Source organism: Macrotis lagotis, chromosome 1 (genome assembly GCF_037893015.1).
Source record: "Macrotis lagotis isolate mMagLag1 chromosome 1, bilby.v1.9.chrom.fasta, whole genome shotgun sequence".
NCBI lineage: Eukaryota > Metazoa > Chordata > Mammalia > Peramelemorphia > Peramelidae > Macrotis > Macrotis lagotis.
In genome coordinates, this window is record NC_133658.1 from 854258749 (window position 1) to 854330494 (window position 71746).

The window sequence follows — 71746 nt, forward strand, 5'->3', positions numbered from 1 at the left end:
GGCTCTGTCAGGAAGACCTCGGGGGTACACAAAGACCTGAAGCACAGGTCCCGTTGTCCACTGCCTGCCCTGTCCCCCAACTTTCCAGGGAATAATAAATGAGCACCCAGAAGTGGAAGGAGCAACAGATTTAGAGGCAGAAGAGCTGATTCAGGTTTCAGCTCTGCCCATTTACTGGCTATATGACCTTGGGCAAATCAATTTCCTTCTCTGGGCCTCAGTTTACTCTTCTGTGAAATGAAGGGGATGTGCCAAAAGACCACTTCAGGATAGGGACGTTATTAGCCCTATCTTACAGTTGAGGAAACTGAGACAGATAGCTAGTGTCTGAAGCTAGATTTAAAGTCAGGTCTATTCTGACTCTAGGCCCATGCATTATATTTACTGTTGCCTTCATTTTTCTGTGGTCTCTGCTCCTGATTCTCTGGACTTCTTTCTCCTCTAAACCTTCTTCTCCCCTTCCCTTTCCTCTTTTCAGCTTGTCTTCCACCACTAGAACATAAATTCCTTTGAGGCCAGGGACCATTGTTTCTTTTTGCTTGTGTCTCTATTCTAAGCTCTTGGTTCATAGTAAGAGTTTAATAAAGCTTGTTGCCTTGACCATTAAGGGTTCTCTGGACACTATTCCCCACCCTGGTATAGAAAGATGGCAGAACCAGTTACCTAGTTTAGAACTGCAGTGAGATTCAAGGAAGGATCACAGCTTTTGAAGGTCATTGAGTCCAGTCCCCTCATTTTACAGATGAGGAAACTGAGGTCTGAGGAAGTGACTTGCTCAAGGTGGTACATGCCTATGGTAGGATTTGAATTCAGGGCTTCCCATTTCAAGTTCAGGGTACATTTCACCACCCCCTTGTCATAGTCTTATGAATCACCTGTGGAAGAGCCATGTGTTTCTCACACATATGTACAAGTTTCTTTCAACCCAAATGTGTCATATACATGTGCCCTGGAGTGGCTGTCTACTCAACTGCCCCCAGGGCTGAGGTCTTGCACATAGATACACACACTCTCTCTCTCTCTCTCTCTCTCTCTCTCTCTCTCTCTCTCTCTCTCTCTCTCCCCCCCCCTGCTCCCCCCCACTAGGAAAGTAGTTCTGGTCTGGGTTAGGAAAGGGGTATCCATACCCAGGCTGAGGGTGCCCCCTGCTGCCAGCTGCAGGACAAGAGCAGCTGCCCATCCTCCAGCACAGCCCCCATGAAGTTCCCTTGGTCCCCCCCTTGGCCCCCCTCCCCCCCCAGCATGATGGGCCACAAGCTCCGGCTCCAGGGGGGACAGTGGATGGGGGGGGGGGAGAAAGGCCTCTGTGGACGGAGGGGATCAGCATCTGTGGGCCTCTCTGGCTTCCCCCAGGCTACAGATCACCTCTCCAGCCACTTCTCTGGATCATCCCCTGCCAGGATCAAAGCATCTGCAGCCTGACTATCCTCTCTCTGCAGGCTTCTTCCTCTTATGGCCCATCTCCCTGGAGGGTCCTTTGCCCTAGTTGTCATTTCTGCTCCCCCATCTCCCCCCCCCCACCTCCATGCCAGGAAGCTCCCTTCTCATTTCTGCCCCTGGAATCCTCTTTCAAGACTCTTCTGCTCCAGGCCTAGCCCCATAGGAAGCCTTCCTTTTCCAGGTGATTTTCTATCCTGTCCAAGTTCCTTGAAGATAGGACCTGGAGCGCCTTTGATCTGTCCTCCTAGTGGCCCCCACCTCACCCCAGAACCAGACACAACGCTGTCAGATGCCTCATTCATCCCCCTGTGTAAGTCCCTTTGGGTATGGACAGCAGAGGGCTGCCCAAAGGCCTGGCTCTTAGCCTACTCCCCACCTGTGCACAGAGACCCCAACCATAGGACAGGAGATACTGAAAGGCTTGTGGATACTTTTTATTGAATCGAACAAAAACAGAAGCAAAACAGGAAATGCCAACATGTGAGCACTGGTGCCCACCCCCCTGGGCACCCTGACCTAGAAAATGGCTCAAACCTCACTTGGGGGAAAAGGGAAGGCACAACCCCCTCCAAGCTCCAGTTGCCACTAGGGCCTGACTATATCCCTTACAGGACCTTGAAGGGCCCGAGCCCATCATACCTAGAAGGACAACAGAGGCCTTGAACCCCATGGGCACAAGGGGCTCCCTGGGGTAGGAGTATTCAGTAGCCAGAAGGCGGCTGGTCAGATCCACAAAAGGGAGTCAGGAAGAGGGAAGGTGATAGGCATGCCTGGTTCTCCACCTCACTACTTGGGTGCTCCATCTCCACTGATCCTGTGGCCCCTAGCACAGGAAGGGAGGGGTCTGGTACAGCCATTTTCAAGGAGGCATGCAGCTGATTATTCATCTTCACCAGGGCCTCAAGGTGCTGGATGAGGGTCAGGGTTTCCCCAGCAGGGAGGACGGGGGTGTGAGTGGGAGGACACCCAGCCCCAGCTGTGGGGTGGGAATGGACATGGGCATGGGCATGGGCATGGGCATGGGCGTGGGTATGGACATGGGCATGGAGACAGGTGGTGGCAGCATGATCAGGACAGGTGTGGTAACAGTCGGCAGCTGGGGGGTGAGGAAGTAGATTCGGGGTTGGGGCTGGGGCTGGGGCCAGTGCCACTGCCGGGGGGCTGCCAAAGTGGAATAAACCTGCCATATGGAGGAGGCCAAAGGTCCCCAGTTCCGGATCCCGGCTTCCACACTCAGAGGGCAGTGGCGGGCCAAGTGGCATTAGTTCAGTGCCTGAGCCATCTGCAAATGGCTGGGTTCGCTGACCCTGAATCCTTCCACGGGCACTGAGCTGACTCCATTTGGGCAGGGGCTCTGGGGGGGGTAGGCTGCCCGGGGGGCAGGGGCCACTGGGGCCTGAGGAGCACAAGGGGAGGCCATAGGGTCTTCTACCTCCATCACGCTGCTTCTGCTCCACACACCCAGTCGCCTTTGGTAAGAGATCAGTTGAAACTCCTTCCCTGGATGGGGGACCCTCCAGTTTGGCCCCAGGAGCCCAGGAAGGCCCTGGCTTGTTAAGTTGCTCTGGCTTCCTGAACCCTGGTGAGTAGCACTTGGTCTCCACCGTCTCCTTGAAGGTGACTGTCTTACGTTTCTTCTCCTGCATGGGATTGACCCCATTTAGCCGAGAATCACCCGGTGACGCCTTGGGCAGGATCAGTCCCAGCACTAGGCTGCAGTGAGTAACTTCTAGACCTGGGGGACATGTAGGGGGAGGGAGGGAGGGGACCCTGAAATGATGGCTCCCAGCAGAAATCACTGAGCAAGGCTGAGGCCATTAATTCTTGTTAACCCACACTAATTCAATTGTTCCTAGCAAGTTCACTTAGGACAGTGCTTTCAAGTTCAGCACCCTGTGGCAGAGCCCCAGTGGCCTCACCTTTGTTAAGGCCCTGACCTGAGGTCAAATAGAACAAGTTCAGATGTCACAAGTGACATCGAACCAAAATTTCCTTCCCTGCAACTTCCTCACATCACCCCTGATCCTGTGGATCAAGAACTCTGAGCCCAATCCCTTTTCCACAGGACCACCCTGCAAACAGTCAAAAATGTGAAAAAATGTTCCCAAGATCCCAGCCCATCAGAGATGGAAGGGCCCAGGCTGGCTCTACAAGGACATGAACAAGGAGGGGCCAGCCTTGATTAACTACAGCAAAGCTGGTCCCACCCTGCAGACACACTAAAAAAGTTTCCATGCCTCCCTCCTCTCTCTCAAGAAGGTCCTGCAGACACAGCTCCATGACACCCAGGACTCAATGTCCATCCTGAAAACCTGATGCTAAGAGTGGAGTCAAGAGCCCAGGGCTGACCATCACACCACCATTAATACCTCCCAAGGCCCAGATGGCTTTTGGAGTAGCAAAGCCACACTCACTGACTTCTACTGAGCCAGTCAGCTAAGACCCCCAGTTTGTTTTCACCAGATCTGCTCTCTCTCTCTCTCTCTCTCTCTCTCTCTGTCTCCCCAGGCCACCCTGTCCTGCCCTGTCTGGGGGCAGGCACCTTGTGTGAGCACGCTTTCCATTCTGATCAATGGCCACCATACCTGGGCCTCCCAGTGGGCGTATCTTAGGGGGCACAGGCTGGAAAGCTGGCAGCGGCATCAGGAACATGTCCAGGTGCTCACTGGCTGCCATGCCATAGCGTTGCTTGTTGTTGAGGTAGGAGTAGAGCATACTGTAATTCTGGCCATCCCGCGTCCCACGTGGGCACAGGCGGACCACGCTGATGCACTAGGGGAAGCATGAGAAAGAAGATGGGCAGGGGCAGAGGGAGGAGTAAGGAAGGAAGGCACCTCCCAGCTGATCTCCCCACCATCCAACTCTCTTCTCCAATTCTTCTTTTCACAGGTTGCTTGAGTAATCCTCCTAATGAAGAGTGCTGATCCTGTCACTGCGAAGCTCTGAAACCTTCAGATGTCTACCCAAAGAAGGATCAACTCGGGATCTTGGCATTCACGGCCCACCACAATCTGGCTCCGATATCTCACACCACTGACTTTAGCTTCCTGGCCAAGGTCAACCCCTCTCCATCCCACACTCTCCCTCTAACCTCTCCCCCATCTGGGTCCTTCCTTGAGCCAGCTCCCATGCTGGAACGCACTCCGGTCCAAAGCTCCAGTCTGCACCAGTCCAGGCCGCCCCTCCCCTTGCATTCCACTCCCCCTCCCCAGGACTGGCCCCCATGGCCCTCCCCAAGGGTTCCCAGTATGCAGCTGGGATCGTTCCTCTTCTTCCACTGTCCCAGGCCCTTCTGATCCCAGGCCTTTAGGCTGTTGAGGCTGGGGTCTGGGTGGCAGCCCTCTTTCTATCCCCAGGCCTGAGTGCACTGAATATGGCTGATGGGGGAGGTCACCTGCAGGTGAGGTCAGGGTGGCCTTGGGTGCACTCACAGATGGATTGAGGGATGGGCTATCCTTAATTTCCCAGTACCTTGATGTCTGAGGACCGGATGCTCTCCCAGTAATCCCAGACGGTTTCAGGGAGGACACAGCCTGCTGAATAAATCACCTTGGGCAAAGCCTACAAGGGGTGGGGGGGTAAATGGGTCAGCTGGGGGGTGGTTACCAGTTTCAAGGAGTTAGGCTGAGGAAAGACCAGCAAAAAGGATCCTAATGGTTAGGTCCCCATGGCTGTTGATGGAAAACTGGGATCAATCCCGTGGTGTAGCCTGGGGAGGGGGTATAACACCCAAATTTCCACAGTGTCAGCTAGGGATGGGGCAGGAGCGGGGAGAGAAGGGATGGAGCAATGAGGGAACAGGGGAAAGCAAAGGTGAGGGTGGACAGAAGAAAGAAGGGAGGAAGAGGGGGCGGCTAGGTGGCACAGTGGATAAAGCACCAGCCCTGGAGTCAGGAGTACCTGGGTTCAAATCCAGTCTCAGACACTTAATAATTACCTAGCTGTGTGGCCTTGGGCAAGCCACTTAACCCCATTTGCCTTACAAAAAAAAACTAAAAAAAAAAAAGAGCGAGAAAGACCTTCCTCGTTAGCATAGTGGTGAGTATCCCTGCCTGTCACACAGGAGACCGGGGTTCAATTCCCCAGTGGGGGAGGACTTGCATCTTTGAGGGGAGGGAAGTAAGATTAGGGGGAAAAATTGTAAAGCTCAAAATAAATAAAATCTTTAATAAAAAAAAGAAGGGAGGGAAAAAGAAAGGTAAAAGACAGGGAAGAGGAGGAGGAGAGAGAAGGGGAAGGTTTGAAGGATACCTGGATAAGGTGACTATTGTAGCCATGAATCAGAAAGGCTTTCACAGCAAATCGTTTGATGGAGAACACCTCCAGACTGCCTTCCCACAAGGGCTGGTCCAGCAAAGTCTTTGGCTTCAGAAACTGCCTCGGGAAGGCTACCACCTCAGACCTGGCATGGACAGAGCAGGATAGAAATCTGGAGGGCTGACCCTTATGACCCCACTTCCTCTCTGGCCTCCCTGGCCCTGTGGCCCACCCCCCTCCATCCAAGTGCTTCCCAAGCCCCTTCCCCTTCCCCTCCACTGCCACTGATGCCCCGATCCCAGACCTGTTGTGGGGCTGGGTCCGGGGCCCAATTCTGCTTCTGGACATCCTTGGCAGTGGGGTGTCTACTCGAGGCAAGGACACAGGGCCAGGGGGTCTCTGTGGGGTGCTGATGACTTTGCTCCTGGAGGGTGGGATACTCCTGGGTGCATTGAAGCCTCTGCCCCCTCGAGGGGCCTCCCAGCCTGTGAAGCAAAGACAGAGGGCTTGAGGCTGGGGGCTGGGAAGTGGGCAGTTGTTGAAGCTGCTCTGGAGGAGCCCCAGGCTGGCAGGGGAGGAGGGGAGGAAAGATGGCCAAGACCATTCCCACCTGCCTCTATGGGAGACCGAGCAAGTCCTCCAGCTATGCTCCCAGATTCTTCCTGGGTTAACGCTGTGTTGGCAAGGCCCAGCAAGGAGCACCACAGGCCAACACCTCCCCCAAGGGCTCCCTAATTCTGTCCGGGGTCCTGGCCCTGCTCCCCTCCTTCCAGCTGTTTCCAGCCCCTTCCACCTTCAGGTCTCTTCTTCCTTTTCTTTCCTCTGTTCCACTTCAGTGACCCTTTGCCTTCTGTCCCGTGCTTCCATCCTTCTCCTCCCTCACCCTCTAACTTTTATCCCCTTTTACGCCCTTTATCCTTTTTTGCCCCCTTCCTCTGACGCATTCTTCCATCTTCTCTCTTTCCCTTACTCCATCTCTCTTCCTGCCATTTTTCTCCCACTCCACCCGGATCAGACCAAAAGCCCCTCATGACCTTCAACACTTAATGCATTCACACCCAGTTTCCCCCTCCTAGCTTGAGCCACATCCACCCTCAACTCCTCACCCCCCACCACCAGGCCCTGCTCCCACCCATGCAGACTCGGCAGTCAGGGTCCAGGAAATGGCTCTCGTGCTGTTCCGTGGTGTCTCGGCCAGAATGTGATTCGGCTGGCCCGGGCTGGGGGCGCAGGCTTAGGTCCAGACAGGAGGCCGGCTCCTGTGGGAGGAAAGATGGGGGAGGAAAGGGCTAGAGGCAGAGACGGGCTTGCTGGGAGGCCAGAAATGATATCCTTGGTCCAGACTGCCTCAACCTGCTTCTGCCCTACTTGTCTTCCCATTATCCTTCTCATCCTGTAAATACTTTCACTGGACAAAGGGGGAAACTGAGGCCTAGAGACTTGCCTGAGACTCCACAGGAAGTAGGTTGGGGACTACTTGTTGACACTTTAGCTCATTAAACTGATGCCATCTACAGCGGCTAAATACCCCTACTGATGCTCTTTTTGGCCCAGACTGAGGGGTCAGGTATGTGGGGGGGGGGGTGAAGGACAAGATCAGAAAGGAGGACCTGGAGAAGGGAGCCCCTCCTGAGTGGTGCTGGCACCCACAGTGACATCCACTCACAGTCAAATCCTCCAAGGTGAGGGTCTGGTCCACATCTGGATGGATTTCAATCTCCCCTTTGTGGGTCAGTTTGGTGACCCGACAGCTTGGAGCCTCTCGCTGCTGCTTCTCAATGATCTCCAAGCCCTGGTAGGGTAAACAGTCCCAAGCCTGACAGGTCTTACTGATTGGGCCTTGCCTGCCAAGAACCAGCCTCCTGTCTGTCAGCCCCCTCCTCTCCCCTGGGCTGGGCTCCAGGGCTCCACCTCTGCTCCCCCTTCCCAGACCCTTATACTCAAGCTGCACCTCCTCCAGGAAGACTCTCTGGACCCTTCCTTCTCCATCCCCTTATTCAGTCTATCTGACATCAACCACCTCCTAGGTCTCCTCTCTCTTTGCAGCCTCTCAACCTGAGTCAAGCATGGTAGCTCTTACTACAGACCTGTCAGCTAATGGGCCTAGTAGGACCTGATGAGTAGGGGGAGGAGAAGGAGGGAACAGGGTAGAAGAGTCCTAGAGCCCCATTTCTTAGGCTGCCTTGCTATCTGACCCTGGGGGAGTCATTTCTCCTAGAATCATTTTACATTCCTCATCCATAAAATGGGACCGTTGGATGAAATGCTTCCTAAGCCTCCAAGAGTTACAGAAGTGGGAGGATATTCTTGCTGCCAATCCTCCAGGCTGCATGGTGGTGCAGGAGTGAGCCATTCGTGGGAACACCAGCTCCTGCCAAGCTAGAAAGGCTCAGAGGCACCAGTGATGCACAGTGGGGCTCCTATCATCCCCCGCCTGCAGGGATGGGGTGTCTCTAGGGGATGACATTTCCCAGTCACATACACAGGAAGACTGGCTTCTCAGAAGGCAGGTGAGGGAGGGAGGGTGGGCAGCTATCCCCCCAGAGAGAAGGACCTACCTGGCTGAGCTCAACAAGAGGTGGGGATCCTGGAAAAGGGTCCTGGCTCAGGTTCCCAGACCCTTCTCCAGAACTTCTGTCCCTTCTGGAGATACACCCAGGTCTCCTCTCGAGATGTTCACAGTCTAGCACAGCTTGTTAATATGACACAAGATGGAAAATGACCAATCCCGTAGTGGAGGTCAGAGAGGCTCAGAGGTGGAAGGAGGGAAGAATCATAGAATGAGTTCATGAAGGAGGGGGAACCTCTATTAGACCTTAGAGGCAAAGAATATCAATAGGGACTCATGTTGGGGGGCCGGGGAAGAAGTACATTTTAGGCCAAAGGCATAAGCTAAACAAATGCCTACACTGCAGTTTGAATAGGACGGAACAGGGCGCCCGAGGTTGGAAAAAGGGCCTTGAATAGCACATCAGGAATTTGGACTTCTTTAAGTAGGCAACGAAAGGTGCTGAGTAGAAGATGGACAAGTTCAAAACTGAGCTAAAGATTCTAGGATGAACCCGAATTCAGGGAGATGAGAGCAGCCTGGAGGCACAGTGGAGATGGTGCTGAACTTGGGGTCAGAAATACCAGAGTTTGGGGTGGCTAGGCGGCACAGTGGATAGAGCACTGGCCTTGGAGTCAGGAGTACCTGAGTTCAAATCCGGCCTCAGACACTTAATAATGACCTAGCCATGTGGCCTTGGGCAAGCCACTTAACCCCATTGCCTTGTAAAAACTAAAAAAAAAAAATACCAGAGTTTAAATCCTGCCTCAGACAGTTAGTTACTTTGTGATCCTGGATAAGTTACTTCCCTCTGTTGGGCTCAGTTTCCTCAACTAAAATGGAGGGGCAGCTTGGCCTTAATTGTTCTTAAGATTTTTTCCAACTCTGAATCTATGATACTGAAAGATCTATGAACATTCAGCCGAGAGGGGATGGAGGAGGGGGGCTGGACTAGGCTGGGGGCCGAGGGATGGAGAGGAGAGAATAAATTCTAGACATGTTTTGGAGTATGGCCTGGCACCTGGTTGGAGGGACAGGGATGTGGAGGAGAGGAAGGAGGACTGAATGACTGAGTTTTCAAATCTGGGGGAGTGGGAGGGAAATGGTAACACCAACAAACACAGGGAACTTAGGAATGGGGGTAGGTTCGGGGTGGAGGGGGGACGATGACGAATTCGGTTTTAAACATATTGAATTTGAAGTGTGGGTAGCAAAGCTCTGATTCAATCTATCCAAAGCAAGAGTGGGTGGGGGGCTGGCAGGAGATGATCACACTGCCAGGAGAGAGTAGGCACTCAGCATTCTGCCGGAGCCATGATGGGGAGGGGGCCAGACAACATGCCAAGCAAGGATCAGCTGAAGGAATGAAGACTTGGGAGGCGGGGTGCCAATTTAGCTTCAAGTCTTCAAGTATCTGACTGTCGCGTGGTTCTGGGATAAGACTTATCCTACTCGGCCCCGGAGAGTAGAAATGGAATAACCAAAAGAAGTGGCAGAGAAGTGGTTATCAGTTTGATATAAGGAACAACTTCCTAACAACTAGAACTGTCTAAAAACAGAATGAATTGTTTTGCAAGGTAGTGAGCTCCTTATCATCAGAGGTGTCCAAGAAAGGGTTGAATGACCATTCACTGGAATGTTGCATTGGGGAGTCATGCTCAGGAACAGCCTACAGCAGTGGCCTCTCAGGTCTTTTCCAAGTCAGATTCTAGGATTTTATAAATGAAGGAAGGAAGAGCCTCACAATCTCAGTGACGGGTTAACCAGCCTTCCCAGTAGAAACCAGTGTAATTATTGAAGCAGGTGCTCTCCGGCTGGCTGTCCTCTCCTCTTGAGGAAGATTTCAAAGCACAATGATGACCTTTATCAACAATGTATTTTTAGGTATCCAGTACTTGGGAGGCCCTGAGGGCCTATAGAGGGACAAGCCTGGATGTAAGGACCAGGCCTCCAAGGAGGGGGGCCCCCGGCTTTGACCCCTGCTTCCAGGAATCAATTAGGTATTCAATTATAATAACCACTGAAATTTCCATAGCCCTGAGAGTTTATAAAACATCTTCCTCCCAAAGTTGATGTCAAAGTGGGGTTAGGGGTGAGCCCTAGATTCCCCCCATCCTCTGATGCAGTAGGACTGCCAGTCAGAGAGGCTGAGGACATGGGGGCTGTGTGTCCTCACTGAACTTCTCTATCTCTGGGTTCTTTGCCTGCAGCCTAATTTATTTTGGGCTCAGTCAAACGCTGCCAGGGCCTTTTGGGCTCTTGGGACTGCAGGGCTCAAGAACTTCCCACTCAAAGATAGGAAGAGAAATAGGAAGATGATGTTATCCTGCTATGTTTGGACTCCTCCTGTTTCTTTCCTTCCTAGCTTTCCTCTCTCCCTCTTCATCACTCTATCCCACCATCCCTCCTCATTCCCCTCTGTCTCTACCTGTAGGGACAGCCCAGTCACTCACGTGCTTCACCTCCCGATCCCGCCACTCTGCCAGCTCCTGGGAGGCCAGCTCGGTGGCACTCATTCGAACCAGGCCCTGAGGGGTGATGTCTCCTCGGATCACCTGGAGGAATAGGTCCTGCAAGCACCAAAGGCCACCACGATCTTACCTAACCCCAGATACCCACTTCTCACAAAACTCCAGATGGTGAGGGGTTGGAGGGTGGAGGGGTAGAGGGGACTTGTCTGAGGTCATACGACCTCCCTTCCCCTTCCAAATGATGACCCTGGATCACTCCTTCTTTATCTCCTCTTCACCTCCCTCTCTTCCAGCCCCAGCTCACCTTGTTCTTGGGATCTCTCAGGTTGAACACCAGGCTTCGGTATTTGGTCTTGTAGCGGTAGTCAGTGCATTGCATGAGTTCAAATATGGCAGCCTCAATGTTGGCAGCAATGCCCCTCACAGCCTCCTCGTCCACAGTCAGGTTAGTAGGCTCCTGCAGCCTGGGAGAGACAGAGGCCACAGGTGGAAGAGACCAGGCAGAGCCCCAACTGGGGGGATTTAGGCTGATGTTTTATCAATAAGGCCAACTGCTCACACAATTGGATTAGACTCCAGAGGCCACCAAGCCCAAGCCCCTCATTTTATAAATGAGAAACTAAGACCTAGGGCAGCCAAGGATCTGGCCCAAGGTCATGCAGTTGGCAAACAGCAGAACTTGCCCTCTCCCAGGCCTTCTGTCCCCTCTAGAGCAGAACCTGGCTGGCAGGATGTGCACTGTGAGAATTTACTTCAAACTTGGGTTTCCTTACTCCAAACCCTGGGTTTGTCCCCTAAACCACACTATCTTATTAGACCAGTGTCTCCACTAGGGATTCTCAAATAGCAGGCTACTCCCCAAGACTAGATAACCTCAGTCATTTAAGAAACCTGGACAAGTTCCAGACCTTTGTAGTAAGATGAGCAGAATACCACATGTTACTGATAATCTTGAGATGATGTGGACATAACTTTGAAGTTTTAGAGATAACTTTGAGAGGATTTAGGTATGTTAACAAACTGACCAAGTGGCACAAATAAGAATGTCTGTTTTCCTATAAATCCCTATAAAAATAAAGACCCCAACTCCTGTCCCTGAGCTTTCTTCCCTCTCCACTGGGTCCATGTGACCCTGTGCTCTCAAATCTAATCCACAGTCACAGGGTTGATGGTTTCTGCTTCTTCCCTTCCCCATCCTCTTCCTCATGCTACCTGTCTTCTTTTGCCCTCCCAATTCCTGCCTCCCTATGCCATCCCCCCACATCTTTTCATTCTGCCATCTGTCTCTGTACCCCTTTAGCTCTTATGTGCCTTATTCATGTGGCCTGTGTCCCTTCTCCCCACCCAGTGAGTCCTCAAAGAACCAGGAGTGTCTGCCTCCATTTCATCATTTCATAAATGCACGGAAAGGTCCCTGTTTCCCCTTCTCTAAAGTGAGGGATTGGTTGAGATGATCTCTAAGGTTCCATACAACTCTAACCTTCTGCGACTTTGCAACCAAAACTAGCAGGGAAACTGAGGCCAACCTCAGACTGTTGGGGTCTCAACAGGGAGATCAATAAGGGGCCTCACCGTTTCAAGAGCACCTCCCTCAGGGACTCGGCCACAGCACTGCGCACCTGTGCCCCCGAGAGCTGCAGGGAAGGGCCTGGCACAGACAGCGGCTTCTCCTTGGGCGGCCGTCTCTTTTGCTCCCTCACCTTGGGCTCAGCTGAAAGTCGAAGAGAAGGGTTTAGCCCTCCAGGCTAAGGGAGCCCCTGGTCTTGGGCACTTAGGGAGGGCTAGGGGCAGATTCCATGAAGAACTGCAGGCCCTTGATCAGTGAAGACCACACCAGGTGAAGCACACAAGAGCCCCGGCCGGCTTTCAGAGGACCTGGGCACACCATCTCCTGACCCTTCTTAGATCCTTCCAAGAAGAGGATTTCTTCCTTTGTGAAATGGGTGTCTTTGTATTTGTACTCTGAACAGAGCTGTGACAAAAATGCTTTGCAACAGGAACCTTTGAAATTAGTCCAATACCCACATTTTACAAATGAGTAAACTGAGGCTGGGAGAAGATAAGTGACTTGCTCAAGCTCATTTGACTAGAAAGAGTCAAAATTTGAACCAAGATCTTCTGTTTCCAAATGCTGAGCTACTATCTCACCTTACCTCTTTTTAAAAAGATGTTCCTATTACTCATTCTCTGGCATCCAGTGCCACTCGGATGGGAGCCCTCACCCCCAAAGGCAGGGGTCAATGAAGTAATGAGAAGCCCACTGGCTCTTACGCATGCCTGGCTTGGGTCTTCCCCCACCCTTTTCAACAGGGAGCAGGACAGCAGCCCCAGAAGCCCTTGTATTTCATAGAGGGACAAGGAAGAAATCGAAGGTGTGACCCACTACTCTTCCCTGTCCTTAGCCCATCAGCTCTTTGAGGAGGAGGGAAGGAATGGGAGCCTCCTTTCTCCTACCTGCTCAACATCTCCTGGAGGAAGGAGAGTCCTATTCCTCCAGTCTTCCTTAGTACAGAATGCTGAGCTTCCTGGTGGAAACTGCCTCCGAACAAGGGATGGTACAATAATAGTGTTTCTCTAGGACAGTCCCTGGGTCTGGCCCACAGAGTTTGGACCAAACCTGGTAAGGAAGCTACTGTGAGAGAGCCAGAAGGGACCATAGAGACCATCTAGTCCAACCTGTTCATTTTACAGTTGGGGAAACTGAGTCCTGAGAGGTGAAGAAGAGAGGGAAACCACATGGCACTGTGGTGACTCTAGGGTGCTATATTTGGAGCAAGAGACCCAGATTCAGTACTCAGCACTGTCAATCTCCTCATCTGCAGAATGAAGAGGGTTAGACCAATACTAATGGCATAGATTTACTTAGGAGAATGCTTTACAACATGGTCTTACAACAATCCAATAAGAGAGGTGCTATCTTTATTCCCATTTTACAGATGAGGAGATTGAGGCTGAGAGAGGTGGAATGTCCTGTCCAGAGTCACATAGCTAGTAAATGTATGAGGCAAGATTTGAACTCAGGTCTTCCTTCCTCTAGGTCCAGTACTCTATCTGCTCTGAGACCTAGCTACCCAGATGGTCTGACGTCAGCTCTACATCCTATGAAGTGAGGTATCCAAGCTCTCATTTACACCACACCCTTCAAGCAGGTCACTCACTGGTGTCAGGGCCTGATCACCAGACCTGGACACACAGACTTACCTGGGTTCAGGGACTTCTCAGCAGGCAAGGGCCCAGAGGTTCTGCCCAGCTGGGAGAGTGGCTTCTTCTCCCCTTCATTGGAGGTATCTTTGGTTGCCTTTGGAATCATCCATCAGAGCAGAGAAGAATGGAAAGAGAGAAGGATTTAGTGAGCAAAGACTCCACAGAGAATGTAGGGAAGGGGAAGAAAGGGGGCTGAGGCCAGGGGAAGGGGCTGAACTGACTCCTACCCCAGATACCGAGTCCATTCTCCTTTCCATCATCATCCATTTATTCAAGGAGCATTTAAGAAACACCTACTTGGGAAGGTCCTGGAGACTGATAGACAATTATTAAAACTATCATCTACTTTGTGTGTGCTCAGGGAGCTCAGGGGCCCTCCCGAAGGTTGGAGCTATGTCCCTGCACACACCTTCTTCCATTTATATCCTCTCTTTCCCCCTTTCCAGTCATAGCAGCACAGGACCTTAGCAAGGAGGAGCCCACTCCTCTCTGAGGCAGCCCATTCCACTCTGGGATCTCTCCAAAAGAACCTGCCAAACTTCCACACACTGCCCCCCAGGACCAAGCAGACCAAACTTAATCCTTTTTCCAAGTCACCTTCCTTTTACAAGTCAAACTCCTAAAGAAAGACTGTCTACATGCACTGCCTTGACTCTCTTACTTCCCATATCCTTCTTCTCAGCCCCTTGCAATCTATCTTGCTTCCCTACTATTGGTCTGAAACTGCTATCTCTAAGGTCATCAGTGGTCTCTTTATTGATAAATGTATTGAATTAAAAAAAAGTGATTCTAGCCTTCTCCCTGAGTCTTCTCTTCCTATTAATACATTCTTACTTTCCTCAACTTATTCTTCTTATGCATAGTTTCTAGGGCCCTAGACATTCTCCTTTGGATTGCCTCCAGTTTGTCAATGCCCTAAGTAAGTTATTAACCCCAGAATGGAAGAGGATGCTCCAGATATGATAGGACCAGACCTGTATGGAATGACACTCATCACCTCCCTCTTCTGGATTACCTGCTTCCCATACAAGAAGCAAATGAGATTTTAGGTCATACTAGTGAACATGCAGTCCACTTAGAGTCCTAGATCTTTTCATATGGACTGTTGTCTATCCTTATCTTTCCCATCCTATTCTTGTGCAGTTGACTTTTTGAGCCCAAGTGTAGGACTTTACTTTTATCCCTACAATATTCTACCATCCTTTCCATAGTTTCCAAAGGCCTCCCCCCCGGAGTCTCAGATCCTTCTTTTTACTTTGGAACCCTCCCACCACCTTGGGACCCACCCAAAGTGGGAGGCATGAGAGATTTCCAAGAAACATCATTAAAAACTTATGGTTCAGCTTCCACATTTAGAGAGTTTCAAATAGAGGCAGTGACTCTCCACATCACCCAGGGATTTGGGGGTTAATCCAGGGCTCAGACCTGGCCTCTGGCCTTCCTGCTCGCAGCTCTTTATAGGTGACTCCAACACACCCTGTGTTCGAGCTGGGGTACATTATAACAGCACAGTTGAGTAGTTTTTCTGTTGCCCCATTAGGAGGCCTCAGTGGGATGCTGGTGAGGTCAGGGCTGCTCCTTTCTTGTCAACTTTCTCACCATCAACTTTGATCAATGTATACCCATGGAAACAACATAAAGACTAACAGACTACCTTCTGTGGAGGGGGGGAGGGAAGTAAGAATAGGGGAAAAACTGTAAAACTCAAAATAAATAGACTTTCTCACCAGCTACGTCCTCCTCTCCTGCTCCAAGTCCACCACATACTCCAACTCAGTCCTCACTGCTTCACTCCAATCCTTTTCTCCTGCCTGGATCGCCACCATTGCATACCTCATAAAATATCTGCTCACAGCCTCCTTTTCTCTTCTATTTCTCTGATTCATGCTTCATTGAATGAATGAAAGTCCTGATCCATCTGGGAAGCTCCCTCTCCTGCCACTTCTTTCAGGACCACCCCCTATCTTTCTCTCCTCACAGACTGATTTCATCCTTGAACCCTTGAATCTTCCTCTACCATCTCTTCCTTGGCATGGCCTATTAAGCATTCTCTCTTGACCTAACTTACATTTCTCTTTATCCCAACTCCTCTTCTGCCCCTGACCTTGCCATCCCCTTAAGCTATTGCTCTATCTTCATCTCCCTTTTACAAGTCAAACAAAGACTGTCTAAACTCATCGCTGGATTTTCTTTTCTTCCAGGCCCTTGTTAGCACCTTCCTTCTCTACTATTGGGTTGAAACTGTTATCTCTAAGGCCATCAATGATTGCTTTACTGATAAATACAACTTCTTTTCTCAGTCCATGCCTTTCTTTACCTTTGGGCAACATAGGACACCACTACTCACTCCCCTCTTCCCTTCAATCTCATGATGCTGCTCTGTCCTGGTTTTCTTCCCCATTGGGACCCAGTTTTTCTCAGTCTTCTTTATGGTTCATGCTATACCCTCCCTCTTGGGAATCTCATTAGCTCCCACTTGATGTGATTAACTCCCAGATCTACAGATCCAGTCTTCCTCTGAATTCCAGTCCTGTATCTCTGGACATTTCCACCTGAAGCACAGTGCACTGACTTTCCCCCTGGACTTCCTTCTGCTTCTCACTTCCTCTTTTTCTGATAAAAGTCCTTCTACCGGTCCTCTGATCAGCAGTTTCATAGTCTTGGAATTGTTACTGATTTTTCCCTCTTCTCCACCACTGGGATCTAGTCAGTTGTCAGGTCTTCTTTATTCTCTCTCTAAAATATCTCACACATTCATTCCCTTCTCCCTACTCACAAGACAACCAGGGTCATCTCCAGTTGTCCTCATCCACATCTGATCATTGGACCCAAATGAAGGAGAAAGTGAGACTGGCCACTTAGCACAGCCCCACCCTCCCAAACTAATCCATGTGCCTGTCATAGCATCACCTCCCTGGTGTCATAGTCTTCTTTAAGAACGAAGGACAAACGACAACTCACAAGACAACTGTCCTCTTCCAATCAACCAATTAGTATTTATTATACTACCTGCCAGGCACTGTCCTAAGTGGGAGGATGCAAAGAAGGGCAGCATTATGCCAACAACCTCTCTACAGGATGAGAGCTGGAGGGAAGACTGAAATGCAGGAGGCCTGAGAAGGTTTCTTGAAGGTCTCTGCACCCCCACTCCCCTGGGACAATAACAGCATACGTCTCCCCATCCAGTTTTGTCCTCTTTAACCCCCAAAGAAGTCTCTGCATGGATCTGATCAGGTCAGTCCCAAGTTCAGGAAGTTTCCCAAGTGTCCCAATGGCCTTTAGGATCAAACACAAGTTCCTGGGTTTCTGAAATAATCTCAATCTGGCTTCTGCCCACCTCCCTAGGCTGAGTGCGTATTCCTCCCCCTTGTGCATTCTCATCACCAGCCAAATTGGTTGACTCAATACTTCCTACCCACAGCAGCCCCTCTCCCACTCCCAGCCTTGGCACCAGCTGTCTCCACACCTCCAGAAAGCTCTCCTTCCTCCCCTTTGCCCCTTCAATGCCCCAGCTCCCTCAAGGTTCCCTGCCAGGGTCACCTCCTACTTCCCTGACATCACCACTTCTTTCCTTCCTGCCTCCCACCCCCCAAACCCTCTGAAATGCACTGATGTACTGAGCCTACAGTGCCATCTCCCTCTAGTAGAATGGAAGTTCCTTGAAGGTAGGGACTCTTCTGACGTCTGGCACCCAGCACACTGCGTGACATTACAGGCCTTTGAGAAATGCTTGTCCATTGACCACACAAAGGAAACTCTAATCCAACTAGGCCTGAACAATAACCACTCCTCTACAAACATTTCTGATACCTCTTGTGACAGGGAGCTCACCATCTTCCACAGAACCCAACTCTTATTTTTGGATAGACCCTTTGTGGTTCCCAGTTCTGCCTACTGACACCAGGGAAAAATAATCCAATATCTCTTCCACACAAGGACCTTTTAGTTACTTAAAATACTATGCTTCTTTCCTTCCTGAGTCTTATCTTCTTCAAAATAATAATAATAACATTAATGTTTACATTAATAGGAATAGTACCGGGGTGGATAGAGCACTGGCCATGGAGTCAGGAGTACCTGAGTTCAAATCCAGCCTCAGACACTTAATAATTACCTAACCGTGTGACCTTGAAAACTAAAAAAAAAAAATACTAATAGTATCTACTAGTACCAGGACTGTCCCAGGTCATTTTCAAATGCTACTAAGCCTCACAACCACCCTGAGAGGTGGGTACTGTTATTATCCCCATTTTACAGATGGAGAAACCAAGGCAGACAGTAGTAAAATGGCATGGCCAAGGTCCTACAGCTTCTAAGTCCTCAGCCTGGATTGGAGCAGCCATCTTCCTGATGCCAGGCCCTTCCACAGAGCATGTTTGTCAGGTTCCTGGACCACCTTGGCTATCTTATTCTGGCTGTCCTCTCATTTGTCACCATCCTTCTTATAATACTCTAGACACTGTCTCTTGATGGCAGACTCAGAGGACTCAGTCCCGTGAACCCTCAGCTTTGAATCAGAAAACCTTCATTACATCTATGTGTTGGGCAGGATGCCAGACACTTATTGCTGTTTGGTCATTTTTCACTCGTGTCTGACTCTCCATGACCCTATTTGAAGTTTTCTTGGCAGAGATATTGGAGTAGTTTGCCTTTTCCTTCTCTATCTCATTTTACAGAAGAGGAAACTGAGGCAAACAGGGTGAAGTGACTTGCCCAGGATCACAAGGCCAGTGTCTGAGGCTGGATTCAGGAAGATGAGCCCTCCTGACTCCAGGTCCAGAGCTCAATGTCACAAATCTGGATAAAAGACAAGGAGCTAACACTCCATTTATAAAGAGGCATACTGAAGCCTTTCTAACAAGTGGAACTGTCCCCAAGTGGATGGGCTTCCTTGAGAGGGCAGGGGGTTCATTCTCATGGCATGCAGGTCTTCAAGCTTGCAGAGGTACCAGGGGAACTCAAGGAATGGCCACTGAGTCCTTCCCAAGTCAGAGCTTCTATAAGCAAGTCCCCTTTCAAGGATGTGGCCCAGTTTTCTACAACCACCCTGTAGGATGGGCATGTAGCTCTCCAGACTCTCTCTCTTTGCCTCCAGACATCAATTGTGTGAGTCACTGGAGTTGACCACCTCCTCCCCGTCCCTGGTTCTGGTGGTTACCCTCTCCTCCCTAGGTTGCCAGCCCCATGGGAGCTCCTGTTCACCTTCCAAGAGCAGAGGCAATCAAGTCTCCTCATTTCCATTTTACAGACAAACAGTTCTCTTATTAGACCCGTGATTCCACCAACCCAGGGGGCATCCTGGGAGGCCCCTCCTCTACCAATACAGATCAGTGCCCGTTCTGCCTCTTAAGAGTTGGAGAGGCCTGCTGGAAGTACTAAGAGGCTGAGGCACTTGCCAAGGGCCTGGACTTGAACCCAGAGCCTCTTGTCTCCAAAGGCAGCTGGCTTTCTCTCTCCCTGCTCTGTAGGGAGATCAGGACTCAGAAAGGTCAAGTGACTTGCCCAGGGTCATGCAGCTACTAAGTGGAACCTGGGTCTCCCAACTCTTTTCAGGGTTCTTGTGACTGTGCTGTCTCCCTGGACTCATCTGATAATTCCTTTGTGTGAAATCAGTTCCAGGGAATGACCTCTTCTCTCACTCAGAAAATTCGTTCTAATTTTTATAATTTATTTTAAAGATCTCATTGTCAAAATTTAAGAGGGGAGGTGAATGGGAAAGGTAAATTTTTATTCATTGAAAAATATAAAATAAAAAATTTTAAATGATCTCATTGTGGTTAGCTTACTGTGAGCAAAGGAATGAATGAATGAACGAGTCCAAGAAAAAGTATTCAAGTAGTCAAATCAATCAACCAGTATTTATCACGTCTTGTATTATGGAGGCTATATTCAGCCTTTGATCAAAAGCAATATAATTCTGAGCTGGGCCTGGATTGTGCAAGAAGGATTCCTGCCTCTCCTGTTCCCCTCCAGTGGTCTTGGGCCCCTCATGCCTCACTGTCTACCTCCCATGACTTGACAAGCCCAAGCAGAGGGAAAGGCCATCCCTGGGGGCAGCTGCAATGGGAGACTTTGGCAATTCCAAATCCGCCCCGATACAGGCGAGTAGACAGACTTCAAATTGGCTTGCTGATCGGTCAGGCGTGCCCCTACAGATCAGGGAGAGGAGTTGAGCCACAGTCTCCTTCCCAGCCCCCCTGGCCTACTGGGCTTCTAGAAACAAGTCAACTGATCTCTGGCTCCAGATATATCCACCACCAATACAACGCATATACCTGCCACCTGACCCAGAACAGAAACCTCCAGGGACCAATGGGTAGAATTTGAGGACCTTGGGCTCAGTTAACTCCTATCTTGCCAATTCAATTCCATAAACATTTATTGCCATCTATGCGGAAGGCAGGTGATTAACAAGTGTGGGGCAGGTGGGATTTTGCTATAAGGGATCAAAATGGGGAGAAGATGCTTCTCCAGTCTGTGGTATGGTATTACTGTGTACTCCCACAAGATTCTGCCAATGTGGGCCCCTTCTCCTGGAGCCAACTTCCTCCATTCCCTTAGAGATATCCCCTTCCCACAAGTGTTTGTGTCCCAGGTGAAGAAATTTTTGTTTTTGTTCTGGTGTAAGGGACCACCCCAGGCACAGTCAGTTCCACAAAGGCTCCTGGGAACAACTGAGACATCTGTCCAGCTAGCTGGCACACAGTAGGTGCTTCCTCTGCCTCCCTCCACCCCCACCCCCCACATACACATCTCACCTTCCCCAAGAACTGGGTGTTTGGGGACAGATGAGGCCAGCAGTTCTGGGGACAGTATCCTCCTGCCACTGCAGTAAGATGAAGCGGCCAACACTGGACTCAGGGGCAGGAGACCTTCTGTGCAAGCTCAGCTTTGCCACCTATCAGCTGTGTGGTCTTGGACAAGACACTTTTTTCCAGATATGGTGATATTCTGAATGACCACCTCTCAAGGCTGCTGTGAGCAACCTAGCACATTCTTCAGGTTTTAGAGGAGTGGAAGTTGCTACCAAATGTGCTGGGGGGGGTTCTTTCCTCAGTTCCCCCCAATGTGTCTATTTTTCCTGCTTGAGAGCTCCGTCCTGCCTGTGTCCAACAAGACCATCTAACTCCCTTCACGTTTCAGATCCAAGAGGCCCCCCCGCCCTCTGCTGGGCTCCCCAAGAGGGCTTGTTTTCTTCCCAAAGTCAGGAGGGGTGTGACCAGCCAGCCAGGAATACCATTGATGTCTCTACCTAGTGAGTCTTTGGCTAAGGCTATATCCTCCTTTCCTCCCCTTCATTGGCTATTGAAGTCCAACAGAAATACCATCTCTTCCTAAAGCTTATCCAGAGCCGTCATTGGGTGTGTTTGTCTCATTTCCCTAACAGATTGGAAGCTCCAGCCAGCCAGGGCCCGTGCCCTTTCTAAGCTCTCTACATTCCCTAGCACAGCGCTATGCAGTGGTTACCTGATAACTATGGGAAGGACAGAAAGAAGGGAAAGAGAGAAAGGAAAGGGGAAAAGGCGGGGGGGGGAATGGGAAAAGGGAAAAAGAGAAGACTTCTGAGTGTGGTGGTCAGTAAGCAGCTATGGCCCCTCCCCAACAAGCAGTGACTTCGCACCACTGGGAGGACTCCAAACCTCAGGGTCACAGAGTCAAAGAGCCATTATCAGTTATCAGATGTCAGACAGCTCAATTCAATCTTTTTAAGAACAGGGATATGGGAAGGAGTTGAGAATTGTCCCTGTGTTGCAGGAGACCTGGGATGGGACTCTGTGGAATTTCCAGATGGTGGACATGACTGGGCCCTGGTGAACTTGAGGGCTAGTGGACTGCAGCCCATCAATGTGTGCTGAGGAGGCTGCTCTGGGAGTCCAGGACCTGGTGCTCCCCTGAGACAAACACACCAGGAGGAGGAGGAGGAGGAGGGAGGGAGGGCATGTAAGCCATATCTTTGGGAAAGGGAAGAAAGCAAAGCTTCAATAAAAATCAAGATCTCATTATGGCAGCTTCATGCAGCTTTACAGATAGAGAGCAGACCATGGGCGCCTAGCCCTAGCCTTTCTCTGTCCAACAGATACCTTCCTCCTGGAGCTAGAAGGAGCCTTCACAGGGGGACAGTGTGGTCCAGTAGCAAGAGCACTGGGTTTGGAGTCAGAAGACCTGGTTTAAAAGTCTGACCTAGGAGCTATGTGATCTTGAGCAAGTCCCCTCTCCTCTCTGCACTTCAGTTTACCCAGAAGATAAGGTACAGGTTAATCTTTAAGATTCTTTTTCTCTCTGAATCTTATGATCCCACATGTGGATAGTCAAAAACAAAAAGAAAGAACCCAACCACATACAAGCTCTCTAGTTGGGTGTGGGTAGGCTGAGAGGGCCCCTGAGGTTCTGTGATCCTGAATCTGCTAAGCTCTTTATCCCCCTGAATGGCTGCTGTAACTTCCTCCCTTCATCCATCTATCCAGCCAGCCGGTCAGTCAGCCCCTCCAGCCCCCTTCCTGCTCTGACATTGCCTCCTCCCTCCAGGCCCCTCTCCCCTCTCACTGCATCCCCCTCCTCCAACACAAGAGAAAACAGACATGAGAACAGACAGACGCCCAGAGCAATATTTGTGAGGATAACAAAGAGCCCAGGAGAGTAGTTCTGGAGAAAAGGGCAGACAGCCCTTGATGAGGAAAAATGCCGGCCAGTTACTACAAATCAAATGTGAGGGGGGATGTCTGACCCTGGCAGGATCACAAAGCAGCATTAGTTCGCTGGGGCAAGGCCTGGGCAAGGGAAGTCAGGTACCTGGGCCCGGAGCACTGTGGTGGCAGCTCCCTTCACTCCAAAATGACTATAGTGCAACCTCGATCCAAGGGACTGGGGGCCTGGCAAGGCCATCAAGGGGAGAGGGGGGAAGGGGAGAGGAGGCCATAGACAGAGGCCCTCAAGGCTAGTCTCCTTGTTCTTACAGATAGGAAAACCTTGAGGGAATTGACTTTTCCAGGATCAAACAGATTCCAAATCCAGGCTCTTCCCTCTGTCCTAAACTGGGAGAGCTTGGAGATAATCTTGAGGAACTATCTCCAAATAACATGAGGTGTGGAGAAGTGAAAGGCCCTACCCCAAGCCCCAAAGCTGTAAGCTGCCAAACTGAGATTTGAACCCAAGTCTTGCTCCCCACTTAAGGTGCTCCTGAGGAAGGGAACACAGACCCACAGCCTGGGTCTGAAGGCAGAGCCCCTCACTACCCCTGGCTCTGCCCACTGAAGAAACATTCAATTTGGAGTAGAAGAAAAGGACTGTGAAACCTGTTGCTCTATTATTAATTACAATCCTGATCACATTCATTAGCCAGGAAAGCAATTATGTTAGCAATATTCATTAGCCAAGAAAGCGATTAATAAGGCAAATGTCTTCAGTTATTGATAAGGAAAAAAAAGAAAGCTATACACACAAAACCCACAGTGACAATAACCAGCAGCAGGCTGTTCCAGGATAAACAGATGAGCAAACAGATGGGAAAGGGCTTGTTCTCACAAAGTTGTGGGAGGCACGTGCTTTGGGAACTTTAAAACTCAACAAAAATGGGAATTCTTCATCTTTCCTGGCATTCAAGGCCCGGTATGTGCTTACATACCTTTCCAGGCTTCTTGAGCTACATGGAACCAGCCCTGCAGATTCCACCCAATCCATCCCCCATACCCCTGCCTCGGTCCCCTTTGCTCAGTCCATTACTCTAGGATGCTGTTCTAGATCCCTTCCAGGCAGTCCCAACCTTCCCTCCCAAATCTCAAATATCCCCAAGTAGCATGGAGCTTGTAATAAATATATGAGATATTGATTATACATTCCAGTTATCCCTGGGTATCTCCTAACCCTTACTAGACAGGGAACACTGGGAACACTCCTGAGAACTATGCCTTTCCTACAGAACCCAGCACAACGCTCCGGACACAAGAGGCAGCTCTTACAGGTTTCTTGAATTGAATTGAATTTGAATGGGAAGAAGAAAGGACTTGATAATAAATCAGCATGGGATCCCACCAAGAGACACAATGTCTAGTGGGTCACCTAAGGGACAAGGCCGGTCCATGCACACTAAAGCAGGGCCACCTACCCCTCTTTCCTGCTGCCGATTCTTGCTCCAACAAGAGGAAATCTGGGATGCTTGGGAAGGTGCCTCTGAGCTGGTTTCGGAGAGGTCCTCCAGTTCTTCCAACTGTGGTGGCTGTTTGGGCTCCCATGCTTGACTGACAGCCCCCAGAAGTCTGACTGAGGACCCAGACCCTAGCTGAAAGAAGAAAAAGACATGTGGGGAAGAGAGCCTTACAGGGATTTGCCCTTTCCAGGGGAGAGGGATCTTGGGTCACACAGACCAAACCCTAAATTCTCCCTTTTCCTAGACTGCTACCAAATACCAATCATTGAAGAATTAAAAACAAATAAAGCAAAAGTGCCCCAGGTTCTACATACCACATACCACATACCACATACCACACACCACACACACACACACACACACACACACACACACACACACTCACACACACACTCACACATACACTTTCAGGCCATTTCATTGCATCTTCTCCATCCACCCAAAACCAACTCTGGCCTGCTTCTCCCTGACATGGGGAGGGAAGACCTTGCCCCTGCCTGGCTGGTGACTAGAGGCAAGCTCCTTAACCTCCTGAGCCGCAGGCTTCCAAGACCCAGCCCTTGGTCCTGAGAAAATCCCTGTAATTGTCTCTCCATCAGGCTGGGAGCTCCTTCAGAACAAAGCCTTCTCTGTTCTGCCCCTGGATCTGATGGGCTGGATGACTGAGCTAGTGTGTTTTCTATTGCTCAGTTCTGCCACTAGCCCAGGAGGGGCTTCTCTGGGGTTAGAGCCAGGCCTGGCCACCCTGGTTCACACCGGCCCTGCCCCACCTACAGGACCCACCCAGGCTGGGTCAGGCCACTGAGGGAGGAGCCCTTTCCAATACTTCATTTCAATCTTTCCTGATTAGCACAAATCTGATTCCTGAAACAAAACTACCAGGATTTAGAGCTGGATAGGACCTCAGGGACTCCCTCAATCAAATCCTACATTTTACAGATGGTGGAATGAAGGCCCAGTAAGGTAAAGGGCCGCAGCTAAAGTCACACAGACGGGAAATAGCAGTCCTAGTCCTCTAAGGTCCTCTAAGCAAAGCACTGGATTTTGAGCCAGGAACCATGGGTTCAGATCCCAGGCTGCCACCCTGAAGCCGGGTGACTGGGCAGACCCCTTCTCTCTGAAATGAAGTGTCTGCCTTTGTAAAATACAAAGATAATCTCACCCATGGCCATCCCCTCTGTCCTTCCGCTCTGTAGCCTGTGTCTCCAAGTCGAGTGTTTTTTTCTGCCACACCACATTTTCTGCATCCCTAACAGCTTTCTGAAGGGCCTCCCAGAGAATCTTTAGATTTTGAGCTATGTCTGCATGGAGTATTTGGGGAAATCTGGGGCAGGCAGAGTTGGTATTTTTTTAAGCAATATGGCCCCAGAATAAAACACCCACTTCTGGCTCCTGTCTTTCTGCTCTCTCTGCCTCCACATTACCCCATGTGAACCTCAAGGTGCTATCCCATAAGCCCACCCAAGCCCAGCCTGAGTAAGGTGGGGAATAAAAGGCCAGCCCCCCCGCAGCAGGGCCAGCTTCCAGCAGGGGAGAGATCCCTCTGAGCTCAACTCAGCTCCTTCCTGGATCCCCATCCTCACCAGAGTACCAAGGAAACCCAGGTGCTGCATCCTGCCTCTCCTCTCCCTCCTTCCCAGTGGGCATACCTCCATCCAAGTGGCCAAGGGTTCTTACCTCTGGTTTCCCAACCTAAGGCCTGGCAATGAGCTCACCACAATCTTCTCATCAGTTTTGGGGAGATGTGAAGAGTACATAAGTGCTGGGAGGGTAGAGGGATAGTGGGGTGAGAGAGGAGCAGGAGGATAGAGTGAGGAGAGAGAAGGGGGGGATGGCTCAGGAAAGCAGCCATTATTGGGGTAGGGGCTGGAGAGGAGAAAAATAGAACTCAGGCAAAGGTGAGGGGAAGATCCCAAAGGTACCAAGGAGGGGATGAGACCCAGGAAGATCTAAGAAGGCCTCAGGGCACACTCTGCATGCCACCAAACCAACCAAGATTTCCCAGGAGCTCCCAGTGGCTTTGTCCCCCCACCCCCGCCCCAGACTACAAACAGGGTTTGAAAAATGGAACAAAGTAGGAAAATGATGAAAACAGGAAACCTACGTAACACACAAGTTTCACGCCATTTGGCAGGCGAGGCAATGTCCGCTCTTCCTCCTTGGAGAGAAAGAGAACAAACACAGAGATTACAATGCAGTCAGAAATAGCCCCTGTGAAACTAAGGGCTATGGACCCCGGACAGCAGCCTGGGCAGTGTGGCAGCCACAGAACTGCTCCTTCACCGGGGCCAGTAACAAGAAGCCAGAAGATGGTGGGCAGAGAGAGCCCTAGCACCAGCTCTGGAATCTGCTGGGAGTCCCAGGAGAGCCATCAGCTTCTCCAGCTCCAGTCCAGGAGAAAGATAAGGAGCAACCACTGGTTTTCCAACGTAAGAGCAGACATGCACAGGAAGGCAAAGACCAGGGTTCGACTTCTAACTCCAGACCTAACCGGCAGTGTGACCAGAGAGAAGTTATTTCTTATCATTTAAACCTGGTTTTCTCACCCATAGAATGAGGACAGTAATGCACACCATATCCTCCTCTTAGGGTGGTTGTGAAAAAAAATCACTTTATAAGCTTAAAAGCACCATAGAAATTAGAATTGGTTTTGCTGCTTTGGAACAAGCAGTCATTAGGTTAAAATAGTTGGAAAGAATTCGTTTCACAGAAAAATAAAATAAGGCCCAAGGAGGCAAAGTGAAAGGAAAAGGATTTTCCCAAAGTCACATGAATTTGGATGTGAGCCAAGCTCCTTGCCACACTGCTTCTGGCACAGAATGAATCTGATGATCCCCTCTCCTCCTTCACTTCGTGTTTGGGAATTTGGGAATGTGCTGCACTGTTTGGACCTGGGAAGCTCATTTACCTCTCAGGCTTAATTCTCCTTATCTTATCTCTATTTCTTTTTTTTTTAATGATCAAATCTATTCTCTGAGTGTTCTAGAATCCTCATCCCATCCATAGTAATGAAAGTCATCTCATTCCTTCCTCCTCCAATGTGACCTTTTATATTTAGGTCATGTATCCACTGGGAACTTGGTGTGGTCTCTGATATGAAATGCCAGTCTAAACCAAGTTTCTGCCACACTGCTGTCCACTTTTTACAGCAGCTTTGGTTGAATAAGGAGTCCTTACTCCAAAATAAATCCCTGTTTTCCACAAAGAGGTATAAGGATAAAACAAAATGTCTGATATGCCTTATATAGAGAAGATACTTAAATAAATCAACATTAGCTCTAACTGAAATTGGAAGTGGGCATGAGGGAGAAATTCAAGCAATAAATCTCATGTGTAACATGTTACCAGAACAACTTGCATGTGAAAAATGGAAAAGAAGATATCTTCAAGAACATGTATGACCAAATGGGCAGGTGGGCGTGTCATTTCCTAACAGTGAGGGATGATAGGTGGATAGCTCAAAGGCTACCCTGGAAACCATGAAATCATCCAAGAACCAGAGCAGAGTATCCACCCATTGAACAAATCCTCCTCTGTGGAGAACTGGTAGAAAGCCAGGAGAAGAAAGCATGTGATCTACCCTGGTGGCAGGGGGACCCCCAAGGAGATCACAGACCCACTGAGGAGTCAAAGTCTCTTCCAGTTTAGATGAAACTACTATTATCTCCTCATTGGTTTCAGAGATAACCACTAACCCCATCCCATCCCCAGCTCCAGGAAACCCGTCAGTCTCACTAGTCTCACTAAACAATTTACCTTGCTTCCCAGTGTAAGCAGCTTAGCTTTTCCCAGGCTGTCCCTGTTTAATCTGTTTGACAGATTTTTGCTTGTGTATAGACTCTCAGACTTTTTCTGAACCTAATTTTATATTCAGTCAATCAATTGATGGGCATTTATCCTGTACCTCCAATATGGTCCACATCAGATGTTGCTGGGTGGGAGGAGGCTCTAACAGTTCTCTCATGTCTAAGGTCCTTCCTGGTTTGCCTCCTAACTATTCTCACAACAGCTTGGCGAGGGAGTCTAAGTAGTAGTATTTCTATTCACAGATGAAGAAACTGAAGTAATTCACCCAAGGTCACCTGGGCATCAGATCAGGGATTCAGAGAAAGTGCTCTTTGCAATGTGAGCCTATTGCATCCATCCTGACCACTACTTGAGACTCCAATACAGGAAACAATTAGAGAACAGCCCAAGAAAGCATTTGGTACCCTATTTAGCTAAGAGGGCAGAGGCGTATATAACATTCAATTATAAAGATTTCCATCAAACATGATTAAAATTAAAAAGAATATTTGGTGTTTGAAGGATGCCTGGATGCAGGCCAGATCTTCCGGCCTCACCAGCCCACAATTAGCTTCCCAGGCACCCTCTCCTCTGCTTGGAACTGGCACAAGGAGCCTTGCCTTTGGATCCCAGCACTTGGAAGGGACTGGAAATGACTTCAGAAACATCCAATGCATCCCTCTCATCTTGCAGAGGAGGAAAATGAGACACAGAGACATACAGGTGCCAAAGGCCACACAGATGACACATGGCAAAGCAGGGATTCTTACTTCCCCCACCACTCTCCCCTAGCTCTCCACTTATATCTTCTGTCTCTCCTCTTTATCCAGACACAAATTGACTCTGGGCCAGATCCACTTTTCCTTAAAGAATTTTTGGCGGGGGGTGGGGGGCAGCTAGGTGGCACACCAGCCCTGGAGTCAGGAGGACCTGAGTTTAAATCCAGCCTCAGACATATTACCTAGCTGTATGACCTTGGGCATGTCATTTAATTAATCCCATTGCCTTGCAAAAACCAAAAAAAAAAAAACAAAACCTTAGGGTCAAACTCTAGAGTTTCTAATTTAGCCACTACGAACAATTTATTTAAAGGATGTTGAAAGTGGACCCGAAAATACAATAGACCTAATGAGCCCATAATTTATGCTCAGTCAATTAGTAGACTCTGATCCTGATAGGTTTGCAATGTTCCAACTCCAAGACTTCAAATCTAACAAAGGATCCAACTGCTTGTGTCCCCACCTTGTGACAATGGAGACATACCAGAGGTAGGACAATCAAACTCATTGTACCCCACACCCAACCCACCCTCCAATCTCCAAGACAGCTACACTCTTAAAAATACATGGTTTCTGGAAAATTCATTTTTAAAACAACTCTTTTTCCCATTGTCTCAGATAAATAAAGGTCTTCTGATACTTTTCTGGCCATAATCATTGAGTCTGCTTCTCCAAGTGACAGAACAGACACCAGAATTTTCCATTTCTGAGGGAAGGGCATGTGATGAGGGTTGGGAGCTGGGGAAGAGAATCTAGGTCAACTTTGGTCTCCCTCCTGCTTCTTGGCCTGATCAATCAAAAGTCTTTCCTTGTTCAATAATCCAAAAATTCCCAATCAGGAAAGGGTCTTATTTGTCCTCCTGAACTTCAAAGAGTCATCATTCTGAACCTTCTAAGCACATGACAGTGTCTCCTATTTTCCAAGCACTATTGGATGAGAAATCTGTTTAGTTTAGTTCAGATATCCAACCACCTGTTAAGAGACAGTTAAGAGGAGTATTACACAGACTAGATTCAGAGTCAGAGACCCTAGAGTGGCATCCCAGCTCAGTTGGCTTTTGTTCAAGGGTAGTCGTTGTCCATCACTGGGACTTGGTTTCCTTCTAAGATCCAGCTCTGTATCCCATGATGTAAAGGAGGGCAAGGACCAGCCCTTGGCAGTGGAGGTCACACCAAATTCTAAAGATATGGTTCCTGTCCTGTTGGGGCTCAGAGTCTAGCAGAAGGTCCCAGTACACATGAGTATCAGACAATGATACCCTCCCATATAGAAAGAGACAGACACTTTAAAAAAAAAAAGAAAGAGACAGACAGATGAGACCCTTGAGAAAAGGCTCATGGGGGAGAGGGAGGAGGGGAAAAGAGGGGAGAAAAAGAACGGGGTGGGGAGGAGAGAAAACTAGGAGAGGGGAGGTCATCAGAAAAGTAGCATAAGTTGAATTTTAAAGGATAGAACATCCAAATTGCTCACATTCCTATAGTCTTTTACAAAATGGTTTCTGAACAACAAGCCTATTCAGAAATATCATCCCCATTTTACAGGAGAGAAAAATGAAGCTCAGAAAGAGGTAAGTGACTCAGTAGGGTCACCCATGTCCCATCTCACTATATTTCAGTGTCCCTAAGCTGCTTTCCTCTGCTGTGATCCACAACTTTGAAGACCAACACAATGCCCCATGACTTGAGGATTTGCTCATTTCAAAGCTTTTCAGAAAACGTCAATTCTCTTATTTCCTGCACTAACAGAGGAGATAATTCTCAAACAGCAAATGACCCAAAAATAATTTCTATCTTGTTGCATTGTAGAATGTAGAATGTAGACTATGTAGAATATGTAGAATACATTGTAGAATGCCCCACAACCACATCCACACACACACACACACACATACATACACATTCTCATTCTCTCTCTCTCTCTCTCCACACACACACACACACACACACACACACACACACACACACACATACACAAACATTCCATTTAACTGACATCTCAAACAACATCTGTGATTTCCTAAATGTGGGCAGATCCCTGGGCAGGTCAGGGTGTTGTAAAATGCACCAGATTTGGAGCTAGAGGCCCTGGGATGAAATGTGGCTGCTTTGCTCTCTGAATAATCTTGGGGAAAGCACCTTATGTCTCAGGAGATAAATTTCCTCATTTGGAAAATGGGAGTAGGGGGGTAGGGGATTAAAAACCTCTGAAGTCTTTATGAGATCCTGATGCTATAGCTCCATGGGTCCCATGGATCCCTTCTTTATATCTTCTAGGTTTACAAAAGTTTCATGAGTTATAACCAAAACCACAATTTACCTGGTGGTCAAGCCTGGCCAGAAAGAGGAGGGTGGGGGATAGACAGGGGAAGTGGGGCAACCCCTTCTGTGCCCAAAGCTAACCTAGTTACAGAATCACAGCTTTTTCCCAATTGAAAGGGACCTCGGAGGCCAGCTAAGGTCCAAAGATAGCAATCATCTGTTATTAAGTGCTCACTCTGCTGGTCTTTGAGATCATCCTTCTTAACTTCTCTGGGCACTTTCTCTCCTCTGGGGTTTCTGGGACTCACCTCCAGGGCCCAACTGGAGCTAGCTCCCGCTGCCTCAGGTGAATTGTTCACTTTTTCAGGTGAGCACCTATACCTTGGAAACGAGCAAGTGCTACAAATCAGGGTCTGATTGACAATTTTGTAGGTTGTCTAGTGACAAAGATGCAGATTAAACTCAAAAGTGTGTTGCTCCCATTTCCCAGTGTCCCCACTGCACTGCTATTTCCCAGTCTCCTAGTCCAGGCTGCCCTCTACTTCTTTTGCTGGGTCCTCTTCCAGGAAGTACATGATCAATAACTGAGGGTGCTCTCCAGCTCTTGGGCTAGGACCTCTTCTCTTCCCTTCTCTCACCATGACCTCATCAGCAACCAGGTTTGAATGATCATCTCCAGGGAGATGACTCACAGATCTACAGACCAGTGCCAGTACCTCCCCTGAGCTCCAATTCTGAATCACCATCTCTCTATTTGACCTTTCCAACTAGATGTTCCCTGGACATCTCAAACTTAACACACATCCAAGACAGATGATCTTTCCCCCAAGTCCACCTTCTCTTAACCTTCCCTGTTTCTGTCAAGGGCATCATTATCATCCTTCTAGACTTCCAGGTTCTGAACAATGGCTTTCTCTTTCTTCTCTCTCCCTCATTCTCCCTCCCCCCTCCCCAGTAATTTCCCCAATCTGGTCACTGCTCCCTCTGCAGCATTTGCATCTGTCTCTTCTCCCCTCATCACCTCTCTCTCTCTCTAACTTCAGGGTCACCTAATGGGCCTCCCCATCTCATATCTCTACCCACTCCATACCATCCTCCCAAAATTGTCAAATTGATTTTCCTTAAGTATAAATCAAACTGTATCATTCCTCTAAAATCCACAAACTCCAGAGGCTCCTGTGGCCTTCAGGACCAACTAGAAATGCCACAAGTAGGCTTGCAGGGCCTCCTTCCATGCTGCTCCCCTCCCTGAAATCTTCAGTTTCAGCTCCACCTACCTCTTCTCCCATCTTGGGGTTTTTGCACTAGCATCCCTCATGTCCAGAAAGGGCTCTGTTGTCCCTTCACTTCTTTCACCATGTAGCTCCATCTTCTGGGAAACCAGTCCTCCCAGCTGTTGTGCCTTCCTTACTAACCCATCTTGCAGGCTATCTTTCAGTTTTGCCTTTGTATCCCTTATGCCTAGTCCCAGTCTGGCATCAGTTGGTGATTAATAAATGCTTGCCACTGTAGCTCTAGATGGTGCCATCCCCAACCCTTCTACAGCCCAGTGGATGAATTTTCTCTGCAGCTTCTCTTTGTCTTTGTCCCTTCTGTGGCAGGTTTCCCCTCTCCTACTCCCTGACAAAGACCTGGCTTCTTCTTTGTCTTTTCAAATTGCTTTTATTCTTTATTGTCTTTATTGAGAAACCCCATTTTAAAAAGAACACTCCATTCTCCCTGAGAACCTAGGGGTGTGTGATGTGTTCCCTGATCGCCTAGTGGGGAACTTCAAGGACAGTTAGCTAGCATCACTTGGCTCTGGCAGAAATACAAACACCTCACTCTTCATAAGTCCTAGGATATCTCTTCCTGCCCTCCAGACTTGCTGGGGGTGACATCTTCATCCCTTTGTCATTCTTGCTAGTATTATTCCTTGCTGGGCTTGTCTAACAGTTTCCTTCTCCTCTTCCTTATTTCAAGACTACCTTGTCCTTGGACCCTCTCTCTCCTTTGTTCTCTCCCCTTCTCTTCAGGTCCCTCTACCCTGTGGTCCATAGCTGAGATCTAACATGGTGGGACTTTTTAAAGCTCCCATGACCCATGGGGTCCCTAGCCTGTGGGAGTCCAGGGTCACTTCTAAATGATGTAGCAGCAAGGGAGATGCCAATGTATGCTGGGAAAAGAGCCCAGGAACAAGGAAAATCTCAAGGGTAGATTTTTCTTTCCTTTCACATGACAGAGGAGGAAACTGAGGCCTAGAGAGGGAAAGGGACTTGACCAAAGTCATAAAGGGAAGTAAGATGGAGTCATGATTCAAATCAAAGTTCTGTCTCCAAACATGCTGTGTAGGAAGGGAGGCAGAATCTAAATAGCTAGAGGGGATAATCCACCAAGAAAGAACCAAGGATTGAATGCATTTTTCTTTCCCTCCAAGCCAATTTATCTTCTTTCATAATCCACTGAAGGAGACTGTGGGAGGAGAAAATTTTGTAATGAGCTGTTACAAGCCAAATTTCTCCACTTTTCAGGCAGTTTGCTCATCATCCCATCGCGTGTGTTACTGCATCTGTTGTTGCCACTAAAATGTGAGGACAAACAAGCAGGGCCTCTTGAATGGGTAAGTCATCCCTACCCACTGACATCCAGGGCACCCAAAAACAAGGCAAGGGAAGTGGTCCTATCTGGTACCCACCTCCCCCCTCCTGCAGAATGCCTGGGTCAAGTTCAGCCCCACCAGGTAATGAGAAGCAGACTCTGCCTGGCAGAGGACAAAGGATGAGCAGTGCCTTCCCTGCACCAAGCTTGTGAGGACCCCTAATTTAGGTGACTTCTTCCCTGCTGTCCATGCTGCCTGCCAAACCTCCCATCACTCCTTTGTGGCAGCAAACAGCTTTCCTCTGTGGGGATGACAAGGATCTTGCCATTGATAAGAAGACCTCTCACAGATAAATCCGCTTAGAAAGATGTATGAACATTGCTCATTCCATACCAAAAATGTTACAGCCTCTGACAAGGGAAAAAAAAACACTAGATGGGCTAATATCTTCTTGGTGCCCTGCTCCTTCATGCTGATTTAATTTGTGAATGCTCTCAAAGTCACAAAATATAGATCTAGGAGGGCCTTCATAACAGAATATAACCTATTAGAGCATACAACATTGAAAGTTAAAATACAGAATCATCATACTGAAAAATATCCTCTTAAGAAATATAGTGGAGTGGACAGAAAGTTGCCTAGGATCACAAAGACCTGGATTTGAGTTCTATCTTGACACCCCGAGGACCCAATGACCCTGACTGTCACGCCTTGATTAGTAGCTGCAGAGCAGTTACTGATAGGCTTTGATGGAGGGGGCTTCCTCACTTAGCCTAGTTCTCTAGGCTCATAAAACCACAGGAACACACCATAAGAAGCAAAAAATATATTGGAATATCAGAACTGGAAGGGACCAGAAAATGTTAAATGTCAGAGATGAGAGGGCATTAGAACACTGAATATCAGAGATGGTGGGCATCAGAACACCGAACATCAGAGATGAAGGGCATCAGAACACCGAATGTCAGAGATGGAGGGCATTGGAACACCAAATGCCAGAGATAGAGGGCATCAGAACATCAAATGTCAGAGATGGAATGGATCAAATGTCAGAATTAAAAGGAACATGAGAGGACAACTAGCCTCATCCTGTTATTTCACAGAGAGAGGGTGACTACTAAACAAGGTCACAGAACAAGTTAGAGGTCGAACTAAGGACCAGAATTTTTGTCTCTCTTTCTAACCCCCCCCCCCATGTTTATTTCCTTTCGGCACTAAGATGTCTCCACCGGTCCTAAGTAAGATGAGATAGAGGGCAGGTCATCTCCAAGTTCTAGGTATACTGAGCAAATATACCAGGCCAGGGAGTCCAGACCCAGGAAAGGGAGGACAACGGAGAGGAGAGATTGGGTTGCTTTTATCACATCCTGAGGATGAGAAACCTCAAAGAGGAATGGTCTCCTGGTGTCTAATCTCTCCCATTCTAGTCAATTTTGAGCACCAATGCTCAAATAATCTTTCTCTTATTATATGTCCTTCCGATCACATCAAACCTAAATTCTCAGTCTGGTACTCATAGCCCTCCAGCAATGATTCCCCTCTTTCCTCACCGTTCCAGCCCTAGACAGTCTCCTATCTCATTAATCTCCAACTACTATATAGTCAGCTTCCTCATTAGCCAGATACTGCTGTGTTGGTGCTTCTTCACTAACTTGAGTTATTTCTTCAAGCTAGAAGGCCTCCCCCCTTCTCCCTGTCTCTCCTTGTAGCTTGACTTCCTTTGAGACTGCTGGCCTCAATCCTCTTGAAACCATTCCCTGGCTGACCCTGGGAGAGTCCCAGACCTGGACAGGTCAGTATTTCAGCAGCCTTGACTCCATCTCTGCCTCGAGCTGAAGGATTCCAAGATTCACTGACTTCTAATCAACTTGGTAAGGGGATGCACCAGAGCAACCAACGTCCCCCCTCCTGTCTTGGGAGATGCCTTTGCACTTGCTGTCATCCCCCCTACCAGGAACTCTCTGCCTCTTAGAATCCCTGCCTTCTTTCAAGACTCAGCTCAAAAGCCCCCTTCCATGAAAGGGCTGCTCCCACCTTCTCCTCTCAGATTACCTTCCAGCTACTCTATATAATCTTGCACCAGGTTTTATGTTGTCTTCCCCACCAGAATGTGAGAGATTATTTTGTCTTTCTTTGTATCTTTAGCCCTTGGTACAATCCCTCACACATAGGAAGCATCTACTAAAGTTTATAGATTGATCTTAGCATGGCTGTAGCTGAGAAATTTAGTCTGGTGATTGGGTCTTTTTGATTTTAGCTTGGCTAGTCCTCAGAAGACAATCCTTTTCATAGCTTGGTCAGACCCCATGACATCTGTTCTGCTAATAGGACCTTAAGGGGTCAGGGTATCACCTCCAGTCACTGTAAGGCATCCAAGGGTAGCATTTATGGAAGAGGGCTTGACAAAGAATGAGATCATGGATCTATGTCATTACTAAAGAACAGCCCATGTTTCTATAGTAACTTAAGTTTTACTCACTACCTTCACCACAGGTAGGAAGGGTCAAGATCACTATTCCCATTTTAAAGACAAGGAAACAGGTTCAAAGCGGTTAAAGTCTGTTGCCCAAAGTCACAGAGGGAGTAAGCATCAGAATTGAGATTTGAACCCAAGCCCTATAATAGCATCCACCTCCCAGGGGCTTGCAAGGACCAAAGGAGATATTATAGCATACCTAGTCCAATCCCTGTATATAGTAGGCCCTTTATAAATATTATTCATAAATATTACTATAATTATATCAATGCAATCACTCATTCCATTGTTCCACACTTACTGGACTCCCACCAACACAGACTTCTCAGTGTCTTACTCATAGATATGAAGTCTATGAACTTTTAAAAAAATAATCTGATATCCTATACCAAAATAAAGTTGCAATGAGTAGAGGACTTAGACATAAAGGGTGATACCATACACCAATTAAGAGATTGTTCACTACCACAGGTAAGGGGTAGGGAAGGGAGGGTGGTAGAAAATTGTAGAACTCATAAACTTGCAAATGATTGAATGCTGAAAACTACCTTTGCATGTAATTGGAATAGATAGAAATACTCTATCAGTTCTATGGAAAGGGGAGAAGTTTATGACCAATCAAGAGATAGAGAACATTATAAACTGCAAAATGGATGATTTTGACTATAAGAAATTTAAAAGTTTTTACACAAATAAAACCAATGCAGCCAAGATTAGAAGGAATGCAGAAAGCTGAGAAAACAATTTTTATCACTCATGTCTAATATATAGAGAGAATTGAATAAAATTTATAAAATAACAAGATATTATTCAATTGATAAATGATCAAAGAATTTGAACAGGCAGTTTTTCAGATGAAGAAATTAAAAGCTATTTATAGTCATATGAAAAAATGCTCCAAATCATTATTGATTAGAAGAATACAAATTAAAACAACTCTGAGGTTCTAACTCCCACCTATCAGATTGGTTAAGAAGACAAAAAGGGAAAATGACTAATGTTGGAGAGGATGTGGGGAAACTGGAACACTAACACATTTTTAGGGGGGGGTTTTGGCAAGGCAATGGGGTTAAGTGACTTGCCCAATGCCACACAACTAGGTAATTATTAAGTGTCTGAGGTTAGATTTGAACTCAGATCCTCCTGACTCCAGGGCTGGTGCTCTATTCACTATCTACCTCAAGTATTACAGTTGTGAACTGATCCAACCATTCTAGAGAGAATTCTAGAGAGAAATTTGGAACGATGCCCAAAGGGCTTCAAAATTGTGCATTTCCTTTTACCCTATTGTCTATATCCCAAAGAGATCATAAAAAAGATGAAAAGTCTCATATGTTCAAAAATATTTATAGCAACTCTTTTAGTAGTCAAAAAGAATTGGAAATTGATGGGATGCCTATCAATTGGGGAATGGCTGAACAAGTTAGGATATATGAATGTTTTGGAGGGCTGTTTTTCTGTAAGAAATCATGAGTGGCTTTCCACGCTGCCCAGAAGAGGGGTCCATACGGCATTCACGGTTTTCGTCATAACTTTCAAGGGAAACTTTCACAATGTCCGGAGCCCTGGATGTCTTGAAGATTAAGGAGGATGTCCTCAAATTCCTCGCTGCAGGCACCCATTTGGGTGGCACCAATTTGGACTTCCAGATGGAACAGTATATCTACAAAAGGAAGAGTGACGGCATCTATATCATTAATTTGAAGAGAACTTGGGAAAAGCTTCTGCTGGCAGCTCGTACCATTGTTGCCATTGAAAATCCAGCTGATGTTAGTGTTATCTCATCCAGGAACACTGGCCAGAGAGCTGTTCTGAAATTTGCTGCTGCCACTGGCACCACACCTATTGCTGGACACTTCACCCCGGGCACCTTCACTAACCAGATCCAGGCAGCTTTCAGGGAGCCTCGCCTCTTGGTGGTCACTGATCCTTGTGCAGATCATCAGCCTTTGACTGAAGCATCATATGTTAACCTTCCAACCATTGCACTGTGCAACACAGACTCCCCACTTCGCTATGTGGACATTGCCATTCCATGTAACAATAAGGGAGCTCACTCAGTGGGTCTGATGTGGTGGATGCTGGCCCAAGAAGTCCTGCGGATGCATGGTACCATCTCCTATGAGCACCCATGGGAGGTCATGCCTGATCTTTACTTCTATAGAGATCCAGAGAAGATTGAAAAGGAAGAGCAGGCCACAGCCAAGAAGGCAGTGACAAAAGAGGAGTTTCAGGGTGAATGGACTGCACACCTGCCCAAGAATTCACTGCTGCTCAGCCAGAGGTAGCTGATTGGTCTGAGGGCGTCCAGGTACCATCTGTGCCCATTAAGCAGTTCCCTATTGAAGATTGGAGTGCTACTGAGAACTGGTCTGCCGCTCCTACTGCTCAGGCCACTGAATGGGTAGGAACTACCACAGAGTGGTACTAAGTTTTACCCAGATGCTCTAATAGTGTTGGAAAAATGCTGATGGAAAATAAACATTGGTTTCTTAACAAAAAAAAAAAAAAGAAAGAAATCATGAGTGACTGAATATTAGAGAAACAAGGAAAGAATTACATGGACTGATGCTGAGTGACATAAGTAGAACCAAGAGAACATTGTACACATTAACTACAATATTGCGAGAGGATCAACTATGATGGACACAGCTCCTCTCAGCAGTTCAAAGATCAAGGAAAATTTTGAGACACCTAATATGGAAAAAGTCATCTACATCACTTTTAAAAGCTTCCTTTATGTTTTTCCTTACTTTCTCTCCCCCCCCCTTTTTTCCAAATTCTCTTTCACAACATGACTAAAATGGAAATATGTTAAACGCTATCCTACATGTACAAATTTTACGAGATTGTTCACTACCATGGGTAAGGGGTAGGGAAGAGAAGGTGGTAGAAAATTGTAGAACTCATAAACTTGCAAATGATTGAATGCTGAAAACAACCTTTGCATATAATTGGGAAAATAAAAAAAGAATTAAAAAAATAAATAGCAATTGTTTCTGCTTGGTCCAGAAAGGCTGAATAAGTAAGTAAGCCAGCCCCCCTCCCAGGGGCTATTCTTTACTTCATTTTTTTCTTACTTGCCTTAATAATGGAGAAACCCTAAAGGTCTTGCCCTGTCAGTTAAAAAAAATTTGGACTAAATAAAAGTAATCATAGTTGGAAAAATTTTTTTGAAAAATGTTTTTCTTGGGGCGGCTAGGTGACATAGTGGATAAAGCACCAGCTTGGAGTCAGGAGTACCTGGGTTCAAATCCGGTCTCAGACACTCAATAATTACCTAGCTGTGTGGCCTTGGGCAAGCCACTTAACCCCATTTGCCTTGCCAAAAACCTAAAAAAAATGTTTTTCACCAAGATTAATTTCCTTTTTTTTCTATTTTATTTTCTTAAATTAGAGGCATGTTTTTGCCCTTCATTTTCGAAGAAGACCAGGACATCAGGGAGGTGATGCCATGCCAAGTACATGAATTAGAGTGAAGGTGATGCTGCACTAAGTCATGAGCCTCTCTTTCTCCTCCAGAGCCATCTGGGTTCAGTGATCAGCTATGAATCGGGACAACTGGAGAGTAAGAGACCAATGTCTGAGGCCACATTCAAACTCAAGTCTTCCTGACTCCAAGGCCAGTACTCTCTCCAGCTGCCACCTCTCTGCCCCAATTAGAGGCATATTTCTGAGAAGAGGCCCCTCGGCTTCACTAGACTACCAAAGAATCCATCTATTCACAGGTCCATGGGACCACCATAATCACCTCTGTTTACTACTCATCTCTATGCCAGGCTAGCATGATGCTGGAAGGTTTTCCCCAAAGGCAAACTTCCAAAACCAGTGGTCACTAAGTGAAGGCTAGTCAATTGATTGATTACTTAAGTCTCATGTCATCCCTGAGGCCTTTCCTGAGCACAGTATTATGGAAAGAACACTAGAATCCCCTTGGAACATTGGCCTAGGGAATGGGGGCAACTTTATCATTGAGAACAACTACAAGCAAAAGTGGTACCCATCAGTTGGAGAATGGTGGAACAAGTTATGGTATATAAGCATAATAGACTATTATTGTACATTAGAAATTGGCCTCTATGAGGAAAACATGCAGAACCTGAAGCAGAGAGCAGAAAAACAACTTTAGAAGAGCAATATGCATAGCATGCAAATAAAAACAATCTGAAATATAACTGAACTTGGAATGAATCAAAGGATCGGATAACTATGTTTGTTTGTTTGTTTTGGGGGGAGTTGCAAGGTGACAGGGTTAAGTGACTTGCCCAAGGTCACACAGCTAGGTAACAGTTACTAAGTTTCTGAGGCCAAATTTGAACTCAGGTCCTCCTGACTTCAGGGCTGGTGCTCTATTCAGTTTGCCACCTAGCTGCCCCATGGGATCAGATAACTATGGATGCTGAAGTTGGCACATGCAGACAGACAGCATTGCCATATCAGTTGGTTTAGTTCAAAAGTTTTTTTGTTGCAAAGAAGAATTTTTTTGGTGGGGGAAGGGGGTATTATTAAGGAAGAAGACTATAAAGCATATAAATGCTTTAAGGTAAAAAAAAAAAAATGAGTTTGTTGTAAATACACCAAGACACTTTGTTTTGTTTGTTTATGAAAGAGAGAAAAGGAACAGATTAGATGTCAGAATATACTTAATTTAAATTCCTTCTATGACCCTTACCAATCATGTGACCTTGGGTAAATTAAACCTTGGTCTCATGAATAAAATGGAGATTAACAAAAGCTTGTACTTCCAACCTCAAAGGGATAATAGTAAGGAAAGTTCTATAAGCCTTAAAGAACTATGAAAATGGGATTTGTTAGTTAAAGCCACTCTCAGTTCCTCTCACCCTAATTCTAATTCCAATTCTAGCCCTGGTTCAAAATATTTTATTTTAGGTTGGTTAATAGAATTGTTTCATGTAAACCTATCAATGTCTCCTTCTTCCTCTGGTTGCCCTCCAATTGGTCAATGTCTTTCCTGAAACAATGGTACCTCAAACTAAACAAAATGTTCCAGACGAACAAAGTACACAAAGACACTATTTCCTGTTCTGGAAGCTGTTCCCTCACTTAATCCAGTCAAAGATTATATTAATGCTACCATGCTATGCTTTTGAGGTTGAGGTCCACTAAAAGGAAATAGATTTTTTGAATTCACACCCAAGACTTTACATTTATCTCTATTATCTTTCATTCCATTCAATCTAGCTTGCCAAAGTCCTTATGGATACTATCACATCACTATCTTGGATGTCCCTTCCAATCTTGTTACCTGCACATTTGATAAGCATGCCATCCAAGTCCTTGATAAAAATGGTGACTGGCACAAAGCCAACCCCAGGTCCTTTTGGAGAACTCCTTCCAAATTAATATGGAACCATTAATGACCACTCTTTTGGGTCTGCGCCTTCAAGCAACTCTGAACCTGGCCAACTGTGCTGCTGACTAGCCCACATTGCTACATCTTTTCCACAAGAATAGCATGAGAATTTCTGAAAAAATGCTTTACAGTAATCTAGGTAAACTATGTAGCATTTTGGGTAATGGGGTTAATCTAGCCCAATCTGCTTTTGATGGAACTGTGCTATTAGTGATCATTCCAAATGTTCATAAACCATCTAATCTAGAACATATCCAGAAATCAAAGTGAAGCTCACCTCCCCACAGCTGGAAAACCCCTATGGTGAAAATTGGGACATTAGTACTTCTCCAATTCTGTAGTAATTGTCTGTTCTCAAGTCTTTTCAAGATCACTGACACTGACTCAATCATCACGTTTGGTGGTTCTCTCAGTATGCTGTGATTTAACTCCATTTGCTGGGTCACTTGACCTCCTTAAGGGAATCCTAGCTCTATCTCCTAGCCTATTGTGATTTGCAAGTTTCTATTAACTAGTCTGTTCTTTCCTCTGCAGTCCAGTAATATTTCTCCTTGGCAGAGAAAACATAAGATGGGAGTGGTCTTCCCCTCTCTCTACTGCCCATTATTACTATCCCATCTCCCCTGAGCAGTGAGTTTTTCTCTTTTTGGATCCCCTCTTTTATCCAGCTTAGCTAAAAAAGTCCTTTTTGTGGTTTGTCCTAGCTTTTATCACCAGTCTCAGTTCATTCCTGGTAGGAAATGGCATAACCCCATGGTATTCACCTTTAGTTACTGGCCCCTTTTTATATCTACCAGACATATTTAAAAAAAAAAAATCTAAGTTGTCCAAAGAGCACCCTGTGTACCCACACTGGCCTCTTGGGCTATTTTCCTCTTTAAAATCATTTGTGTTTGTAGTTTCACAATGTCATTCTTGAGTCCTTCCCAGTCTTCCTGGGCTGCCTTCCCCTGTAAAAGAACAGGTTCTGACTCTTCCTCCCAAACCTCTGAAAACTGTCCCCCCCCCAAGTCAAGTTCATCCTTGGTTCTCCTTTCCTCTCTCATTTCTCCTCAGAGCTCCTATAGTTTTAACTTCCACAACCAGTCCTTGTGGATAAGCAATAATAATGCTCAGAATCAGATCTCAAGTTTGCATCTTTTAAAGGATGGAATTATCAAGACAACAAACCAGAAATGTACTAGCTTCTCTGGTGTAGACAGAGAGAGTCCTTCAAGTGGAAACCATGAAATGTGAAGTCTCCCATCAGCGCCACAGTCCCTCACTTCCCTGCCTCCCACGTTCAGCTGCCAAATTGATCTGTTTCCTCCTCCTGTCCAGGGGTCTGTAATATCTTCCCATGACAAAAATCACTTTTGTTTTTCTCTCCATTGATTCTCACTCAAATGCTTTTTTCCCCAAATGAAGATCTACCTTCACAGAGAACATAGCAAACAGATGTCCAGGACACATAATCTCTACCTACTAAGTACAAGGTAAAGATCTATCATAGGCTCCCAGCCTCTTCAGGGTAGAAGGCATCCTCGGAATCCTCAAGTCTGGATAAAGAACTAAGGTGATCTAAGGAGGGCTCATATAACACCACGGAAGGCAGAAGCTTCAGTTCAACAAAATGTATTAAATACCTACTATGCTGAAGATAGCAAGATCCTGTGGGTGACTATGACATGGACATAGATGGAGATGTTATTAAAAATCTGATTAGGACAAGATAGTTTTCATCTGATGGAGCAGAGAAGGCTTCGTGGAAGAGATGTCATTGGAGTGGGGTTTTGAAGGGAGGGTCTTCAATGGGCACATATGGGAAAGGGGAGAAGATTCCAGGCATGGAGGAAGGGGATGGGGATGAGAACCAATACCTGGAAACAGGACAGAAGATCAAGGGATGGTCAACAGTTCTGTTTTAGACAACAAAGCAGGACTGGTGAAAAGTTTTAAGGACAGAAAGAAGAATTGATACTTTGTTTAATAGGTGAAGGGAAACCAATGAAGGTTTTATTTTTCAGGCAATTTGTGAATGGATTGAAGACAATGGAGCTTGGAAGGCAGAAGATCTATGTTGCATGGACTGAGGATCTTTAAGGGAAAACGAGATGGGTAGAAAGCCCTTCTTTGCCTTTGGAGTACCCAAAGTACTCCAAAGTACCCACACTAGCTCACAGTGTCTTTTGCTGTTTCTAAGACAGAATCATGGGTTGCTTAAATCACTGGTCTGATTGAGGATGCTATCTTTGATGTGTGCGAGCTTCTGGTCTTGCTGAAGATCCCCCCCCACAGCTATTTCCCCCATTTCAAAGCAGAGCCCAGGGAAAAGTCTGCCCCCACCCCAGGCGCTATCTAGCCTGGAACTGTTTTCCCTTCCTCATGCTGCAGATGATGGCACAAGGGTTGAAGGCAAAGAGATGGGTGAGAGTAGAAAAGGAAACTGAGGTTTGGGAAACTGAGGCAGAAGCACACTCAAGAAAGGGATATCAGCAATGTTAGCAAATGGCAAAGGAAAAGTCCCAAAATTAAGCATGTCAGAATAAGCAGCAGTGTGAACCCAATCAGCATGGTGCTGCCTCTGTGCCTCCACCCTACCCTACAACCCTTACCCAGAAAAAAAAAACACAAAACAACTTGGAAAGTTTAGGGACGTGACTGATCCCATTAGGATGAGCAGCTTTCCCCATATACACCAAGCTGGAGTATGGAAATGGCTAGCCCCTGCCCCCCCCCACAAGCTGGAGAGGGACCTTTCTCTACCTACATTGGACTAGGGCTCCCCCTTCTGTCCATATCCATCAGGATCAGAGTGTGCCCCTTATCTCTAACTGAGCAGGGTCCTTCCTCAGACTTTTCTGCCCCCACAAATCACGTGGGCCCCCAGCCCGAGGCCTTAGAGTCAATGATGGATATGAAACTGTGCAAGAGTTGGAAGTGATGCATGGAGAAGCCAGCAAGGAGGGAGGGCCAGAACTCAAAAGAATGAGGCTGCTCTCCTGCTCCTGGTGTCTCCCACCTTCCACTGGATGACAACCAAAGCCCCAACAAACAGAGATGTTTCACCACTGCCTTGGCTGGCGTTCAGAAGGGACTTTTGATTTAAACTCAGAAGAGGTGTTTGTCCTCATTGCCCCAGCCCCTGTCTGCCCCATACAAGCCTGGTCCAGTGAATTGGTGCTGACACTGCCCTCCGATGCTATGCCCCCCCCCCAGTCCCTTCCAGAGCCTGGTTTCAGCTCCATAAAGGGACAGCAAACCTCAGTTGCCATGGGAACAGATTGTTTGGAGGAAGCCATCCTGCTTTTCTGTTGTCAAGGACAGAGCTAGCTGCTGGCAGATTTCAGCTGATGCTGAAGCTCCTTGGCCGCCCCCACCTCCTGTCTGGCTGGAGCTGGCTCCACGCTAGTTCACAGTCCAGTGAGGGCCAATAAAAACAAGTCACATCTCCTCCCTTCGGCGCTTCAAGGGGCACAAGGCGCATTCCTCACCACCAGTCTGGAAGAGAGGTGGTCCAAACATTACTGTTCTCATTTTACAGAAGGAAAAACTGAGGTTTGGACCAATAAAGGCACTTGACCAAGTTCGCAGAGTTAATAGTGCTGCAGTCTAAATTTGAACTCGGGTCCTTCCTAACTGGATGTCCAGGGCTCTTTCCGCTCTGTTATGAAACCTTTCTTGACTCTCCCACCCCCACCCCTGCCCTCCAACATGGCGATATCAGATATACTGTAGCCTCAAGATATTAAGATTGGGGGAGGGATGATAGGAAATGGGGCTCGAGCCCCAAGGCTGGCTGTTATTCATTCTGACCAAGGCTCTTAAGAATTAGCCCCGCTTTAGAAATGCCCTATACTTCTTGAAACATCCTTTGGTGAGGCTCTGAGTGGGTAAATCACTTACCTAGGTCAAATAGTGAATAAGAATTACATCAGGATTTGAACCCAGTTCCTCCCTAACCTCAAGAGTAACAAGGCCAAGCTAGGCCCAGAGAGACAGAACAGTCTCCCTCCTCCACCTCCTCCTCCATACACAGCCACAGTGAGAGCCCCAGGATCCTGGGGAGCAGGGTGCTTGCCCTGTTCTTACCAGGCCTCTCTGCAGGGTCCTGACCCTCAGCTAAGGCTGCACTCAGAGCAGCCCATTCCATCCTCAGGCCCCCAGGTCGATTCCTTGACTGGTTCCATTCTCAGGCCCACTCCTCATCCCACCCTCACTTGAATGGTCTGCCCTATGACTGGTAGAGACCCTAAAACAGCTGGGACTCCTGGTGAAACCTGCCAGAAACTGGAGCTTTACCTTTCCAAGCTCCCCCACCCCAGTGTAAAATGTCCAAACATTAGACAGGTGCTGAGATTCAGTAGTTTGGGGGCTGACTGTGGCTATCAAGGTATGTACTGAGGAGGGGAAGATAAAGCACCCAGGATATCCTATCTGCCAAATCATTCTAGTAAATCAACAACAGTTAACAGCAACAGAAAGCCCCCCAAGCAGGGAAGGTAGACATAGAAGACAAGGTTTAGATTCAAGGTCAAATCTAAATCCCTAGTCTTAGCTAAGTAATTTAGCCAGGCTCAAACCAGGGTTTGAACCCAAGACCCATGGACTCTGAAGCCTGCCCCTTGATGGGTAGAGTGGACTGTCCCAAGGTGAAGGTGGGGTGGGATGGAGAGCAGCCCCAGAGGAGCAACAAGCAGGCAAAGGGCACTTCTAACTCAGGAGAGCATCTGGGTCAGAGTTCCAAATCTTCAGAAAAAGGAAAAGCTTGAAAGAGAAAACCAAGGTCTGGCCTATGAGGCCTGGACTCTGTCATGGAGGGGATTCTGGATTTGGAGGGAGCAGGCCCACGCTTGAATCTTAATTCTGCTACTTTGCTCTATTATTGTTTGGGGAGAATAACAACATCAAGTGGGAGCAGAGCAGACGGGGCCCTGCAGGCAGAAGCCGAGATCATCTCTCAGTTGTGCGACCCCAAGTAGGAACTCACTCCCGCAGAGTCAGATGAGGAAAAGAATCCCCACAATATCTGCCTCCCCAGGGGATGCATGAGACAAGGGCTTTATCAGGCTTAAAAAACAACAGATGGGGGCAGCTAGTGGAGTCAGGAGTCAGGAGACCTGAGTTCAAATCCGGCCTCAGACACTTAATAATTACCTAGCTGTATGACCTTGGGCAAGTCACTTAACCCCATTGCCTTGCAAAAACTAAAAAAAAAAAATTAAAAACAACAGAAACATAAGCTACAATGATATTTATCATCATCCTGGCCTAGATTTGGGCTCTGCCATTTGCAAGGGTTCACTTGCCTAGAGAAGACATACCTCTTTGTTTCTGCTTACTTCCACCTTCTCCAATCTGGATCCTCTATTCCTGCCCCATTCCCGGGGAGTGGACAACACCTGCCTCCTTGGCTTCTCTCCAGCTCTTGATCTGTTCCTCTGATGTTTAGAGGGTCTCCTTGATGATTCAGTTACCTCAGAGTCCAAACTGGTTCTGCTGGTCCCAGGTCTCTTTGAGGAAGGCTTGGATCCTGGGAAAGCTGGGGCAGCCTGGCCATGGGGTTGGTTTGTGGTGGAGAACCCTTGGAGTCTAGCAGATGATTCTGACATAGCTCGCCTATTGGCACCAGAGGCAACACCTTTGTCCACAGCAGACTCCAGCTCCTCAGCAATATTCGAGAGGTAAGAATCATCATCATCATCATCATCATCATCATCATCATCCCCAGTGACAGCCTTGGGCACCAGAGCAAAATCAAGATCTTCTGTAGCCACTTCCCTTGATAATCTGGAGAAAGAAGCCAAAGTCGAGGAATCCAAGGGGGCATCTAGTGAGCACCGGGAAGTCTTAGAGACTGATCTCCCAAGAGGTCTTAGGACCTCTACAGCTGAAGTCGCAGTCATTCTCTGATACCTAGTGGTGGGGTGGACAGAAGACTCCCCACTTCCAGTCCCCTTGGGCAACAGTGGATCAGCAGAGCCATGTGGAGCAAAGGAGGCAGGATGTGCGGAGAGGGCTCTCTTCCGGCCAGTCCATTTCTGGGTCTTCCCTGTTACCTTACACTCTCTTTCAGCAGTGAAGGAGGTCCCAGCAACCCTTCTCGTTTCTCTACAAGTCTCCCTTGGGCTGTTCAGAAAGGAATTTTCTGGAGTCTTGGGGTCTGCCCTGGTTGCACTCTGTGCTGGGCCCCGGTAGTATCGGCCTCTTTCATCTCTCCTCCGGAATACTTCTTCCCTGAGCTTTCTCCTCTTCCTCACTTCTCTGAAGTTGGTCAACAGCCTGCTTTTCTTGTTTGCCCTCTCCAGGGTCAAGGTAGGGGAAGGAGGTGAGGCATCAGGCTGGTGTCTCTTCACCTTTTCTCCTTCCCTTGCCACCTCACAAGTGTCTAGAGGACAATCCACAGAGGCCTCCTCTGCCAGGGCCAGGCGAGAGAAGATGCCCTGCTCACATACTTCAGCGAGGCAGTCAGGAAAGGCCACTGGGGTGAGCCATCTCACTTCTGGGGGGGTTGGGTCGGGTTCTGGAGGACTCTTCTCTCCTGGCAGCCCATCTCCAGGGATCTCCTGGAGGTCAGGGTGGCTCTCAGCTTCTTCAGGCCTCCCTCCCTTTCCCGTAGACCCGATGCCCTGAGCCACATGGCTGAGCTTCTTCCCCCAGTTTTCAGCTAGGATGTCATGTAAAGCCACGTGAAGCTTTTCTAAGAACTGTGCTTTTCTCTTCATTGGTGCAAGAGTAGGCTGGATTTGAAGATCCTGGAAAAGTGGGGAAGCCTGGCCCTCCTGAACCTGCCGGTCTGGGCCCAGAACTTGGTCTCCAGAACCTGTACCCGCTCCCACCGACTGGGACTGTTGTGGGGCTTTCTGGGTCAGGTCACTGTCCTCCTGACAGTCCATTCCAAAGGGTGGGCTTCTGCTGGATTCAGGTTCTGGGCTCCACTGAGAGAAGGTTGTACTCTGTCCCCAAGTCCAACTCAACGCTGAGCTGCCCCCCTTGTCCTCCTCCACAAAGGGGCCAACGTCAGGGGAACAGAGTAGGGCATCCTTGGGACTGAAGGCATCTTCCCCTTCTGCATCTCCTGACATGCCCGATGGCTGGCCAGCCAGGATCCAGGGAAACCATGGACGTGCGGGGAGAGCTGCCAAGGGAGATAGAGAGATGGTATCAACACCAGTCCTAGAAAGATTCTCCCAGGAAAAAACCTAGATCTCTGAGATCCCTCGGGATCCAGGGATGGACACAGGATGACAGGCCCCGTCAGAGGACGTCCCTTTATTTTACCAAAAAGGAAAACGAGGCCCAGCGAGATGAGGTTGGGTCAGACGGGTGGCTGTCCTTTCTCAAGGAGGACCAAACGGGAGCTCGGGATGCTCTCCCACAGGTGGGCGCAAACAGGCCGCGTGCTCTTGCTTACCGTCCCCAGTCCAGGTGGGCTGCCTCTCGGAATGACTGCGGAGCCGGACTCCACTGGACAGGCCACGCTCTGAGCCTCTCTGGCCCCCACCCCGGACGGGCACCCTCCTGTCTTCTTGCTCCCACAGGCCTGCCCAGGCAGGCTCGGCACTAAGCAGTGGCCTCTCCCGCCCCCATGCTGACCCATCTCCCCTCGAAAGCCAAGCCAGGGAGGGCCCCCAGGAGCAGCCCCCTCCACTAGGGGGCTGGCGGAGCAGCGAGACCCCCGCAGGTCCCTTTACCTGGGAGACCCCGAGCGCGGCCTCCCAGGCACATCCTCCGCCCGATGGGGCAGCCCTGCGCGCTGCGCCCCGCCCAGGGGACCCCTCCCCAGCTAGGTGAGCAGCCGGCCACGCCTTCCTCCTGCCCGGCCACGGGCCGGCCCGGCCCGCCCGCAGTCACTGACCGCCGCCGCCCCCTCCCCAGCTCGCCCCGCCGCCCCAAGGGCTCCGCAGCCCGGCCCTGCCCCTTACTTGCGGAGCGGTCCCTGCCCGCACCTCTCCTTCGGCCAGCGCCCAACGGACTCTCTGCGGCCCCGCCCCCTCCCCCTCCCCTCGTGCCATCGAGGAACCGCCCCGGCCTTCCCGTGCTGTGCAGCCCCCTCCCCACACCCCAGGGGAGGCAGGGAGCTGCGGCCCGGGAGCCCCCAGCAGGCGGGGAGGGAGGAGGGGGCGCCTGGGGCTGAGCGCTGCCAGCTGGGGACGAGGGACTTTGGAGGGCTAAGGGGCCTGGCCTGGGGTGGGGGCAAGGAGGGGAGGAATTGGGGCAAAACAAACCGGGGAGGAGCCACCTGTAGGTGAGGGATACAAAGGAGCAAGGTGGGGGGCTCCACGTTGAAGGGGGTACAGGAATGGGAAAAAATAGTGCCTACAAAAAAAAAGACTCAATCCCGTGGAGCTTTAAGGATTACAAAATGTTCTACTGAAATTGGAATCAAATACTCTAGATTCAGAACCAGATTAAAGTTCCAGTCCTGACTGCTACTTACTACCCTGGTGACCCCCCCAACCAAGTTCCTTCCCTCACTTTGTAAATGAAGGAATTGCTCTGGAATAAATCCCATCCAGCTCATGGACCAGAATCTCACAAGGTCGCTTCTCCAATAATAGAGAACATTGATAGAGGAGTTTTGTTTTGCAAATCTATATATACAAAGCGTGGATATATTGTACATATATAAATATAATATATATATATATATATATATATATATATATATATATATATCTCAACTTACTTAATCATCACAATGACTGTGAGATAGGTGATAGTTTCCCTTTTGCAGATGGCGAAACAAAAGAAGTTAAGGGACTTACCCAAAATGCAGCCAGAATCTGAAACAAGATTTGAACTTAGGTCATTTCCCCAAGTCCCAGTCCAGCAAACCATCCACTATATCACCTCGCTTCCTCTACTACAGTCTTGACAAATGGTCATCTAGTTTTTGGGTGATGGGAATTGATCTCCCAGACATCCCTGGCTAGTCTTAGATATTCTCAAATTATAAGTAAACTTTATAAATCTTCTTTATAAAAACCTCTTTAGAGGCCCTGGACCTGAAGTCAGGAAGACCTGAGTCCTATTTTGACTTCAGGCTCTTAAATGAGATTTGGGGCAAGTTGCTGAATTTGTCTGCCTCAGTTTCCTCATTTGTAACATGTGAGTCATAATAACATCTACCTCTCAGGATTTGAAAAATAGAATAATATTTGGAAAGTGCTTTGCAAACTTTAAAGTGATTTACGAATGTTTGGTTGTTTCAGTCGTGTCAGGCTCTCTGTGACTCTATTTTGGAGTTTTCTTGGCAGAGACATTGGAATGGTTTGCCATTTCTTTGCCCAGCTCATTTTACAGATGAGGAACTGAGGCTAGCAGGATAAAGTGACTTGTTGATTATCACACACCTGAGGGCAGGTTTGAATTCAGGTCTTCTTGACTAGGCCTGGCACTCAATTTACTGTGCTGCTTAGCTGGACTCTCCTTATAAATGTTAACTATCATTTTATTCATTTAGAGTCTAAGGAGAAGACAGTCTTTCATATGACCTTGAAGTACTTGAAGACAGAGATTTTGTTCACCTTGAACTTTTTCTTCATCTGGCTAAATTCCTTCAAATGAGCTTCTTAAAAAAAAAAACTGGGAAGGGGATTCAATGAAAAAAAGTGCAAAAGAGGGGGCTTAGCCCTACCTGATCTAAAATTATATTATAAAGCATCAGTCATCAAAACTGTCTGGTATTATCTAAGAAATAGAGTGGTGGATCAGTAGAATAGACTAGGTGCAGTAGCAGGAAATTATTATAGTAAAGTGCTGTTTGATAAACCCAAAGAGTCCAGCTATTGGGATAAAAACTCTCTCTGTGAAAAAAACTGCTGGGAAAATTGGAAGTTAGTATGGAAGAAACTTAGATTAGACCAACACTTCACACCCTATACCAAGATAAGATCCAAAGGGATACAGGATTTAGACATAAAAAACAATACTATAAGCAAATTAGAAGATCAAGGACTAGTTTACCTGTCAGATCTATGGAAAAGGAAGCAGTTTATGACTAAGGAAGGGATGAAGAATATCACTAAAAATAAACTAGATGATTTCAATTACATTAAATTAAAAAGCTTTTGCACAGACAAAACCACTGTAACCAAGAAAGAAATGTAGTAAACTGGGAAACAATCCTTACAACTAATATTTCCAACAAAGGACTCATTTCTAAAACATACAGAGAACTGAGTCATATTAAAAAAAAAAACATTTCCCAATTGACAAATGGTCAAAGGATATGCAAATGCAATTTACAGATGAGGAGATCAAAGCAATCCATAGTCATATAAAAAATTGTTCTAAATCATTACTTATTAGAGAAATGCAAATTAAAGATTCTCTGAGGTACCACCTCACACCTCTCAGACTGGCCAATATGCCCAGAAAGGATAATGATCATTGTTGGAAGGGTTGTGGGAAATCTGGGACACTATTACATTGCTGGTGGAGCTGTGAACTCATCCAACCTTTCTGGAGAGAAATCTGGAACTACACCAAAAGGCAACAAAACTGTGCATACCCTTTGATCCAGCAATACCACTACTGGGTCTATACCCTGAAGAGATGATGAAAAAAGGGTAAAAACATCACTTGTACAAAAATATTCATAGCAGCCCTGTTTGTGGTGGCAAAGAATTGGAAATTAAGTAAATGTCCTTCAGTTGGGGAAAATGGCTTAGCAAACTGTAGTATATGTATATCATGGAACACTATTGTTCTATTAGAAACCAGGAGGGATGAGAATTCAGGGAAGCCTGGAGGGATTTGCATGAACTGATGCTGAGTGAGATGAGCAAAACCAGAAAAACACTATATACCCTAACAGCAACATGGGGGTGATGATCAACCTTGATGGACTTGCTCATTCCAACAGTGCAACAATCAGGGACAATTTGGGGCTGTCTGCAATGGAGAATACCATCTGTATCCGGATAAAGAGCCATGGAGTTTGAACAAAGTCCAAGGACTATTTCCTTTAATTTAGGAAAAAAACTGATATTTTATTGTCTGATCTTGTTATCTCTTATACTTTGTTTTTTCCTTAAGGATATGATTTCTCTCTCATCACACTCAATTTGGATCAATGTATAACATGGAAACAATGTAAAGACTGACAAATTGCTTTCTGTTGGGGGGGTGGGAAGTAAGATTAGGAGAAATATTGTAAAACTCAAAATAAATAAAATCTTTAATGGAAAAAAAAACCTGGGAAGACTTCTATGAACTGATGCAAAGTGAAGTGAGGAGAACAGGAGAACACTGTACACAGCCACTATATATTGATCAACTTGGAATGACTTGGTTCTCAGCAATCCAATGATCCAAGACAATTTCAAAGGACTCATAATGAAAAATACTATCTACCTCCAGAGAAAGAACTAATGGGATCTGAATGATCAAAACATTGTTTTTTACATTTTCTTTTTGTTTCATGTTTTCCCCCTTTTGGGTCTGTCTTCACAACATGGCTAATATGGAAATGTTTTGTATAACCTACATCAAATTGCTTACTGTCTCAGGTAGGAGGGAGTTAAGGGAGGGAGAGAAAAAAATTTGGAACTCAATTTTTTTTAAATGAATGTTTAAAACAGTCTTGAGATATAACTGGGGGAAAATAATTTTTAAAAGGCATGCACTGTGAAGCCAACTTTTGATGTGTTTTGAGATTTAATGAACTTCCATGAAATTTAAAAAAATCAACAAATGAGATTCTTATGACATAGTGTTCTTCATCATTCAAGTCAGCCTCCAAGGATGCCTTCCGGCTGGTCAATGTCCTTCCTCAAATGTGACCCCTAGGAATGAATACATTCTGTGTGGTCTGACTAGGAGAGGAATACAGTGGAACTCTATTGCCTTCTTCATTCTGGTTAATCTACTTTTCAATGCAAACAAGATCACAGTTTTTAGGTATTGTTGCATTTTCTTGCTTAAGTTGCAGTCTCCTAAAACTTCTTTTTCATATAAACTGTTGTCAAGACATACTTTCCCCATTGTACATTAGTCAAGTTTATTGTTTGAACCCAAGATTTAAGCCTTAATATTTATCATTATTACAAGATATCTTAGTAGAGTTGACCCTTTAATTTCTTGAGATCTTTTTAATCCTTGTCAACCAATGTTAGCTATATTTCTTGCAGATAAATGTCATTTACCAATTATATGTTATCCTCATTTAATCATGTCCAACTCTGTGTTTGCCATTTCTCCAGTTCATTTTACAGATGTCAAACAGGGTGAAGTGACTAGGATCACAAAACTAGGAAGTGTCTGAGGTCATATTTGAACTTAGGAAGATGAGTCTTGCTGATTCCAAGTCCTGTATCCACTGCTCCACCAAAGCTGCCCACTAATTTTATAAGCTATGTCTTTAGATTAAAAAAATTAAACAGCATATTCCATCATTCTATATCCAGGCCAATTCCCCTCTCTTGGGTAGTGATTTCTCATCCGTAAAATGAAAATGACCTCTGAGGACTCTTTCAGTCTTGGTATTCCAGGGTTTTGTTGTTGTTATTTTATCACAAGGAAGCATTAGCCCAGAGAAGAAACTTAAGAGTTCAATTGAAACCAAAACCTCTATTAGGCATTTAGTATGTACAAGCAAAGCACACGAGATATGATATCTGCCCTTTAGGAGTTCACAATTTAATAGACACCTGCACAGATAACCTATGAAATAAAGACAATAAAATGAATTTTGAGAGATGCAGTTGTTTTCAGTTGGGGTCAAATATATACTGGACCTGGACTTCAAAGGAAAGGAGAGATTTCAATTGATGATTAAAGGAGTTGGCAAGTCAAAGGGTAAAGTCTTTTCCAGGATTGAGGGGCTGGTGAGAGTAAAGAGGAAAAGAGGGAAGAGGGAAGAATGAGAACAAGGGATGGAGAAACATCTACTTCCATAGGATCATCCAGTTTAGGTGGAAGGGAGTAGTATAAGAAAAGGTTGAAGCAAAAAGACATTCAATTCAATAAATGTTTATTATATAGTGCCTTCTAAGTGCTGAGACTTGTATTGAGGATGCCAATATTTAGAAATTCCAGCCCTTACCTTTGAGGAGCTCCCATTCATGGAATCTTCCACTACACCCACCTATGCATCTATGTGCTAAGATTGGTGCTAAGTGCTTTATAAATATGTCTCATGTGATCATCACAACAGCCAGTATTATAATTGAGGAAACAGAAGCAAACAAGTCAAGTGACTTCCCCAGGATCACACAGCAAGTATGACATTTGAACTCAAGCCCTTCTGACTTCAGGCCCTGACTATCCACACACCCTATTTTCTGAGTTAGCTTGATAGCAGCCTCACTAAGATCCAGATAGCTGGTAAACTAGGCCCTCCTATCATTGCTCTCTGAACAATCTAGGCAGAGTGTGGCCATATAGTAGGAGTCGGACTAGTTCTTATTTTTGGATCAGTAAACTTTATTTTTTTTATTTTGATAACTAATTCAATATAATTCCCTTGTAATCTTATATATTCTACTTATGTATTCACCAGATTGCCATAGTGGGAGTGGAAGGGTAGAAGAATCTCTGGTTTAGATTGTCAAATGTGTTTGATAAGGTTAATAAAGAGGCAGCAATGCCCTGACTAGTATCTGTCTGTAGAACCCACGTAATGGTGCCTGGAGCACCCAGGATCAGAGTATCATAGGATGGATGGCCAGAACAAGTCTTGGATGACAATAAAATGCTATTTTTAAAATTCATCAATGTGTTTAATCAAAGTATATTTTGCTAATCATACTAAGTACACTTAAAAATGATAATAATCCTCATGTGGTTGAGACATTTATTTAGTGTATATGGATTTGCCCCCTCAGCTATGATCACACAGCCAGGTCATCCAAGCTTTTGGTGCCCCAGCCAATTCTATAAATTCTATATTAATTGCAAATTATTTACATTGGTAGATGGGAGTTCCCACTCTAGGGCATTCCCCACACTGATGAAATTACCACTTTAGAAATAGATAAATAGATAGATAGATAGATAGATAGATAGATAGATAGATAGATAGACCTACAGACAGAGAGCTTAACTAATTTTCTGATTTTCAGGTTGAGAACCACTAATCTAATCCAATGCCTTGGTTTACAAATGGGGAAACTGAGACTAAGGGAAGTTATCTCTCCTAGGTCATACAATTGTAAATAGAAAAATTAATATTTAAATCCAGACATTCTCTGATTCTAAACCCAAAATCTAATTTCAAATGCTCTTGCATTACAGTTGGAATCTCTCCATTCTCTGTACATTAGTCGTATACTCAGTGCTACCTAGCTGGTGGGGTCTACTGAGCAGAAAGTTCAGGTATGTCAAGGGAATGTAACCAAGTTCAGACAAGTTAAAAATGTGCCAAAAATATGGCTGTGAACCCTGATGGGGAAAGCATCAAGGCCTATACCACCTATCCAGGGAGACAAATATACTGCTCGTGGTAGTAGAATGTCAGGAGACATCTTGACAGGTGGCACATCTCAGCAGACTCCACCACTTCTTTGCTATTGATTTTTCTGTGAGAAAAGATGTTGCTATTGATGGCTGGAGCTTAGCTTCATTCTCAGCCTGCCCTTGATGGCCACAGAGACAATTCATTCTTTAAGCAAAAAACAAACAAACAAACAAAAACTCTTTATTGTATTTTCAATGCCAGACTGTGCTGATGCAGACCTGTTCATGGAGAACATTGAGTCCTGAGTTCCCGCCTGAAGAGAGGTCCAGTGGCAGCAAATGGCTCTCAAACAGAAAGCAGCCAGGGTAGAGGGGCAGGTACCAGGAATCATTCTCTGAACTACCAGCAGCTGTTAAAACATCTACCATAATTAAATAACTGCAGTAAGCATTTAGGATATACAGAAAATAATCAAGGAAGAGTCCTCTTGTGCACATGCACGAGGACAAATAGAACTCAACCAGGGCAAAGGAGGAATCTGAATAGTGTTCCTGGAAAATGAGAGAAGGGAGAGGATTTTCTGATAGGTGGTAGAGTGGTAGATTCAGGGAAGGCGTCATAGTGGAAGAAAACCTGAGTTGAACCTTCAAAGAAGAGAATTTCTCTAAAGACAGATTGTGTCAGACCCAGAGGACAACCTGCACAAATGATGGAAGAAAAATGTTGCTCAGTTTATTATCAGTTCTTATATTAGAAGCCTTTCAGCTTGGTAAGACCTGCCAAAGCCTATAGTCTGCTGGCAGAATCTTCAAGAGCCCAGGGTCACCTCCACACCAGAGGCATCAGAGGAGAATATGATTGGCTAAAAGCCAGATTAATTTTCTTAAAACACTGCTTTCATGAAGCCACTCCCTGGCTCCAAAGTCCTCAGTGGTTGTCAATCGCCCCCAGGACTAATGACATAGTGTTTTAGAAAGAACCTAGTCTCCTCTACACCACAGCATGATATAACGGAGAGAGCAATGGATTTGGAGTTGGGAGAGGCCTGGCATCAAATGTCAATTCTGCTCCTTCCTAGCTATGTGACCTTGAGTAAGTCACATTATCTCTTAGCTAGTATCTTCATCTACAAAGTCAAGATACGAATTTCTATAGTATCTGCTTCATGGGATTGTTGGATCAGATGCAATAAATGGGTATAAATTGTGACGTAAGTGTTGGTTATAAGGTTTTAGAAAGTCATAAAATAACCCAGTTCTACAATATACCAATGCACCTTTGAACTGCATGTGGGTACTCTTTCTGATGATGGAGATCTCAACATACTGTTATGTAATGCAGGATTATATAGAGTGTGAAGGAAGTGAGAGAAACAATGTGCAAAAGGAGAACTGTGGCAGGTGGGGTATGGAAAGAAAATCAAGGAAAGGGTCACAGAAGAAGCAGCATTTAGGACAGGCAGAATTTCAACAGAGGTGTGTAGGTCGGGGGACAGGATGAAGGTGTATGTGTACTTGAGAGACAGTGCTCTCAAGTATAGGAAACAGGACATGTGGGTAAGGATGTGGACAGCTGAGAGATGCTCACTCAGTAATAAGGCCCTAGCAGAGAGGACCATGTTTTTGACCCACCAGAAACCATAGGATGGGAAGAAGTGGGTGTCAGATCTGGATGCTCCAGCAAGCACAACAGAGAAGCATGAAGAGATGGAGACAGAAATTCATTTGAGCAGTTTGCAGGATATTGATCTGCTAGCAGCAGCAGGCCCGAGGAAAACATAAGAAAATGCATTCGACAGGGAAAAAAAACCAACCTGTTTAACAGGAACCATTCTGACAGTGGATAAACCACTTTTCCTAATAAATCAACTTCCCCTTTCAACAGCTCAGTGCCCTCAGAGCAAGTGGGTTTGGGGTTTGGGTTATTTATTTATTTTTTTGTCTCCTAGAACAAGGCATTGGTTGTAATTAAAGTAGGGCCAACAGAGCAGGTTTGGTCTCTTTCCTGACTCTAGCTCTAATGATCATGTCGAAAGGAAAGAACCCTGGATCCCTGGAGCTCTAACTCAGCCTCCTTAGCCATTAACATTCAGGGCTTTCTGATGGCATGCCCCATGGCTCCAAGAGCAGGAGACAGAAGGAACAATGAAGAGTCTCCTATTTCCCCTTTGCACATATGGATTCTCTCTACAGGGCTTAACAGGTCAACCCCTCACAACAGATGCATTTATCTGCACCTTACATGAATTTAAAATTACAAAGCAATTCCATCTCAGCAGAAGCTCCTGAAATAAAACACTGTTGAGTTTTCTCACACAGTCAGACCTCTGTCCAATCTTCCTTCTGTGGCTGCTTTTCAATGTTAAAAGTTTCAGGCAGAATAAAATTGATTCCATTTCCTCCACATCAGGTGCAGAAGACATTGGTTTAGTTCCTTTCCATAAAGGCCTTTGGGAAGATTTGGAAAATGTTCATTGAAGCAGAGAGTTGCTGAAACTAGGCCCCGAAGGAGAAACACAAGGTCAGGCTATGAAACAGAAGCCCAATAAAAAAGAAGTGCCCACCAAAAAGAAGAGGGAAGAATCAGGGAATAGACAGAGAGATAGAAACAAAGAAAGATAAAGAGAGAAATGACAAAGAGAGAGAGAGGCAACAAAGAAGTGAGATGGGACTAAAAGATGATAAAATTCAGAAAACTAGCAATGTTTTGAAAAGGGGAATGGGGGCAGCTAGGTGGCGCAGTGGATAGAGCACTGGCCCTGCAGTCAGGACTCCCTGAGTTCAAATCTGGCCTCAGATACTTAATAATTACCTAGCTGTGGGCCCTTGGGCAAGCCACTTAACCCCATTTGCCTTGCAAAAAAAACCTTAAAAAAGGTGGGGGGGGAGGAATGATTAGGGAAGTCTGGCAGCTATCTAATATTTATTTTTAAATTGAATTGAGAATTATAACAAAGCATAAAATAAGAGGATGTCCAGTAGCCTGACTGGTACCTTTCAGTACCAAGGGAAACTGAGTCCAATATTTCAATTTACCAAGAGTCATATCCTGTGGTTGGCCCACACCCCAACTCATTTGGATCCAAACTTGGCCTTGCTATCACCCAAGTGCCTTAATTTTGTCCTTGGCATTGAACTTCCAGAGGCTGTCACAGTGAATAGAACAAGGCAGGAAGCTTTGACACCTTTCTCACTCTCTTTCCCTTCCTTCCCTCCTCCCCCACAAAAGAGCCTGCCATCTGAAGATGTCAAATATCCTTTGACCCGGGGACTCAGAAGCACTCTCCCAAAGATGCTCACTCCACCTCACCTGAGGGCCAAATGTCCCATAGAATGGTGATAAACTCTTCCCACTGTAACTTGAAAGTTAACAAAGCACTTTCCCACAGTTGTGAGGCAGATAACAACCACCAGGTCCCCAGTCTGATATGTTCCCTAATATCACACTCCCTTGCCAAACTCCTCAGCTGCCATGTGTTGAAGAACATTGGCTTTGGGAGCAGAAGTGACCTTAGACCTGTTTCCTCAAGTAAAATTAAGGGATTGGTCTAGGTAATCCCTAAAAGTTCCATTCACTCCCATAGTTGTAAAAACAAAAACAAAAACAAAAAAAAAACCACTTTTAATTGTAGTAAGGAGTTCTTAATCTCAGGTGGGTGAATTTTTTTTTAAATCATTTTGAGAATAATTTCAATACAATTGATTTTCTTCATAATCCTACTTATTTCATGTATTTTAAAACATTTTGCAAATGGGTTAGTAAGCTTTAACAGATTGCCAAAGGATCTATAATATAAAAATATGCTTAGGAATTCCTGCTCCAGACTTTTCATCATGTTTATTTTTCTACACCCTCCAAAAAAGACCTTTCACTCTAGGCGGCTCAATTTTCTGTGTCCCACAAGTACAACAGGCTCAATTTTCCTTCCCTGCAGTTATGCATATGCCCCATTTACCCCCAAACCCCAACCTGAAATGCTTGTTTTCCCTCTTCAAATCATATCCCTCCTTCAAGACCAACTCAGGTTCCAAATCCATGGTGAGGCCTTCCACAATGACTTTGGTTCTTTCTCCACTGTCTCTTGCATAATTTAGCACTTAAATCTGTCAGTAATAAATGTCTCTTCCAGGATTTTTCTCTGATGCCTCCACACCAATGGCATAGAGGTGACCTTGGTTTTTCCAAGGCTATGCCAGTGGAGCTAAAGCTCTGGGCGGATCCAACCAGGCTAGAAATGTTTGAAGTATAAGCCCAGCAACAGACTTACAAGGATGTCATCTGAGAACCAGACTAGTAAAGGCTCATTTTGTAAAGGCTCATCACTAAGCACCTCATTATGGGAAAATTAATTTTTTGGTCACTGCCTCTCATAAAAGGTACCTACTAATGGAAGTTATGTGAGATGTATGATCAAGTGGAAGGACTATCCACCATGATGAAAACAGAATCATGAATCTGTTGAAATACTGAAGCCATGTAATACTAAAATCATAAATTTAGAACTGGAATAAATGAGGAAACCAAAGGCTAAGGTTACACAGGAGTCTTGTTTCCTGGCTCCAAACTCTCTACTTCTCCTACTAATACCTCTTGTATCTCTTCCCACTTAAGTGTTGGAACTTTTTTCCTCCCAGAGTTAAAGTAGGTCTTTCTTGAACTTTCACCAAATCACTGCAGTTCTGTGGTTTTTTGGGCCAAGCATAAGGGCACAGTATTTGACTGTAAATTCCACAAAGACAGGGACCATATTTTAGCAAAACTAAATTGGACACTCCCCCAGTGTCCAATACAGGACTTTGCACACAATAGTGGAGCTAAAGTTTGACCCAACCTAGTAAGTCATTTGGATGGATGGACAGAGAGATAGATAGATGACAGACAAGACAGATAGGTAGATAGATAGATAGATAGATAGATAGATAGATAGATAGATAGATAGATAGATAGATAGATAGATATAGATATAGATAGATGATAGATAGATTAGATAGAAATAAAAAGATATAGAAAGGAAAATTAGGTGGTGTAGGTAGTTAATAATAATAATTAAATTGGAAGAGATACCTATGAGACTAAAACCCATTATATCCATCTACCCCTGGCCTGGCAAAAAGAAGTTAAGTAATTCTACAGGTCTCTTCAGTTTTGGAATTCTGAGAGTCTCATTCCCAGTCTTCAAGGAGCTTAGGATCTAATTGATAAGGCAAGACAGAGAACCATGAAAAAATGAGTAAGCAAGAAACTTGATGGGTAGATAGATCTATATTTATAGATGTAATGTCTATTGATATCTAGATACAATTCTATCTATAGAGATAGATATATCTATATCTAAACTTTTCTGTTCACTCTTTTTTTAATGGTTATCCACTTTGCCTCATTAATTAGATCCTAATTCCTCAAGATACAGAATCCCTTGGAAGGAAATTCGTTCCATCAAGGCAGGTTGATACCTGATCTGCATCTTAGAGCATAGACCAAGACACCATGAGGCTCAGTTGCACTCCATCCTGTGTCCTAGAGTGAACTTGAACCTGGGTCTTCTGACATATCATGTCATTTAGTTTCTTTAACAAGTCAGTGCACAATAGGGGAGAAAATACTCAACTTAGATCAAAGGGTCTCAAATCTAGAACTGGCACTTCAGGTACATATGAATTCATGTTTCTTTTACAGATGAGTAAACTGAGGCAGAGAAAGGCTAAGTGACTTATTCAGGGTCACCTAACTAGTATTTGTCCAAAGTATAATTTGAACTCATGATTTCCTGAATTCATATTTAGCACCTCTCTGCCACCTAAGCCTCAAAAGAACTGGTTTTGAACCCTCATGTGCCCTTAGACAAGTCACTTAACCTCTCTGGACATTGGCTGTCTTCCTTAATGAAATAAAGGAGTCAGATGAGATGATGATTAAGGTTCTTTATCTTTATATGATCTCTCAAATGGGGATAATAAAACCACTTATATTGTACATAATATATAGGACTGCAGAGAGGCTAAACTAAGATGTGTATATAAAATACTTTGTAATCTTGAAAGCACTTTATAACTGTGTGCTATTATGATCATTAATGCTAAAGATGTCTAGGAAGAGGAGAGTCCCCCTGGGCTATAACCTCAGCCCAGCACCGTGTTCACTTCTGAACATCATATTTTAGGAAGGACAATAACAAGCTGGAGAGTATCCAGCAGAAGGCAACCAGGATGGCGAAGGGCCCTGAGATCGTGCCATATGGGGATCAGCCGAGGTGTTCCGATTTAGGGAGGACATGAGAGCTGTCTTCCAAGTATTTGAAAAAACTATCACAGATAAGATTTGTTCTGCCTGGCCCCAGGGGCAGAATGAGGAACAATGGGTAGAAATTGCTGAGAAGCAGATTTGGGCTTGATTTAAAAATAATATTCCCCGTAATTAGAGTTATCCACAGATGGAACAAGACTGCCTCTATGGGTAGCGGGCCCTCCCAGGCTGGAGGCCTTCAAGGTTGTAGAGGTGACTTTCAGATGTAGGGTAGCTTCTGAGGTCCTCTGAGATCTCCTCTAAGGATGAGATTCTGTGATTCTGTAAAGCACTCACTCATCAACCAACCCTTCTTCTATTTGGATAGATCCATGATCCACATACATGAATGGCAGCTGTGGAATTGGGGACACTTGCTCCAACTACAAAGGCATCGCAGTTCTCACCTCCCCAACCTCTAGGCAACCCAACCTTTCCCAAGAAACTTAGGTCTTTGTCTAGGGGAGTTGCCACCTAAAGTCTTAGGGAGGTCCATCAGATGACTGAATACAGGAGATCCTTGGCCAACTGATTCCTGATCTGGGAATCAATCAATCAAAGTGTACTTATTAAGCACCTACCTTATGCTAGGGTTTATAGGTTATAGGTATATAAGTTCAAAGAATCAAACAATTCCTACTCACAGGGACTTTACCTTCTAATAGGAGACAGACTGACAGACACAACAAGCAAAAAAGAAAAGTATCTTTGTCTTCCCCATCACTCTCTCCTCCTTGCCTGGTGAGCCTGACCTCAGCCACTGGCTGAAAACAGGACTGGTTTCACCAGGGCAATGAAGGCTGGTTAACTCTGAAACCAGGGAAAGAGAGGTGTCAGCTTCCAGAAGATTCCAGATTCCAGCCGAGACTGCCCATGAAAATCAGGAGGGCAGAACTTTACCTGTCCTGTCTCTGCCTGTGGTCACAGACTCTAAGAGTTGGCTATTCATCCTCTTATCTACAAGCTGACTGACAGCCTCCACTTGGTTATTCTCCACTGGTGGGGCTCTCACTCACTCTCCCCTGAGACTGACTAGTTCACTTTTAGACAGTGAATTGATTTGAGTTTTTTTGACATCAAACTGAAATCTTCCTCTCCACAAGTTTCCACCAGAGCTCCTAGGTCCATCCTTTGAGATCAAACCACACAGATTTAAATTCTCTTCCCCACAGCGGCAGTCTTTTAGATGTTTATCATATTCTCCCAGAGAGAGAATTTCTTTTCTTTCTTCTCTAAGTTAGTCATACCCAATTCCTTCAACTGTTCCTCATGGCCAATGTAGTTCTCAAGTTTCCACACCATCTTGGCCCCCTACCTCTAATCCTGCTCCAGTTTGAGTCTTTCCTAAAATGCTTTACCCAAAACTTGATACCATACTCCAGATGGGCAGGGTTAACCAGAGGAAAGGACAGGACTCTCATCTCCCCTCTTCCAGACACGGTGCCTCTCTCAGTTCAGCCTGAAGTTGTTCTGATTGTTCTTACTGAACTTGCAATCTACTGAACTCCTTAGAATATTTTTGCTGGATGAGCTGCTACCTAACTAAAATTCCTCCGTACAGAATTTGTGCAAATGATTTTTTTAAATCACGTTTAGGATCTTACACAAGGAAATTAATTGAATTTCATGTTATAACTCTAGACTGTCAGTCCCAACCACCCCCTTCACCCAACCTCAGAAAACAGAGCAAACCTAAAGCTTGTATCCAAACCTTCCTCAGGCCACCATGCTGAAGGATACCCAGCCATCAAGAAATGAATAGAACCTCTCTCTCTCTCCTCCCCAACTCCAACCCCCACTCAGGGGGTAGCTCAGTTTATGTTATTAAGCATATTTCTAAAACACTTCACATAATGCTCCATCCTATTTGAGTTCAACAGAGCTCTCTCGTAGTCTCCTAACTGGTGGGACAACTGGAGCAATGAAACAAGAAGCAAAAATTCAAGATATTTCCAGTGCACTGAAGTCTAAAAGGGAAAAAAAGTTTCAGTTCAAGTAGTAGCACTGATCAACATTCATAAAAATTCAGTCAGAAACATTTAAATCCAATTGCCAAAAATGGTTTGAATGTATTCAGTCACCCTCCTAGGTAGGAACCCTCCAGAAGAAATAAATATTCAAACCTGGAAGGACTGTAATGTAAAATTCAACTTTCTCCCATTTCACAGGTGAGGAAAGAGCTCCAAAGAGGAAAAAAGAAATTAGTCTTAATACAGGTATTTTTAGAGGAAAAACAAAACCTTGACTACAAATTTGGGGCTCGTTTAATTCATTTGACCATAATTACATGCCATAAATACACATGTATTTGGCCATAAATATATATGTAATCAAAAGAAACATGAAATGAGCAAATTTAGAGACATCTCCCCTTCAAATGTCATACATATTTGTGCCCAACAGGTGGTAGAGTCTTCTGAGTTGTACACGACTGATCAGTCACAGTCAGACACACTGTCTTTGATCCTAACATAATGATGACATTTTATTCCTCTTAGAATAGGAAGAATACTAACCACATGCCCCAAGTGTGAGGCAATATGCTAGAAACTTCAAAGATAGACCAAATGGAAGAAGTGGAAAACTGAACTGGTCCTAAAAGAGAGAAAGCCTCTGCCTATAAATTTGAATGAATGATTGAAAAAGCATTTATTGATCATTTCTTATGGATAGGTTCTGTGCTAAGTGCTAGAGACACAAACAGAAAGCTAGTCAGTCGGCTCTGGCCTTAAGGAGCTAATATTTCAAGAGACAATGTACATAGGAAAACAAGAACTGGAAAGCAGAAGGGGGGGGCTGCAGGAGATGACCAAGGGACACATTATAGGCTTGCACCTAGGCAGCATAAGGTCAGCAGCCTGGCTTGGAGAGGTACTTTAGAGAGCCCTTTTGCTCTACCAACTCTCTAACTCTCTGCACTAAAGTACTTCCTTGTGTGTAAATCATTCTGTAAACATAGAGAGAGCTCAAAGCATTATATGAACTAACACTGTTGTTGCTCAAACTGTTTAAAATCAATCAAATCTGCTTTGAACACGTAGTGTGCTAGGCTAGATCTCACATTTATATAGGCACCTTCCCCCTGGCTCCCCAACTACCCTGTGAAGTCGAGGGTACAAGCATCTGTTCAAAAAGAGAAATGACTTGCACAGGGAATAAAGAGAAAAGAAATGACAGGGCCTAGTCTTCTCATTAAGTCCATCAGGAGAACTAAGGAGGCAGTCAGATGAATGGCAGAGACTGCAAGTGTTATAGGTATCTGGAGGATGAAAAGGAGGAGGAAAGATCAAAACAGGCTGGATGAATCTTCACAGGAGGTAGGCTTAAAAAGATGGGCAGGAACCAAAATAATAAATATAACAAACAACCTACCCTAATTTACAGATTTAGTGTTATATCAATGAAAGAATTGATTGATTATGCAAAATAATAAATTTCATCTGGAGGAACAAAAGAAAAAGAATTTCAAGGGAAATAAAAAAGCAGGGATGAAGAGAAACTACTACTACTACATCTTAAACTACCTCTATAATGTAGAAACTACCCACTATTTGGTAATGGTAAAAAAAAAAATTAGAGAAAAGGTGATTAGTGAAATAAATAAGACTAGATTAGTGAAATAAATAAGACTGGCCATAAGGATGGCCCAGAAGCAATCAAACATAGTAGCCTAATATTGGATAAACCCAAGGACACCAACTACAAGAATAAAAATTCCCTATTCAGCAAAAACTGCTGAAAATATATAAAGTAATTTGATAGAAAGTAGATTTAGACCAATAACACAGACCAGAGATGTCAAACACATAGCTCAAACCAGATTAATGATAAAACATAGATAATATTACATTTAAAATTAAATCAACAAGGGATATTTATCTATAGAATAGTGGCCCCCATTTCTATCGAAGTTTGACACCACTGCCTTAAAATATCACAAAATATTCCAAATGGATATATTACCTATCACATCATTTTTTTTGCAAGGCAAATGGGGTTAAGTGGCTTGCCCAAGGCCACATGGCTAGGTAATTATTAAGTGTCTGAGACCAGATTTGAACCCAGGTACTCCTGACTCCAGGGCTGGTGCTTTATCCACTGCACCACCTAGCCGCCCCTCCTATCACATCATTTTAAAAAATTAGAAAATGAAAGGAGATAGCCTGTACCACTAAGGGAAGGGTTCTTAGCTAACTAAGGGATAAAGGTAATCATATTGTTAAAACAAAAAGGCAATGTTGATCATTAAAAAACTAAAAAGCATTTGCATGAACAGAATGTAGCTAGGACAAAAAGATAAGCAGTTAATTGGGAAAAAACTTTCAGAGAAGTCTCTTTAATAAATTTCTTATATTTAATATATATTAGGAATTGATAAGAAAAAGAAGCAAATTCCTAAGGATTAATGATCAAAGAATATGAGCAGGTGGTTTTTGAAAACTATCAACAAAGAAAAGAATGATTAAAATACCTAATAGGAAAAATGAAAATTAAAACCACTCTGAGATTTCACTTCACATTCATCAAATAGGCAAAGATGACAAAAGATGGAAATAGTAAATAATAAATGCCAACAAGACAGACACAATTTTGATGGAGCTTAGAGATTATTTGGAATTATACTAAAAAAGGTATTAACTAGTACACTAGTAAGCATACCCTACAAGGAGGTCAAAGACGGAAGGAAAATCCAGATACTAAAAGGTAATGGACAATAGATGTGACCTGATATACACATTGTCAACAGGAAACACAACAGTGATATACATGTGATCCATCAAAAGAAGTCTGATTTCATAGACTCTTAATATCATGAAACCATACAGCCAGAAGAACTTAATGACTGTATTTTATTGGACCGAACAAGTTCAAGGATTAAATTTCTTAAAAACATTTTTTTAGGGTTTTATTTTTTGCAAGGCAAATGGGGTTAAGTGGTTTGCCCAAGGTCACACAGCTAGGTAATTAGTAAGCGTCTGAGGTCAGATTTGAACTCAGGTCCTCCTGACTCCAGGGCTGGTGCTCTATCCACTGCGCCACCTAGCTGCCCCCAAAAAAAAATTTTTTAAGATGATTAGGATTTTAATATTTGGGGAATATGACAGAAAGAGCAAAGTGAGAGACTGAAGATTCTATGTTCAGGGCTCATTCACATAGGGGAGTAATGTTGGGAGGAGTTAGGTTATCAGGGACATTGAATGCAGTGGGGGGGGCATCTGAATAGAGCAGAGTCTTGCAAAGAAGCTAAAATATTATGAATCTGTAGGCAAGACCAAAAGCTCAGAGTTTTATACTTTATCTCCCAAAACTAATTGAAAGAATCCTAAAAAGGGAATTAGGAAAATCTGTGTTCAAGTTCCACCTTTCCCACAAATTTTTTGTGCAGATAAGTCATTTTGACAACTGGGAGGTACAGTGGATAGAGAGCACTGGGCCTGGCATTAAAAAGTTCAAATCAAACCTCAACTATTTAATAGTTGTATGACCCTGGGCAAGTCACTTAACATCTCTGCCTCAATTTCCCAAACAGTAATAGCATCTGTCTCAAAGAGGTGTTGCAAGAATCATGAGGTAAGATTAATAAAGTGCTTGACTTTATAATAATAATAATACCTGGCAACCTATTAAGCATTTAATAGATGTCTATTTTCTCCCTTCTCTGGGCTTCAGTGTGCTCTCTTGTCTCCCTCTGAACCCAGAACCAATCTGTAGAATGAGGGAAGGGTCTAGGTGATTTCAAGTCTGCTCTAGGTCTAACAACAGTTTTTTTTTCTTTTGCCATGCAATGGGGTTTAGTGACTTGTCTAAGGTCACACAGCAAGCTAATTAAATGTCTGAGTCCAGATTTGAATTCAGGTCCTCCTGACTCCAGGGCTGGTGCTCTATCCACTGAGCCACCTAGCTACCCCTAGGTCTAACAACCAATGAATTTATGAACTATGAGCTCCTTCAAAGATAGGAACAGAGAAAGAGTTGTCTACTGCATTTCTCTGTATTTCACCAGAAACACCCAGGATGGGGTTAGAGCAGGAGAGACTGCAGTTTTTCAGTGACTCATCGAGACTGAGGAGTTTGGTGCAAACCTGAGTTAGTGTGGGTATCCACAGAGGACATGGCCTGGAGACTTGAACACAGCTAGAGGGGAAGTTGTCAAGAAGCTGAGGGGGCAGACAGAGCCAGGATGGGCTGTTGCTTCCCTTCCCTCCACCAAATATTTGTCAATAATATATTGCATTGGGGTGGCTAGGTGGTGGCAATGGATAAAGCACCAGCCCTGGAGTCAGGAGTACCTGGGTTCAAATCCGGTCTCAGACACTTAATAATTACCTAGCTGTGTGACCTTGGGCAAGCCACTTAACCCCATTTGCCTTACAAAAAAAAAATATATATTGAATCCAGAGCCCTGTTCAAGGCATGGGAAGATTACCCTCCTGGAATTCACAGGCTAGCAGTAGGAGTCAGTAAATATAGAGCACTGTGCTGTGAGCTGGAGAAATACAGAGTCAAAATAAGGCCCATCCCTTTTCCAAGAGCTTAAAGCTTATTTGAGGTATAGACACACAACATTATGTAGCACGTTCCATGAGGGGCAGAGGAGGGATGATCAGGAGGCATCATGGAAGAGGCGGCAAAAATAACTTTAATACAAAATAATGCTTCATAAGTGAACCAGCAAGGTGTATGCCAGATATCTGCAAAATGGGAGAGAAGTCATGACCAACTGGAGGGATGAAGGGAGGCTTCCTGGAGATGCCACCTGAGCCAGAGGTTCAAAGAATGGCTAGGCACTCAACAGAAGCATCAAGGAAAGAATATTTTAGGTGCAGATCGGCGACCAAAGACACGGAGGCCAGAAGCACGGAGGGGGGCATGTGTACTTGAGGACAGATTGTCCAGTTTATCTTAAGTATGCCTTAAGTAGGGAAATATTGTCAGTTAAAGAGCATTGCCAAATAAGGGAAGGTCTTGAATAATAATAGTAGTACTAGTACTAACAATAACGATATCTGGCTTTTACACTGTGCTTGAAAGGTTTATGAAGTGCTTAATTTCATCTCATATGATCCTCACAATAAGCCTATAGTTGAGCACTATTATCCACATTTTACAGACGAGGAAAGCTGAGGCAGTTAGTGTCTGAGATTGGGGTTGAATTTAAGTGTTCCTTGCTTGAAGTCCAGTGTTCTATCCACTTTGCCTCTTAGAAGGATGAACTTTAATTAGAAAGTAACAGGGAGTCTGAAGATTTTTGAGAAGAAAGACATGATCAAATCCATAGAGAAGGAAAATAAGTCTTATAGTGCATGAAGGACTGAAGAGGGTAGAGATGGGTATGAAGGTCTGAACAGAATAAAGAGGGACTCTTGAGCTTCTATCTTAGTATCCCCAGCACTTACTTCCCCTTCCCAGAGCGGGTATTTAATCAGGGCTTGCTGAATTCTAATGGTCTTGGGGAACCTGCCTCCTGCTGCTGCCAGCTCTGCAGACTGCCAGGCTTGGCAGAAAGCCCAGTCTACACCAGGATATCTGCAGGATGGTCTCATTTTCACACCAATAAAGACAACAAGCCTCCCTCCAGGGCCCAACCTAGGTGTGGAGGTCTGTGCTGGTCTGCAGCAGACACACAAAACTCATCTTTGCCTCTTCCAGGTCCCTTACATGGTAAACCCAAGGGTGGGGGGGGGGGGGGTCAATGTGGCCAGAGGAGCTGTTTTGAGCTGACTACTTTTGTTGCCAGTCCCACCTGATTTTCCCGATCCCTGAAAAGCCTCTGCACCTGTTCAGGGTGTGGCTGACTGATAGGTTTTTTTCCCCACTCGATGCAGAGATTCACCAGATCACCAAGCTAGTTTTACCCAACACGGCCTGAGGTCAGGGATCAGGCACTCTCCTGAACAATACCAATCAGAGAGTCAAGCGCTTCCACTAACCTAAGGCAGAAATGTGGGAGTTCAGGAGGGCAGGCTCCCAGGTCCATTAGAATTCAGAGTGTTAGTAGATTCGTGCCCCCTCCCAAATTTGGTGAATCAATGACCACACTGTGAGGATGGATAGAAGTTCCGAGGCTAGGACTTCTCAAACAAACGTAACTTACAGGATCTAACTCACAGCTAATCAACCAAAAATAAAAACCCTATCTCTTCATCTTTAAGCTTTACAAAGACTTTACAAAGATCCTCATATGATCCTGTGATTGAGTGTGACATTATCCACATTTTACAGTTGAGGAAACTGAGGCAGAAGTTGTTAAGCCACTTACTCAGGGTGACACAGCTAGTAAATGTCTGAGGTTAGAGTTGGATTTAATTATGCTGGATAGTTTGCAAAGCACTTTTACATATGCTCACACAATTCTAACAGGTATCCCCATCTTATGGGTGGAGAATCATACTTGGGAGATTAGAGGCCTGACCCAGCATTTTTTTCATTAAACTGTGCTGACTTTTCAACAATTCAGCAGACACTGTGGGGAATGAAGGAAAACATGTATATCTGCTCACCTTCTCCCCACCAAGAACCATCTATATCCAGAGAACATACTTCACCATCAGTCCCAGAAGAAGCCTTTAGAAGTAAAATGGATCTTAAAGACGTCTTACCCAACCACCTCCTTTTTACAGAGCAGGAAACTGAAGCCTAGAAAGGGGAAGGAGTTAAGATGATTTTCCTAGCTAGTGACAAAAAATGATGACTCATGTAAAATGGATGGGAAATCAGAAGATCTGGATTCCCATCTTGGCTCAATGGGACCCTGGAACAAGTTGCCTGGTCTATCTGAGTCTCAGGGGTCTTTCCTCTGTAAAAGGGAGTTAGAGGATTAGTCAACATCTGAGGTCATTTCCAGTTCAATCAATGAGTTTCTTTTGTTTTGATTTTTGCAAGGCAGTGGGGTTAAGTAGCTTGCCCAATCACACAGCTAGGTAATTATTAAGTGTCTGAGGCTGAATTTGAACTCAAGTACTCCTGACTCCAGGACTGGTGCTCTATCCACTGCACCACCTAGCTGCCCTTATTGAGTTTTTTTCTTAAAAGTTTTTCATATGGCCAAGCATTGATTGACCTTATTTAACAAATGACTCACTCTGAACATTCATCTAAGCAATTTCACTTAATTAAAACATATTCTAGACTAGAAAGAATATGTGCTACAGGAATAAACTTTCAACACCTAGAAAGACTTACACGAACTAATGTTGAGTGAAATGAACAGAACCAGAACACTTGTACACTTTAACAACACTGTGTGATGATCAACTATAATATGATAGACTTAGCTCCTCTTGGCAGTTCAGTGATGGAAGGACAATTCTAAAAGACATATGATGGGAAAATGCCAGTCACATCCAGAGGGGAAAAAAACTAGAGAGACTGAATGCAGACCAAAGCATACTATTTCACTTTTTAAAACTTGTCTTGTTTTTTTTGTTTTGTTCTGATTTTTCTTTTACAACATGACTAATATGAAAATATGCTAAACATGGTTGTACAGATATAACCTACATCATATTATTCACCAACATGTGGAGTTGGGCAGGAAGGAAAAGAGGCAGGAAAATGTAGAACTCAAAATATTACCAAAAAATCAGTGTTATTTGGAATATATATTTTAAAAAAGAATGTATGTTCTAGTGATGACACAAGTTTTAGTCCCGGAGAACAGCTTGAAAACAACTATTTTTTTTTATTAAAGATATTATTTGAGTTTTACAATTTTCCCCCAATCTTCCCTCCCCCCCACCCCACCCCCCAGAAAGCAATATCAGT

General features: G+C 45.6%; 1 protein-coding gene and 1 pseudogene across 2 annotated transcripts; one reads left to right on the forward strand and one right to left on the reverse strand.

The window, feature by feature from the left end:
- Positions 1-1864: 1864 nt before the first annotated feature.
- Positions 1865-49271, reverse strand: SPOCD1 (SPOC domain containing 1). Of its 2 annotated transcripts, XM_074217680.1 has the most exons (16): positions 49221-49271; positions 46620-48433; positions 26169-26222; positions 24023-24196; positions 13918-14014; positions 12289-12427; positions 11021-11180; positions 10699-10815; positions 7364-7489; positions 6830-6956; positions 6002-6182; positions 5692-5842; positions 4912-5001; positions 4026-4212; positions 2873-3175; positions 1865-2263 (listed from the first exon to the last, which is right to left on the reverse strand). In XM_074217680.1, the coding sequence occupies exons 2-16, from the start codon at positions 48378-48380 to the stop codon at positions 2142-2144; spliced, it is 3789 nt and encodes a 1262-aa protein (XP_074073781.1). In that variant the 5' UTR covers positions 48381-48433; positions 49221-49271; the 3' UTR covers positions 1865-2141. The 2 variants fall into 2 exon arrangements, with proteins under 2 accessions (XP_074073781.1, XP_074073780.1); XM_074217679.1 differs by having other exon boundaries at positions 1865-3175.
- Positions 37534-38373, forward strand: LOC141510246 (small ribosomal subunit protein uS2 pseudogene; annotated as a pseudogene).
- Positions 49272-71746: the final 22475 nt, after the last annotated feature.

Coding starts and splice junctions, on each gene's coding strand:
- SPOCD1 (XM_074217679.1), bottom strand. CDS start 48,380: ATGTCAGGAGATGCAGAAGGGGAAGATGCCTTCAGTCCCAAGGATGCC. Junction 24,197..26,168: donor GCGTGAAACTTGTGTGTTAC/GTAGGTTTCCTG, acceptor TTCTTCTTTCAG/CTAGGGTCTGGGTCCTCAGT. Junction 12,428..13,917: donor TGAGAAGTCCCTGAACCCAG/GTAAGTCTGTGT, acceptor TTCGACTTTCAG/CTGAGCCCAAGGTGAGGGAG.